The sequence below is a fragment of the Meleagris gallopavo genome, chromosome 7 (genome assembly GCF_905368555.1).
Source record: "Meleagris gallopavo chromosome 7, MGAL_WU_HG_1.1, whole genome shotgun sequence".
NCBI lineage: Eukaryota > Metazoa > Chordata > Aves > Galliformes > Phasianidae > Meleagris > Meleagris gallopavo.
The window spans coordinates 28097121-28169209 of record NC_139410.1 but is presented as its reverse complement, the minus strand read 5'-3'; positions in this window follow the sequence as shown (position 1 = coordinate 28169209).

Here is a 72089-nt window from a genome sequence, read left to right as displayed (position 1 = left end):
TAGTCAAGAGAAACAAGAGGTCATCCAAAGACTACTTTGTTTGCTCCTTTGGTAATTTTAAAAAATGTTTCTTTAAATATTTTTTATGCAAGCCTACTCAGCACTGTAAGACACATGCAGGTCAGGCAATCTGTGATACATAGCAGCCTCAAGGGTCTCTCCTACTTTTCAGCTCTCTGTCTAAAGAAGATTTTGTGATGTTCTTGCTGGCCAGAGATATAACATTTTTTCATCCAGCTTCTGTTAGGAGAGCTCTTTTTTGCTGCCTTCCCATTCCTAGACACCCAACAGTTTTGTGGTTTGGCACCTGCCTTTAAGCGGAAAAAACTTCCAATTAAGTCCTTAAAGCAAGGTTTTGAATGAGAGTCACATACTGCACTAGAGTAGTGCAAAAACCATCTGTTTGCTTTTTTTACTGAAAATTTCCAAAGGTCTCAAGTTCATTCTGCATTACAGTGAAAACAAGAGCTGGAATTTCAAAATATTCCAGAAAAGTGGAATGTATTTATTTTTTCTGGGCAGCCTTCAGATTGAAGAACAATGGCACTATGCTTGCACAGTGGCTACCACAACACAGGCAGGGCCCACGGCCACAGCTCCCAGTGACTCCTACAGTGCCAGAGACCCAGCAAGTCTCTCAAGTTTGGGAACAATCAATCACAAAATCATAGTATTGTAAAATCATTAAGGTTGGTAGAGATCTCTAAGATCATCTAGTTCAACCCCAACCCATCCCCACCATGCCCACTGACTCCCTCAGTGCCACATCTCCACAGCTCTTTAACACCTTTGGGGACGGTGACCCCCCATCTCCCCGGGCAGTCTGTTCCACTGCATCACCACTATTTCTGAGAAGAAACTCTTCCTAATATCCAACCTGAAGGTTCCCTGGCTCAACCTGAGGCCATTACCAATGTCTTTGATGATTTGGGATACACTCATTGGAAAGCTTCGGGTATCATATTTCCCAAAATATGTTGTCTTTTATATTTCTGTCTCTTGCTCAGTTGAGAGCAAATTCCCCCTGTTCCCAGGCAGGAGGAGCTTTTCCCAACATGGCAGCTGAAATCCTCCCTTGAAGGATCATGGAGTGACAGCATTATTACAGCCATGAAACAGCAAAGCAAAAAGTGTAAAACTATATCTGGATGAATAAAACAGCAGTTCTGCAGCTCTCCATGCAGAAGCAAAGAGAGGATCCCAGAGTTGCTCATCTCTGAACGTCACTGGTGTCCTTCCACCCACCTCACCTTCTCATAGCCAGCAAAAGATGCTTAGCTAAAACGCTCCAATTGCAAAGAGTTTCTTTCAATTCTCCAAGCACAAGAATAAATCTTGACTGCAGTGGAGTATTTATTTTCCCATCTGGATGCAAAAAAGTAAAACAAAACCCTTTTTGCACTTCCAAGTGAGAATTTACTTCTTTGCTGGCCTCATACTTAGAGAAACAGCCTGTGAAAGAAGAGAGGTCAGCAGGCTCGCTTTGTTCCATTCCCACTACTACTAAAGCAATAGCTTAAAAAAATAAATCCATACTTTATCATTATTTTTACCTCCCACTGTACATCACTAAAAGGGTTTATATGCAGTCCTCTTAATTGGCACAGCCCCTGCTGGAAATAGAAACATGCCAATGAATTGCTCATTCAGATTAGGCTCCCAGGAATATATTGTGCTGAGAGACATTCACTTTTATTTCCTGAATTGCTTTAGCAATGAGCACTGAGCAACACTTCCTTTGCTCCCTCCCTCCCAAGAACCCTGAGCTGCAAAGCCAGGCAGCAACCAGAAGCTAACATTGGGTCAGCACGAAATACATGCACATACATACTAAAGCACACCTGTGAACAACTGCTACTGGGCCCTCAGGTATCACATTTAGCAGCTACACACATAATTCTCAATTAAGTGAGCAATTACCCACTATTGTTTAGTCCTTGAAATGCATTGTGCTGAATCTATTCCCTGGCAGCCATCCCAGTTAACAAGCAAGTCATCTATTCAGGACAGAGATTTATATTCTCTAGTAGTAGGGTCACTAATAACACTTTGAAAAAGGATTCACAGGTAAACTCAGAAGGCTTCAAAAGACTTTTAGCACCTTCATCTCCCACTGTAGAGTGTATTCTTGCAGAAACCATTTCTCTTTTCCTCTACTTCTTATCTACTTCTGTAAGAGTGTTTTCTATGAAGTGACATGGCTACTTTTTGCCATTGTGAAGAATGAGAGACAAGAGTATAAAATTCAGCCTAGGCTCTAAAAAAGGAGCAAAAACTGTGCCTCTGAGAAATAACCTTCTGAAGAGTTACAATGAAAATGAGCATGGCAGCAGGAGAATCAGGGAGAAACTCATCTCAGAATCATAGAATTATTGAATCATTAAGGTTGGAAGAGAACATAAGGTCATCTAGTCCAACTGTCAACCCACCACCACCATGCTCACTAGAACTTGTCTTACAAGAGTGTTTTTTGAAAGACTTGACTTGCAGGACAGATGAAGCCTTGTTGTCTTAAATAGCTGTAGTCATGGATATTTTAATTGGAGATTAAAGATCCTTAGCGGATAACCTCTAATAAAGATTTTCCAGCAGAAGATGAAAATCAGTGCTTTCAGCTGAAAAGCAAAATCTTGATACCAGACATGGCTGAGTTCAAAATAATCTGTAGAAAGATTTTGAGTTATTCTTCCCCATGCTTTGCGGACACTTCCTAAAATGTATATGAGAGTAACATCCAGAAGTTAGATTAAGCCTAAAATCCAATTTGCTATCAAAAAACAACAAAACAAACAGTTGACAGAAGACTTCAATTAGTCTCAGCTGCAATGCAGACCCATGAGCATTTATAAGACCACAACTGTTTAAAACGGTATACATTGGATAAATTAAAGGTTTACTTCAATCTAATAGTATTTCAACCTGCAGTTATGTAAGTTGGTAGGTTGCTTCTTCTCCTCTAGTAAGAAAACAAATACCTTTGATAGCTCTTTCTGGAGAAAATAGAAGTATTTTAACTTTACTGGAAATTATCTTACGTGTTGGGTTGGTTTTACTCAGTTCCATCCTCACCAGCACCCAACTTGTGCAATACAAATCTAATGCCAGTTGTGATGGATTGCACATAGGACCAATTGGAGCCCCACTACTTTTAAAATTGATAGTACATAAACTAACGGTGGTGGTGCAGTTTTTCATTAAATGAAATGGAAAAGTGATTTAATAATTCTTTCTGTCTTAAATTGCTTAAAAGAACTTTAGACAGTTAAAAATTGCATGGATTTTAAACCATATGTGTGAGAGTGGAAAAAAATAAGGGTTTTGTTTTTCCTATTTTTAATATGAGCCAGATGAAACAAAAAGATTGTTTCCTTGCAAACTATAGGTCAAGTACCTATGTAGGCTTTGAGATGGCTCTGTAAGTTATCATGTTATCTTTCTTTCTTGACAGTATACCATTATGTGGTGTATCATTTCAGCATTTACTATCTTTCATGTCCTTTTATCTTCACACTAGGATTTCTTTTTAAATTCCAAGCCGTGCATTTGGTTTCATTATATAACACTGGCTTTTACAAAACATTGGCTCTTCATATTCTTTGGTTTCATATTTGTCGGCATCGGGCTGAAATAGTAAACCCACTACGTCTATTTTATCTTGTTGAAGATAAAAACAATATGGCAAATGAACTATTTGGGGAACACTACTTTCAAATTAAAGGAGAGGAAAAAGTATTAAGTGTCACCACGGAGTTGAACTATATTGAAATCTTGAACCGAAGTGATTTAAAAAAAAAATTGAATAAAAAGGTGACCCAAAATGTTACAACTGTCATGCAGGACTGTGTTATCTTAAATTATTTATTTAACATCTGGTAAATATTATCCAAGCTATAGTACAGATAAATTGAATAAAAGAATACCAATGCCAGGGGAAAAGAAGAATTGCTTAATACTGTAAGTATATAGAACTGTTCCACAAAGCAGTTCATTCTCTCTCTGCAAGGGGAGATGAGAAGCATGGTACTGGGCTAAAATGCATCTGCTTCGTTTCACCCAAAGTATGAAGCTATCAAAGCAGTTTTAGGGATTTAATTTAATCTCAAACACAAATTCTATGAAAACAGTCTGACAGCGACATGAAATTTTACATAACTTCTTTTACCCCTCCCCCTTTATACTGCAGCTTCCCAGTTGATTTATTTTATTTTATCCTATGCGTATTGGGGATCAGATTAAATTTTCTTGGAGAAAAGAAAATAATTAAGCCATCTATAAAGGTTTGGCTGGGCATGAACATAGCAGCACAGGATAGAGTTACTTGGAGGGGGGAATGAGGTCAAAGAAAAGTACTGCAGGGGAAAAAAATAGAAGCATCAAGTTCTGCAACTTGGGGAACAAAATAAGAGGATGGAGTCTGAGAAGGGGGAAGGGGCTTAGATTGTCTGTCAGTTTGTGGGTTACAAATGGAACAAAAGGCTTATCTTAAATATATGCAGGTTTAGATATTTTTTTCTGGAAGCTATTGAAAGCTAATTAAATTACAGTCGAGCACTGAGCATTTCTCTGGTGCTTCTATGGTCAGTTTCTGCTGAGTTCTTCTTGGTTACGTGATACTACTTATGAAATAAAGAAGATTGATTCCTAAATATTTGTTCCTATTCCCTCTTTGTGGATTACATTATACCACTTTTCATTCTTACAGTCTTTCCTTAAGCTGCAGGATATAAGGGCCCTATTCAGGCTGCCAACTACAGCATCCAAGATTAAGAGCCTGCTATCGCGCCTAAGTTCAAGAGGGTAATGAGCAATTGAGACCACCTAGTGTCTACAGCTGCCAGATTCTGGCTTCTGCACACTCAACAGTGTGAAGGAGTTGTGGTGATGACTGAACAAGCATAATTTAAGCACTGTGATTATTTCTCCTCATCCCACATCTCTCTCAGTGTATTAAGAGACAAAAATTGGCAGCCTGGCCAATGCGCACTTCTTCAGCAGGTGGCCATAGCAGCTGATATACCTACCAGCCTCTCACACTGCTCCAAAGGACACTGAAGTCGCATGCAAACTGTGATTCACTCTACTGGTGTAGGGATCAAGCTGTTGTCATCCTGAAAAGCCATCCAGCAAATTCCACCCATGAGATGTTCATTTTTCAGTTCGTGGGCAGTATGAAAAGTTTAAAGCCACTCATGGTTTATGCAAGTGGATAATCATAGATGAAGCAAAAAGTCACTGAAACTTCTAATTCACAGAGCCAAAAGCCTTTCCCTATAGCTGTTCCAAGGTAAAGCATTGCTTGAAAGAAATAATTTTCTACCATGCCTAAGTTTTTCTTGCAATCATGATTAGTAGCAAATCTGAATCTGTCAGCACGGTACTATAATTTAAATAGTACAGTTCACAGCTGACAGGGGATTTCCACCGATTCACTTGGAAAAAATGCCATTTGCTAACTCTTGTTAACAAGTAGTAAGGAATCTCTTATTTGCCCACGGTCACATGAACCAGCAAGAGATATTGTTGAGCAGGAGAGAGAGGTTGATAGCAACAAATAGAATACAGAAATAAAGCTTACACGTGTGTAAAACCCAGAGGCAAGGCCCATTAGTAGGCTGCTGGCACCTGCTTATCTGAACTAAGTATTGCAGTCTGTATTGGAGGTCCTCACTCCAAATGCCCATCAAGCAAGACTTGAGATGACTCTCAGTCTCATCTCATTCACATTAAAAGTGAAATTTTCATAAAGCCTCTAGTAAAAATGTCAGCTAGGGCAAGCAGAGACAATACCTTTTTGAAGGGAAGAGATAGCAGGATGGTTTGGCACCTAATGCATTATACCAACGCTCTTGCCTGATGTATTGTAGTCACTGTGATATTATGCTCTCTTGGTATGGCACATTCTGCCGATGCAGTTAACAAGTTAGCTCTCCTTTTCCTGCTACCAATATAACCAGATATCTGGATTCCTTGCTTCTTTATGATCTCAGTCATAAAACATGGTTTGAGAGAAACTGGAACACATGATAACATTCCTCTTTATTGCTACTTTAAATGACTAAGCAGGATTCTTCCCTTAGAAAGACACAAGCAAAAGTACCTTTCTTTCACGCAGTCTGCTTTATTTACAAGGATAGTATCTAAATCTTGTCTTCTTCAACAAACAAGAACTGTCAGCAATATCTAACATGTTTGACCAGAAAGCTGTAAGATGTTCAGAGGTTCCTATCTCCCTGCTCCTTCCTCAGACAAACCTCACAGCTACTTCTCTTGCTGTTTTTCACACTTTCTCCCTCACATGCTCAGATACTGCAGTTAAATGAATTCATTGGCCCCGTCATTGGTCTTTGCAAAATCTTTTCAGAGAACTGTAAGACAGTTCTCTCTACAAGAGAGCATGTAGATGTTTCTTCAGTTGGGTCTGAAAAAAAAATGTTTCTTGGGATTTTCTGTACTTGTTTGTAGATCAAAGTCCCATTTGATAACACCTATAAATATCTTTCAGTATTACATTGCTAATATTCAAGCATTTTATTTTTTTCTCCAGGGGAATTAAACCAAAATTCCTTAAATTTAAACAAAAATTTTCCTTTTAATCTGGGAGTTTGGCATAGGAAGTATTTTCAGCAGTGCTTTCACTGCATGATGTCTAATGTCCAAACAATAACATATTCACAATGAGCAAAAATCCTCACTAATTTTCATAAACCCTTCTATAATCAAATAGAATTATGAGAGCACTTTTTCACTCTTTAAAACCAAGGTTGCTGATGGATGATTATGGAATGAAAATGCTTCCTAATGAGGCCCAAAATACATATTCTGGAAAGGGCTGAGCATGTTCATCCTTAAGAAGGAAGTGATCAGGTGACCAGGAATACAGTCTTCACCATTGCACAATGGAATAGAATAACCTACTCTCCATATGCGTTATGAGCAAGGCAAGAAGTAATGGGCTTCTAGTTTAATTATACAGTTAGATGTTACTAAAAGGCACTGGAATGGGCTGCCCAGGGAGATGGTGGAGTCACCGACCCTGGAGGTGTTCAAGGAATGTTTGGACATTGTGTTGAGGCACATGGTTTAGTGAGAACTACTGGTGATAGCTGGATCGTTGGACTGGATGGTCTTGTAGGTCTTTTCCAACCTTGGTGTTTCAGTGTTTCTGTGATTTTGTGAAAAGCTTTGCAGCACTAAAGATAATGAAACTGAGGAAGACCATGTCATCCTTCCTGGAAAGTCTCTAAACCAGACTAGACAAACACCATCAGGAATTGCAAAAGGTTTGCTCTAATCATGCCTTGAGGTGGGGAAAAGTTCAGAAGACCTCTCAGTGTCTCTTCTGTCCTATGATGAAACAACATTCTTCTTTCCCAGAGCCAAGATATTTGCACTCCAGGACTCACAGGGCAAGCTCTCCCTCCTCTTTCTGCTCAGGTGACCTCTGACTTTTGCCCATCAATTAATCAATTACAGTTTGAAAAGTGAGCATCTTGCCAGAAAAGCACTCCTAGGGAAGTGACAGGAACAGAGTGTTTGAAAGGCACCCTTACAGTCACCCACAGACACACACCCACAAAGGAGACCTACATCCAGGTACTCTGTTTTGAAGCCTTTGCAGAGTTTTACCAATTGTGATAGCAATAAAGTTTCCCATAGCGCTTCTCTCAGCAAATAACCCTCCATCTGCAACCTGCCCACTTCTTATAACCTACTTGGACCGTGGCTAATACGGACTGTGCAGTCCATGTGTGAAACACATGTGTTCTGCCCCAAGACTCTGGGAGCTACATAAATTACACATGTGAAATATGTCAAGCACATGTGGACATGCCTGAATCCTCATGCATTTTTTGTAAGAAAGAACTCCAAGGGTGTTTATATCAACAATCTATTTATGAGGAGGGACTACGGGGAAATCTGTTAATATTCAATTTGCAGAAAATAGAAGATTTTGTTTATCACTGTGCCGTCCAACTTGTAAAGTTAGATGCCAATATTTCCTTCCCTTCTGTGAATTTTACTCCTGTACATTTACTACAGCATAGGATTCAAAACTCTTACTGCAAAATGTAAATTAAGACACCACAGTGGGAGCTTCTGGAGATAACACAACACTTTAGTCATCTGAGTGTTGCTTTAGGCTGTATCTCTACTTATCAGCGCTATTTACTGGCAGGCATTTAAACTAAATGGGAAGTGAAATGTGTTTAATCTTGCTTGCAACATATCAGTTCAGCTTCTTCAACATATCTAACAAATTAGGAGAGCCAAAGCTGAATTAGTGCACTAAATTCAACATCTAGTTCTGCAAAACTTGAGATCTTAAGACACTACACCTGATAAAATAGGACACCAAACAAAATCTGAAGAGATGAGTTTCATGTGTGAATCTGGGCTTGGAAGTGACATAAATTGTCATTAGAACAGGTGAAAGTTTTTAATTACCAGCTTTTTCTGCTCTTTACTCTCATAATGTAAAGTGGCTTCTCCTCAAGTTAGTGCTTCTTCTTGTAGGACAATTGCAAGTTATTTTTCCTTTCTTTTTTACCCCTGCATTACTCAGATTTTCACCAACTCTCACCTACAACGTAACTTTAGCCAGCAATTTGAGATTTTGGTCTTTTCTAAAAGAACTTTATTATAAAATACTATTATAGGATTTTATAGGATCTTTGAACTGTCCTAGTAGGGCAGAAGGAACTTGACTGAGACACGGAGCCAGCATAATCCCCAAAAGCAAAGGGGCAGTCCTACTCCAGCAGTTCTTCAAATCTATTTAAAAACACTGCTGTTCCAAGAGTTACAAGCACAGGACTTTGCTTCTCTGAGACTTCTTTTTGTTCTTTGTTTCGCTGATTTGAAATAAAAGTTATCCATTCTGTACTGACCTTGTAGTGCAGGACTTACAGCATCCCCTCGCAGAGTTTGGATTGATGCACAGAACAGCTGGTACCACTAATACTAATGGATTTCCTGGTTTTAGTTCAAATATGGTCAACTTTTAGTTTAGTTCACACTAAATCTAAAGATAGGTTTTTCATATTTGTTTTTCTCCAGTGGGAGTCATAGGCTTTAAACACACTTTTAGAAATAAAAGTGAAAAGAAAAGAAATAAGGTGGGGGAGGGGAGGGTGGAGAGAAGGAGTACTTTTTATACCTTGGAGAAAAATGTGTACCATTTTCTTTCCTCCCTGTATTTTACTCCACTCCCTTGAAAGATCCTAATCAGAACCCTAGAACTGACCAGATGATTTGTGAGACCCCAGTGAAAACATGTACTGGAATGAAAGAATTTAAAACTTAATTATATACATTCAAGAAAATATCTGTCAAAACAGCTTCAAGGATTTAATTAACTGTATACGGAGTGAGAAGAGGTCAAACCAGCACTACCACAGCACTGTATGAAGTTTCATTCCACTGTAAAATGGAAGACTCCTGAGGAGTGGGCACAGACCTATGGTCAGATCCTGCTGGGGCTCATTGACAACCTGAGACCTGTGGAAACTGCAGCCCTTGGTGCGTCAGTCCATCCCTCTGCAGGACATGGACCTGTCCGGAGAAAACTTTGGAAGCTGTTTAACACACTAAAGAATCAAGAATGCAGGAGGCAGAGACGTGTTTTTAAATTCAGCTAAGGCATTTAGATTTTTAACTTGCTTACAGCTTCTCATGTTCAATACCCTATGTCTAATTTAAAGGTAGGGAAGAAAGACACGGTCCTCTTTCATGCTTGTGGGGAGCAGAAGTATTTATTTATTTCTTCTCTCCATTCAGACAAAAGACATTTTTTTATTTGAAGAACAGCAAGAGCGTGTCTGTGTAGGATCAAAAGACCATGCTGCTCTCGAAACTCAGAAACAGACATGTAAGGCAAGTGCAGACTGTTTGATTTGAGCTAGCCATCCATTTCATAATTAAACTGATCTTTTACTTAGTTTTATCCTAGCATCTTCCCATCTCATGTTAGATTCAATTGGAGATGAGCATTCAGCTGAACAAACCAAGTTCTGAATCTCATAGACCTCAGCACAACGAAGCCTAGTGTCTCGTCATGTTTCTCCACCAGTTTCCATAGATATTCCTCCCACCATTTGTATAGTTTTGTGATGCACCATATGAATCTATATACTGCTGTCTGATCCCTAAAAATAGAGTAGGATCCACCTTCTCTATCTGACCAAAAGAACACATGATGGCATGATAAAGATTATTTCCAAGGCTAGAAGAGGAAACTACCAGAATGGAAAGTCAGTAAAACAGTATGTTCTCCTTGGGATTGAAACTGTGGAGGGAAAGTTTAGCACCTGGAAAACAGTTCTTTATGTAGTCAATAAACTGAATATAAAAAAAAGATAAAGTAGTCTCAAAACATAAGGTTGACCCCATAAGTATGTTCAAGGTAAGTTCTTCTAAAGGACCTTCAGGGACAGTTTTGAGAAAATTGCAATTTTGTTCTGAAATTGAACAAAACTATCCATGTTCCGTATGAACATTGTATTCCTGTTGTAATGCCTGCACAGAGAACAGTCCCTGAACAGCTTTCAGAAACTCATTTCCTTAACATGAATTGTTCTCATTGGAACCAATCTGATGATCATTACCGAGGCTTGCTAGCTGGGAGTGGAATGTGCTCTGGAATGAGATATAAAAGTCTTTGCATTCCTCCTCTTTGTGTGTAGTAGATCCCCACACTATTCGGCAGCAAAGCAATTTTTAGAATGTTCCTGTCTCTGCTTTAATCGAGGCAAGAGCAGCATAGACACTCATCCACAGCTGTGCTGGTGGCCTTTACTCATAGCAACAAGCTCCATTTCAACAGCACTTCACTGAGTCTTTGCCCCAGTGTGGGTGATCTGTCTTTTACCTGATCTCCCAGAGAAAAGCCTTTTCACAGTTTTGCTCTGGGTATTTCTTGTTTTTCCCTCTTGCTTCTGGAAGAGCACCAGATTTGCTCTTATACACCAGTGGGAAAGAAATGCAAAATAAAAAAAAATAAAAAAAACACATCTGCCTAACATGAGCTTGAATTGTAGCCAACTTTGATCCTCGTCAACATTGATTTTAGTACTCTGATTATAGACCCAACCCACAGCTTTCTTTTGATCTTTTTTTCTGAGTATTTCTCTACCTTGATGCACTGATGGTGGGACAGTATTTGTCTTAAACCCTAGCAAACCCTTCATCTGGGTTTCTGGCACAGGCATCCTGCCAACATACATTAAAGGTATCAAATGTCTCTGCTTCCCAATTGTCTGTTTGTATTTTGGTGTTTGCAGAGACTGATGAATGTGTTTTTCAATTATCAGTCACCCACATTTTGGTATCTAAACACTGTCGGGACTGAGTGTTTATTAATTCCTGCTGTTGATTTACGCAAAATAGCTATTGTAATGGTAGGAAGTATAGCTCATGATTAAAACCTAGCAAATGCTGTTCTAAAACAATGATACATATGTATGGCTAAAATCAGCCATCTAATAGTGCCTGCATCTGAAATATTTTGGTTCTGAAGATAGATTAATAGACCTGTAATCTATTTACTGCTAGTATGCTCTCATATTTTACTGCATATTTTAATAAGCAGCTACTTAAACTTATATATGCATGCATGTCAATATTTAGGTAATTGATCCTTGAAAATGCCATAATTCTATTTTATATACAACCATATCACTTTTCCTTTTCTTCGTAGGCATGAAGACACTGTAAATATCAAATTTGTATGCAGCACCTTTGATCCAAATTGTTGCTGTTACTAGACAGGAATTAGGAAATGTTCCAACTTCTGTGAATACCACAGTATGGTAATACAATAACAAACTTATTTATAATACATTTATTGTTAAAAAATAGCATCTAAGTTAGAACAGACAATTGTGGTGTTCCTCGCTTAGCAAATAAGTGAATTCCATGATCACTGTGTAGGATCTTTGGAAAATACTAACGTTTCCAAGGCCATTGCATCTGTGCCGTGTCAGTGTGCATACACACAATGTTGTGGTGTGGTTTAAGTGTAATGATTTTTAACATCCCTTTGAAAATGTTAGTAAGTGTCAGGCATTTCAAAAATTCTGGACGCCAGTTTTGCAACACAACCTTTTAAATACGACTTCTTTGTCTTCACGAAGTCACCTTCTGGAATTGAAATAGCTGAAGATTTTGCAGAGAGAGGAGCCATTCTGAACCTGTGTATTTGGGGCTGAACTGCAGATTGTTTTCCTTACCTCAGTGGTATTCTGTGCTTAAAGCACCATCTGTAGCTATGTCTGTTGTTAAGAATTCTCTTCATGGGCCAGCTTTTGTAATTTGTTGCCAGTATTTTTTTGTCCCACTGTAATGCAGACAGATCTAACTTGTGCTTACGCCTTCTCATCCAAAGGTGTCCCACTCTCTGGGAGACATGGTATCAGGAAGCAGAGGAGGTATCATCCTATGTGGGCTGGAAAGGAGCTGCAGAACTGCTCTTGAAACCTGGCTCTATCCCAGAGGTTGAAAACCAATGCGATGGTGCATTTATTTGAGTGTTTCAGGGAAAGATGAACAGGATTCTCCATACAGCTGGACAGAATCACTTGTAAGCTGGTGAGATTTGCCCAGCAGTGCTTTAAGAGTTTAACCTTTTGGAGGTTAATGCACTGGGGGTTTTATGGGTTTTTGCACTGGAGAAGATTTCTCTTATGGATGTATTCCCAGAAAAGAAAATACAATAACGCTAGCTCCTAGGCTTCCATAACTGCCTGCCATTAGCAACAAACTAGAGAAACTGCAGGTTGCAGCGGTGATGAAGTAGTGAATTGGAAACATGTCAGACATTGTATGGAAATTATCTTTGCTTCTCACTACCTGTGGTCTATGCAAACTGGATATAATTTGAGAGTCTCTTCTTTTTATTGTAGAATATTCTTCCTAGTATTCCTACTGTCTCAGGTTTTTCCTTCCTTCCCTTCCCTTCCCTTCCCTTCCCTTCCCTTCCCTTCCCTTCCCTTCCCTTCCTTCCCTTCCCTTCCCTTCCTTTCCCTTTCCCTTCCCTTCCCTTCCCTTCCCTTCCCTTCCCTTCCCTTCCCTTCCCTTCCCTTCCCTTCCCTTCCCTTCCCTTCCCTTCCCTTCCCTTCTCTTCCCTTCCCTTCTCTAACACAGAAATAACTATGTAAGCAAACATTTTTAGCAAACATTTTAAATCCAGTGTGTGCTTGAAAGACTAAAGTTTGTCTTAATAACCTCATAAATTCAAATATCAACTCAGAAAAATATCGTGGTTTTTTTTTCCTACAACTTTAGGGTTTTTCATTTCATTTTTCTCTCTCTTATGTTCTTTGCAATTATTATAGATATGAAATTTAAAATAGATAGAGAAAGCTAACATTTTATTTAAATTTCCCCTTAAATTTTAATTTTTAAACTTTTTATGTTAAAATCTTTTCCAGCTATAGGATTTTCCAGGATTGGAGTATCTTCATATGTACTTCATGCTCGTGCTTAAGGCGTGTAAGTGATATGAATTTGGGCTTTTATCCTTCTTGTTCACAAAATTCACAAGGCAAAACAACTATTCGATGAAGCTGCATATGTAATACTCCTTGAATGTATTTTTGAAAATAAATGCATAACTTTTTATGTCATTGGTGAGAATCATGACTTCAAAAATAGTCCATAGCCAAAGGGAATTCCAAGCATGCATTCTTTTAAAAATAATTATTTACCTTTTAATTCATTGAAGTCATCAGACAGGATTCAAATCTGCAAATGTAGTTCAACATAGCTGAACAGAGAGTAATAAATGCCAGATTTATAAATGAGGCATGCTTCTAAAAACATGACTTTTGGAAAAAAATGAATCAACAAGAATGTACCGAGACCAACTCTGCAAATCAGATTCAAAACATCCAGAGTACTTACAAAATATGGGATCACAACCAATATTATTTTCAAGTCACAGAAGTACAGAAAAGTGATTTAGTTCTCTTTTGTCTTACCAAGTGACAACACTGGGAAAACAACTGAAAATTTGCAGTTTGACTATGTCATATTACAAGCTTAAGTGGTGACTAAAGAGATCGTTTTTGTGAGTCAACTTTTATTGTCTTCCAGTGTAGGACTTCATGTGCTGTCCATAATTTAAAAGCAATGATTCCACTTAAGATTGTCAGACCTTTCAAGAGTCATTTTTGAAATAGTAAAGATAGAAAACTGATCTTGAAGAGAGCACGTGATATCCAGAAGAGGTCCTCTTCTAATGGTAATCTACCAATGTGGGATTGAAGTGAATGAAGAAAAACATCCTTCAAGCTTGTGTGTTTTTTTTTAAATAAACAATAAGTTTGTAGGCTTCGGGTTCAATATGTCTCTTTGATTTGTACCACTTGGAGCAAAAATCTCAAAAAACGAGGCTCTAAATGTTGATCCTGTTCTACAAGAAGTATTCTGATTGAATCCCTCTGAACTTGCAAGCATGTCAGCACCTGTGATGTAAAACTTGAAAGCTTTTACAATTTGGAGTTTAAATTAAATTGTTTATAGCTAATAGCATTGTTATTTATTATAATTAAAATCACTTTTATTAGTGTGGTACCTACACCAGTGCAGGGCTGCGTTGTGCCAAGCTCTGTACAAACACGTAGTAATAACTCATAGCCTAAACAGACAATGGAGCAGAAAGAAGAACTGAGAATAACCAGTATGAGTAGCATAAACATCTTTTTCAAAGAAAATCCTTTTAGAGGCCTGGAAGGAAGAAGGTAGTTACATGGGGCTGGCTTGCTGGCTGACTTCCAGGGAAAGAAATATAATATATGGGGAAGATGAAATGAAAATCAAATGTAGACAGAATGCTTAATCTTTTCTTTTCTAGAAAAGATCAAAACTCTTTTCCCCCTAGCAACAGCTAAAAATACACAAATACGTTCCTCATATTAGTGGCAAAGTACTTATAAGGAATTACTGCTTTGTCATAAGGGTAATGTATTTTCTTGTTGCTTTATTTTATCCATTACATTAAGTGTCTAGAGAACACAACTAACAGACTCCACAATATTTGGGCTCTTCATAAACAAACTGAACCAACCTCATGTGTGTAGGCAAGAGGGAAGAAATAAGTAAATTCAAAACAGAAACTCAAAATTTACAGCAGGCACTTTTATTGTGTTAGGATGCTTTTCCACTAAAATGAATTGCTCAGTGAAGAAAACATTTTGCACATAAGCAATGGAGAAGAGTACCTGCACGGAACATTAAACTGAAGGTTTGGGGATGGATGGTGAAGGTGTAACAGAAATATTGCTGAGCATTGTGTCAATAAACAGGAAGGCCCGTAGCCAGAAATGCAAAATACACGTATGATGCTGAATGACAGGCTGATGAAGTAGTGGATTACTTTCATTGTACATAAGTGTGAATGTATGTTTGGAAAAAATAATTTTGTCTGTACAAAATCACTGGTGGTCTCTCACTGGTCATTAGCAATCAGGAGCCACGGAGCAGAAACTCTGTGGAAAGATCAGCTCGTCATTCAGGAGCCAAGCAGCAAACCAAATGCTGGGAATTATTACGAAAAAGGCAATGTGACATGCACTATCCTTATGCCTCTGTGTGCACTGTGCTTTTGCATCTTAAATATTTTATATGACTCTATTGCCTTATCCCCATCACTTTCATTTGAGAAAACCTTATCCTAGAACTGGAGAAGGTTCAAAGAAATAGAGGAGCAATGACCAGAATTATGGAATGACTGTAGAGAAGGGATTTTTAATTTGAAAAAAAAGAAAAAGAAAAAAAAAAAGAAAAAAAAAAGAAAAAAAAAAGTGACTGGGTCACCGGTCTATTAGCTTATGGAGATCTGGGAAGGATAAATAGAAGATATTTGTGCCTGGTATTTTCAAATGCTCCATAGGAAGCCAGCAACTAGCAGCTTCAAAATAAACAATGGTCCTTCATAAAATGGGCAGAGAAGCCTTGGGAACTCCTTGCCTCAGCCAAAACCAGATGCTACAGATTTACATCATTTGGCTTGGCGCAGTTGTTTCTGTGTTCTTGCAAACCACAGTTTCTGTAGGAAAAGTAGTAGAGAACCAAACTTTCATAAATCCTGAGATTTGCAATGAAAAATCTAAAGCCAGGTTTTCCATCTAATTGCAAGCACCCTCTCTGCTGAGATTAGAGCCTGTTCCAGCTATAGATCCTTTGCATTTTGAGGTGCATTCCCACTATACTGTATATCCCTCATGCTAAACAGTCAGCAATTAGAGTATTGGCTGTCAGAAAAGGAGACAGTGTCCAGGCTTTAGTGATTTCATCACCATCAGCTGTTTCTGTGTACCACTCAAGGAACACCCAGGATTTAGATCCTCATCTAGTGCACTCGTAATTCTTGACCAGCATCTCCACTTTCTGAACTAGTCACCAGCTGTTTCTTCACTATGGTTGGAATCAGAACATACATTTCATCTCCCCGAAGGCCTGAACGCAATAGGATTTAAAACAAAGCCATAACTGTTTAACTAGTTGCACGTTCCGTGAGAGTGTAGCAAAAAAATACTTAGCAGTAGTCTCATAGAAACATAGGATCATGGAATGCTTGGGTTGGAAGGGACCTTAAAGCCCACCCAGCTCCAATCCCCTGCCCTGGACTGGTTGCAACTCACCAGATCAGGCTGACCAGGGCCCCATCCAACCTGCATTGAGTACCTCCGGGGATGGGCCATAAATGGAACAATAATTAATCATATTATAAAATAGCATATCCAAAAGGTTTTTAAAATTGCTCTAGAATATCACAAGAAGTATACAAACAATCAGACAAAATAGAGCCTGGAGAAAATCTCACAGGACTATTATCAGTGAAGTCCGTAAAACTAACCTGCATGAGCAGCTGTGACCAAAACAAGTAACCTAAATGCATAGTTTGAATCTCAAGAGTTAGAGCCCTACATTACTAGGGTAACTTTTAACATTGCCATATCCCGTCAACTCTTTCATTTGCAACATTTGGAAAATAAATAAATAAATAAAATGCAGCTGCCCTGCAGTGAGCAAAGTTTTTACATGATTGGATTGTATGCTGATGGGTCAGAGAGAGACACTAGCATTATTTCAGAGATAAGGTGGAAATTCTGTCTCCACTCAGCCCTCTGTCTCCTTCCCAGGTGAGAGTCCTATCTGCTCAAACTCAGAGATCTTGAGTGCATGACATATTAGAAATGGGAAAACTCCTCTGGGGCAATATGCCATCCGTGACACAGTGGTCAAAAATAGAGCACTGTAATTAGATAAATAGGCAGACAGACTGGAAAAAGGCAAGAGACAATCTCAAAACATACCTAAGAGGGGGAGGAGGAGAAGATTATAAAGCACAGAATTTGACACACTTGCTGTCTGTCATGTTTTCTGGCATATATGAGTCACTTTTTAGGCTGACAGATGGATTTACATTAAGTTCAAGGGCAGCTAAAGCTAGGTAAGATGCTTCACTCAGCTTGAGTTTTCCATGTTTTCTGCATATTGCATTTTAGTTGTCTGAGCAAATAAAAAATACTGCATAGAGACCAAATTTCAAAACTAGCTTTCCATATTGTGCTGCTCTCAAGAAAGCACCCCTCTATCACTTACAGTACTAAGAGCTAGCTGCAGACACAGTAGTGTGGGCATAAGGTGGATCCCTGAGCATATGGGCAATTGTAAACATTGAACAAGCATACGTTGTTAAAATATTTCATTTTGTAGAAAAATATAGACAGCATAAGGACTTCTCAGAAAGCACCGAGAATTTTTCATGCCACAAATTAAGTCTAAAGAAATACGCTGGGACTTCTAATTCACTCTAATGTAAGTCCTCAGGTTTTAGGTAACTTGTCACACAATTCAATTATTTCAGATTGCCTATATGCCTTTAATATAGTACCTCAAGGATCCTAAAGAAATATTCCTTTTTTACCCATTTTCTGCTGTAAAATATTTTGTTGTTTGTTTAGACAGAGTTCTAAAGTGGGTAGAATTTTGACCTGAAAAATCTGATGGGGATATTCTAAATGAAAAGCTGTAGGGAGAAAAATACTGATTTTTTCCAAACAGTAGCTGTGGTGGCAAATGTTGATGAAACTTTTACAAGAATGAGATCCCAAACAGAATTTCCAGATGTAATAGTTCTAGGAGATTTGGGGAAGAAAAAAAAAAATAAAAAAAATTTCTCCTCAACACTGAAATACCAGACTCTAGTTGAGGATTCCTTCTTTGTTAGTTAAAGAAGCATCAGGGATGAATAAGAAACACCTGAAAGAAATTAAGTCATTAAATACTGCTTAAAGGCAAAGCTTTAGATGTGAGACTATCAATGGAGGATCTCAGCTGTACCCTTTCCCTGTAGAGGTGCCTGTTTACAGGACTGCCTTCCGAGATGCACTGGGAGATGTGGGTACTCAGTGTAATAGTCATAGGAATGTTATCCTGTTTTTGTCTTGAAATGAAATCTCAAATAGTTTTACGGAATGGGTGAATCATGTGGGTTGGTTGGTTTTTGGGGTTTGTGCTTTGTTTGTTTGGTTGTGGTTTGTTTTCTGTTTTTGTTTGGTTATTTTTAGCTGTGGAGCTCTCTCTTGGAGGTAGTGGGAAGGAAAGCTAGAGAATGAACGCATTTCTGGATTATTTTTTAAATTTTTAAGCTCTAAGCATAGTGATTCTGTAAAGGAAAGGGTGGCTGCAGATTCTTTGTAGTAAGTGATGCTTCTGTGGAAGGTGTAATTGTAGAAGGCTAAAAGAATAATGCTTGTCTGCATGTTGTTCTCAGTTATTCTCTTCCAAAAATGTGTTTATAAGATCTTTAGAGACAAATTTCACTGTTCCTGTAGGAGGTCTAGAAGCAGTTAAACAGGAATATTAGTAGAAAACATTTTTTGCAAACTGCTTTTGTTGAAATCTGAAGGTTTTAAAGCTTTTCCCATGCTGTGTAGTGAGAGAGATCTCTTTATATTAATTTGGACTTCAGAGATGTCACATGATATGAACACATTCCAAAAGCTAAGATACAAGATTACTCTTTAACCATAGAACAAACCAACAGGAATTTTAATCAAGACAATATCCAATAATGACTGAATGTTTTTGGAGGGATTCCAGAATACACATTTGGGAATTTTAATCTTGATCGCCTTTGAATTTTGTAAAAAATATTTTAAAGTTGGGGGAACATGCCACTCTGGCTGGTTCCAGAAATGAGCTATCTAAGGTATTAAAGTGTTTCATCTGTTCAGATGTTGAATATTGCAAATCTGTTTCAGTAATTCATACCAGGTAAGGTTAGAGTGAATGAGCCTAAGTGAAGAAACTTGCTTCCCTTAAAGTAGTACAGCAAGTCAAAAATGGAAGAAAATACAACTAAGCTAAGCGTTCCATAAAATCATTATTTTTTTCAGAAGATATTCAGGCAATTGCTTTTCATAACTTTTAAGAAGTTAAAATTATTAAAACTTTACTGTTTGCAGCACTATGACATACTGAAACTTGCTATGCTCTGTATAAGCTTCCCTGTGTCTATAGATCATCTGTGTGTCTGCATATTTATTGTGTTTGAGGTATTCAGAAAACTCGATCATTGCTTTAGGGGAGATCATGGGTGTTAGGATATTGTGATTTTAATGCTGTAATCTGCATGCATGTTTTCTGGTTTTTACTAGAAAGGAATTACAGCAGGCTCTCAGCGTTCCTTGAAAGTCTATTGTGTATGCCTGGAAATCTTCAGAGTATTAAACCATGTAATATTGCCATAAAATATTTGGCTTATCTGTCCTCAAGCTTCTATTGGAGTTATTTCATACATAACCAACTTAAAGCAGTTTATAACAGTAAGAGTTGCTCATCTTAAGTTTGCACCATGTATCTGTTGGAATAGCAATATTGTTATCAATAAGAGATGATGTTTTGGACACGTGGAGATTCAGGTTTCTGAGGATAAAAAAGGGGTATTTTAAAAAGGTGCTAATCTTCCCTTTCTAGGAAGAACCAGCTTCTAGCTGTTTTGTCACCTGGTTATGAAGGTGTCTAATTATTTTAATGGTAAGTGGGAAGATTCTACAACATGATAAAAGTATTCATATCTTTGTTTCTTTACTGTATTTAATGTAGATTGCTGTTCCTTTGTTTTCTTCTCATAGCCAATCACACAACTTGATCCCCTCTGTGCAGTGAAAGTTTAAAAGCCTAATTCTGTAAGCTATAAAACAAACTAAGCACAGAAAGGAATTTACAGTATGTTAAAAGAATAGGAGAAGAGGCTAATAGAGTTGTATGCATTTCAAGGGTAGATATAATCAAGTGTGTACAATATAAAGCAGAAGGTTCATAATGATTGAAAAAGGAGAAGGAAGAAAAAAGCTATTTTGTAGTAGCTGCATGAACTCTGGCTGAACCTTACTATTTGGCAGCCTCCAGTAAGGACAGCCTAAGATGAGGCATTAGGGTTTGAATCTGAGAAGCTGACATCAAGCAGACAGCAAGACATGATATCTTATTTTCCTGAGCTATGCTGACACAAATTGAACTCCACTTATTATTTTCTTATGCCAGTAAAGTTGCATTTGGCATTTAAGCATTTTGCTTGCAGATGTTGGAGTGCTGGTTGTCTTAATTTAAATAATTTGCAGATTGTTTGGTAGTATTAGAAGATAGAAACTCATTCTTCATATGAGTCCAATTTTATAGGCTTTATTTTTTTTTCCTGACCTTGTGCAAGGTAAGAATTTGATATTAAGTCCAAGTAGCCCAGGGATATAAAGCCCATTTTCTGTTATTCAAACCTAGGCGAGGAGAAAGTTGCCGTTCAGCTGCTTAACTTATTCAAATATGAAGATGAAAATTCTTCACAATGATTTGAGCAAAGAAAAATGAGTTTTATTTTGTTGTCAGACAGTGTCATAACAGTATTACCCATTGTACATAAATAGTATAAACTTAATAGTTTTGGAGTACTCATTCTTGAAGGGAGTATGTATGACTCTAATACATAGATGCCTCTTTTCATAGGCCTTAATAGATAAGCAGATAGACATTTTTCTTTGGGTATGTGTGAAGCTTGAACTTTTCAGTCATGATGATATAGATGGCATAGTGCTACTTTTCATAAGAAGAGTTGTCTTTCTGTTGTACACAGCGTTGCTTTTATTTGCTTGATTGTATTCCTAATCAAAATGCTCTGAGAGAATGCAAGTGGTTTTTTTTGTTTTTTTTTTTTTTTTTTTGAGAAGGGAGTAAGATGTCAGTTTACGTTGCAATCCCCCAGGGCCAAATGGAGAGAATTCATAAAGGGTTAGAAAAAAAATGTAGTGCTTTATAATGAAATGTACTTCATGTAATTTATGACTACAGTCTTGTAGTCATCCATTTTTCCCATGCTGTCTACAAATTCTTAACAATTGTCTAGGGGAAAAATATTTTTATTGCTTACTAAGAAACAATATGAAACTCATTTTCATTGTTTAAAAAGAGTTGTCTTTGAGAAATACGTGGCCATGTCAGATTATTGTAATGACCTAAGAAAGCATGGCCTAGGACTAAAGGCTGGGACATAATGCAACCTCATAGGTCTGGTGAAGGCAGTGAGAGTTTCCTGATGATATCAACAGGACAAGGATTTGTGGAAGGGTACTCATCCAAGTTGTAGGTAACTCTTCTGTCTTGTTTTTCTGTCTCTAAAACTAGAAATAATAATGTCTATCCATATCTGTTTAAAAAAAAAAAAGCCTTGAAATTGCCAGTTGAGAAATGTTGGACACTATAAATAGCAGGAATATCTAGAAGCAATTGTGACAAGAGATAACTGGTCTACTCTGATTTCAGACCAGTTAAATATCAGTCTGTGCAAAATGATTTACCTAGGTTGCAGTGAGTTACTTATGAAAAATGTGAAAACATATGTCAAATCATAATGTGTATCTTACCTAAAGCGATATTTTAATGTTTTTTGATAGATTGCCCAGAAAGTTGTTGGAAAAATGTGTGTGTGTGTTGTCCTACTAGGGATTAATGAGAGCAATTAAGAAATACACAGGCATTGCAGGAAATGAAGTGATTTTGTTCTCTTCACAATAGAGGATGCTGGGTGACACCTCTCCTCTTTTCTGAAAATAAAGATGAGGTAGTGTCAGAGGCTGCTATATCAACAGAGGACATATTAGAACAGAAGGAAAAAAATCATAGAGTAAGCAGTTATTGAAGTAGAAGAGCATATTTCCAGGAGTTCCAGCATCAAATATTTGAATTGCTACAAACCCTAAAACTCAGACTCCTTAAAATCCACTATTACTCCTGATCACCAGTGACCATCTTTAATAGGAGATTTATAGATTATCCTGGGAATTGAACACCAATTTCTTTCTTAATATCAAGGGTACTGTGAAACAAAAATAAATAAATGAAAATCATAATAGAACAAAGACAGTGTCTATCTAGGAAAGAAAAACATGCCTCGCTAATCTATTAGAGTTTTTCAGACACACTGCTTGCAAAGAGAAAATAATTTAAAACATCTTTGACAGCATTCTGAAAAAGACTATTGAGAAGTCGTCAGATAAAAAGAATCACAGAAACACCAAAGTTTGAAAAGACCTTGAAGATCATTCAGTCCAACCATCCCCCTAAAGAGAAATTATTTTGAATAATCTTCTTGTGGACCTCATGCAATACATTGTCGGTTTCTGCTCAAGTCCCTTTGAATATACTTAGTGAACAATTTGGAAATGGGTTAATGTTTCACCAGTGCAGACATGAATGGGGAAGGATGAACCTAAGCAACGTGTTCAGTAAATCACTCAGTGATTTCCAGAAGCCTGGAGAAGTTATGGCAAGGAAAGATAATTCTATGCTTATGCAGTCTCTGCATTATTTTCCTGAGCACATACTGTTGGGCACTGTCAAGGACAAAGTAGTGGGTGAGATAGATGCTCTACCTACCCTGTTTGTGCCTGCTTTTCTACTTTCTAAGTAGAAATAAATTGCATAATAATGAAGACTTTGAATTTAGAGTATTAGTATTAAATTAAATGTGGATATAAGAAGCTGATATGTGCATTGGATCCAAACTGAGCTGGGGTGTGTCATGACTTTCTTTGCCCAAGGATTTATCTGACTTCAAGACATTCTCCTTGTTACTAGTGGTCAAAAGGAGGTACAGCTAAATATAAAATAGGTCAGAAAACAGATGTGTGTTCTGCATCAGAGTAGAGTGGAAATAAGCATGTGACAAAGATAGTTTATTTGGACAATGGATGAGAAAAGTAAAGGAGGTAAAATATATATATTTTATATTATAAATATATATATATATATATATATAATATATTCCAGAAAACCAAGATGCATAGCCAATGCTGGACTGCTGCATTTCTTTCTCACACACTACTTTTATTGTGCCAAAACTAAGTTGCAACTGTACTATCAAACTTGAGACAAATTAGCACTGAACTTTCTTAAATCTCATTCTGTCATTAGCTTTTTATTTTTTAGCCTATGTACGCAGTCCTTTGCAGTCATCTCTGGTCAAGTGTTCGTATGTAGCATGGAGCTAATGAATTACTTCTGTATTCAGTCACTTAGACTTCATGAATCAGTCATCTCCTCCTGAAAACTGTTCTGGTCTGGATCTTTAACTAGTGCAAATTAGCACGGTGCCAAGAAAACCTGAGGTGATACAATACTGTACAAAAGTCAGGGATCCAACCCCATGTTTCTGTGGTACTATCACTCTAGTGTCATTTGTAAATGTTACAGATCTTAAGAGTTATATAAAGCAGATCATCTAAAAGGAGAAATTTAAATTGTCTTATGAAAGCTTTAACCCCCAAGTCTACAGACCTAAGTGCGCTGTGATTGCTGCGTTTTGCTTAAGTTCTTTTAAGCAACTTGTGCTTGTACTTCAGGAAATAAGAGGGATAGAGGTATAGATACTGGAAGACCTTTTAACTTTTTAATCTTTTGTTCTCCTTCACTAACAAGTGCCTACTTCAAACACGGGCTTTTATTCTTTGGAAGCCTTTTACAGTAGTTTGCAGTCCTTCAAGCAATTAAGTTAGGCTGTGCCTTGGTTATACTTTTCCAGCCCAAAACCATGGCAATGCTAAGCAAAGAGGAACAGTGAAGGGAACTGGCAATTCAGAGGGAGAGAGCCAAAGAGAGGGCTCCAAAATAGTGAAAGCTGGCCTGGTACTTCTGCAACGGTGCTCAGGAAATGTCTGATATAGGGCAGTGCTTGAGTTTAGTCTCCTTTTGTGAATATTTATAAATGTCACAGAAAATGAGGTTTAATCAACTTCTTATACTCTACATACAGAGTCATCATCTCCAAAACCAATATGATGAAAGATTCCATTTTCACTGCATGTTGGTGATGCTCTGCTGTAGACCAAGTACTGGGTGCCTCTATAGAGGGGGGTGTGAACAGAAACAGGACAGGCTTCTGCCAGAGAGGTCTGTGTGCATTTCTTTGGAGGCTCAAGGAATTTGAATAGTAGGGTGGCATTTTCCCCAAGTTTCTATTTGCAACTAATAACCTGCAGCAAAGTTTTAATAATCAGTATAAGAGCATTGCTTTAGGAAGGGAAACTTGTCCAAATTCCCTCTCATTGATCTCTACACTCATTGCTAAGCTTTATGCAGGGAGGAATTCGATCTACTGGATAGACCAAATATGATGCTGTGTTGGGGGGGATGGGCAGAATGCACATTTCCATTTGGTGAATGTATTTTTTTTTTTAACAGATTCAGTTGAGAGAGGGCATTTTTAGTCAGCTTTAGTGTGACTACAACTAGAATGTCATGCTCTGTTTTGGTCTCAACAGTTGCAGAAAAGGCAAGATTGTGGCAGAAAATAATAAGAAGGGACAGAAGTAAACGACTGGGGAGCTGAGGGTGTTTTGGGTAAGAAGAGTCTCCAAGTATTTGGGGAAACTGAATCTGTATCATTTACAAGAGTAGTGGCAAAGAGGGGAGATATCTGTACTCCATAAATATAAGCATATTATGTTATGTATCAAAGAAAAACAACGGAGATTGTGTACAGGCATCAAGGTGAGGAATTAGAGGATGACTGAAAAGGGGTAAAAGCTTTTTGGAGGTTCAGTTCCACAAACTTCAGTTGCAGAGAAGAATTCTTGATACAGGAGCCAGACCTATATGAAGGTGAAGCTGGTGGGTGCAACACAGACTGCTTCCAAGTGAAACTTAGCTAGTGTTTCTTTTTTCCCTGCTTGGCTATTTCACATCAACCTCATTCAGTCAAATCTTCCTCAGATCAGTGGGACAACCTTTGTACAATGAAGCACTATTATTCTACCAGTGGCACAGACATTTCCTGATGTATAACAGCAAAGAAACGGGATTTATGGTGATAATATCATCTGACTTCTGTATCCAAAATTTAAAATATGAAGGACAACATATGTTTTTTTCTGCTGATAAAAAAAAAAAAAGGCAGAATTATATTCTTGGCATAGAGGTTAGAAATGGCACTGCTGATGAGATTATATCTGTTATCTTCAAAATTGCTTTAAACCAGAAGCTTGGGTAACAAAGGACAGAAGTTACTTTCATATTAGCATATATGTCATGTTTAATCAATCAAAAGGGAATTGTAATTACTTTACTCTCTTCTTAGCAAACTTTAAAGAAAGGAAGTCATGAACCTATAAAGTAAATGTCATCCTGTTTAGATAGTTATAGTTTTATAGGTAATTTGTTGCAGATTTTATGCAGATAATTTATAATTATTTCCTTTCATGCTCATCTTTTAGCCTTAAGTCCACTTTCAACACAAACATAAGGACAGCAGATGCAGGGAATGTATCAATGAATCTAGTTTATTTTACTTTTTTTTAACTGAACTTGGTGTGCACATTTACAAGGTTATCAGCCACTGCGCTGCTACTGAACTTGGCAGTAGTTTGAATCATGTAAGCACTATCAAAGAACCGTGCAGAGGTAATAATTAGCAGGTTTGGTTAGGCAACCTATGACTTGCAGGATAAATTTGTGCAAGGAGGAATTCATTTCTTCTCTCAGCCTGAGTCTTTGCTAGTGCTTTGTTTTGGAAGCACTACTGACGGTGGGTTTGAGCACAGTTGAGCAGGGAACTTAAAATTGTCAAATGTGTTGAACTGCACATACAGCAGCAAGACAACTGTATTTGAAAATAGTTTGAAATTGCCAAAGCTGCTTGGCTTTAGCATGTTTTCTACCACAAAATAGTCTGTTTTTTTTTTTTTTTTTTTGCTTCGTGGCTAAAACCTCTATGTTGGGGGAAAAACTCTGAAGCAGTCCCAGGAAGCAAAAGAGTGAGTATCTTTATGCAAGACAAGATTTGTTACAATTGCTTGCTGGCATTATAAGGTAACTTCATTTTTTCTTGCTCTTTAGAAACCTCTTGTAGAACTAAGAGGCAGAAAACTAGTATTCGTAAATATTTGAATATGTTAAGCCAAAAAGTGGATTTGATTTGTTACAAGTATTGGCAGACCGTCTGTTGACTGTCTTTTCTCTTCCAACCTGCAATAAATCTATGAAAACATTATTTCATCACTCATTGGCCTCAACTGATTGAGTTATGTACCAGAGAAACCTCCCTAGCCATCAGAAATAGCTCTACAGTATTGTATGCACTTGATGTTGCTAAGGTACCCATGTGTATAAGTGTAGCAGACTCTTAGGGCTCTTAGGACTAATAGCACCAGTGCTAAATATCAATACAGTGCAACCAGAAAGTCAGATCACTGTCAACAGCATGCAAGTGCCGTGTCCACCTGCCTTTGGCTTCCCAGTTAAAGTACTGAATAGCCATTTACATCTGGATTGATTAGGGAAACCTTTGACACAAGCCTGGAGTGAGACTTAAATTTCTGCTCTGGATCCATAGGGAAAAATGCTTAACCAGCTTTAACCTCTCTCCAACTGCTCCCTTCTGGCTGTTATGAAACATGAATTCATCTGACCTCTTCAAGGTCTGTTTATATCTTCCTGTCTGGGAGATTCAGTCATTCCTTCCTTCAGACTGCTGCAGACAAATGAATATCTCATGGCACTGTCATATAAAAAGCTACTTAAAACATTTCAAAGCCAAAAGGGCTGCTAGTTTATACTCTTTGAAAAATCAACACAGTGTCTAAACAGCTCCATAATACACCAAACTTCTGCAGCTTGGATTTATTTCTTTCCAGCTCTGTGTTGTTTTTTTTTTTCTATTTGACCAATACGTTGCCTTGGTTAGCAATATTTTTCATTTCAATGGTAAAAAGGATTAACTTCTTCATCCAGGAGATGCTTCAGTTGAACATCCATTTTATGTTGATACTAGTTTTTCAAAGATGTTAAGCAGTGTGAATTGAAGAGCTGTAAACATTATCTGGGAGTCCAGCCTATGTGTGCCGTGGTTCTGGTGTCCACATACAAGGAAACAGCATCAGCAGCACAGAAGTAGTTAGTGACCCTACTAACTACTGACCTACTTGCCAAACCACTGTTTAATGAAATTTAGAGCTGGAATATAAATGAAGTTATTGGTGTTTCCTGATAATTTTATGTGATCTTTAGAGTAGGACCCAAGAGAGGTTAATCCTGTGCCTGGCCCATTTTTTTTTTTTTTTTTTTTTTTTGCTCCACTTCAATCTTCTACATCAGCTGGAAATCAAACACAAGATGCAATATCTCAACAGTTCTGGACATAAAACATCCAGCTTTGTATTACATTTGCTGAATAGAGGAAATCAAAGCCATATATGGGCACCCAGCTTGTGTTATAGGGATGTGATAGGGATGAATATAAAGGTTTGTCACTTCTCCTACCTTTGAGGGTAAGTCAATAGTTTTGTTCCAGTTCCAGTTGGTGCAGTCTACACTGTGTAACTGCAGTTTGCTAACAGGAATAATTTAGGAAGTTTGTGGGAAGGCATAAAAGTCCATCCAGTGCATTGGTGAGTAGATAGGATTGTTAAATTAGAAACAGGATATGCTCCAAATTTGGGGAACTTAGGGAAAAATAGTGGAGCGAAGAGGATTATGATAGTGTGAGGACATGGGAGCTGTTATGGAGAAGCAGGGAGGAGGAATGAAGTAAAAACAGACTTAATAAAATAAGATTAAAGAGTTTAGGAGAAGCTTAAAAAAAAGAGAAAATAGAAGCCATCAAAAGAAAACACGAAGGCCTGGAAGAAAGGCAGAGAAGAGAGTGAAAGCTTGGGGAACAATGAGTGCCTGAAGCAGCCATGCCCCTGGGCTCCTTGCAGTGCTCAGAACTCCAGCCGCTACGGCTGTGTCCAGTATGAAATGGCTGTCCTTGGGCTTTAAGAAAGATCTGAGTCTACAGAACTATTTCAACTTTTTAATCCCTATTCTGCCGAGTGTGTATCACCCAGCCTAAAGACCATGCAGCATCTATAAGCATCTGCAATGTTCAGTTCAAACAAAAGTTTGAGGGAGGGAAGAGAAGATCTTAAAAGAGCCTTTTGAATTCATTGTGAAACAGACTGAACAGTCAAGGATTCTGGACTCATATACATACTTAGGAGTTAAGAATTGAAATAAATTTAAATCCCATACTGGTTATGACCCCATATATACATTTAATTCAAGTGTAATAACATCATTTTCATCCTTAATCTCATTTATATGTGGTAATAATGTCTTGTTAAAACCTAGGCTGCACTACTAGGCTACACAAACAAGTCAATCGACTCAATCTTGTGGATTGTTAAAGATGAATGGTATAGTGCCTAGCAATAAAAGAAGCATTATCTGAGTAGGAAAAGTACTTAATTTTTTTAAAAGATTTTTTGTTTGTTTGTTTCAGGTCATGCTATTTTGACTAGGATAGCTTATTGAATTATATTCTATGGCTTTACCTTCTTCCCCCATATAAATCTATACATTTTTATATTTTCTATAATTTCTTTGGGGGCTGTTTCCTTTGTAACATATGAGAATATTTTAATTTGGTTTCCTCTCCATTCCAATCATTTGGGGTTAAATTTTCTCTAATAGCCTAATCCCAGTCCAAATAAGTTTAATGAGAAAACTCCAATGTGATAAAATGGAACCACATTTTCCCTACTAAGCCTGCACAGCTGACTTTTCTGGCATAATTGTGTCGTTCAAGGGTAGAATGAGGTATGATCTGTGACTGGTGTGAGGAAAAGATTTCAATGTGGCTGTAGGTAAACAGGTTAAAAAAAAAAAAAAAAAAACCCTGCCATTTTCACTTCATTCAGTGGGATTGAGAAAAATTACTGTATTGAAAGTGGAGCTTTGTTGCTACAAGTGGCTTATCTGGCATAATGATTGGATATTTGTACTCCAGCAAAAACCTCCAAATGCGGGCCTGAATTGAATTACGCCCACGTAAATTGAATTCTGTTGCAGACTTGTGGCAAAGATTCTGCTCACCTTTGGTCTATACCATGTAGATAGAAGGTTTGCCAGGGCTAACTTTTCTATTCTGAGAGAAAAGAAGACCTGTCCTGGCAGTTCACCACAGCTCTCTCACAGAGATGAGGTCACTACTCATCAGGTCACCATGTTCCCCAAATGTAGAATGTAGACAGCGTGACAACCTCTTGCAGGCATCCTATTCTCACGTGCTTTGTGTTATGCCTCTTCACTTTGATCTGTTCTGCCTGCACCAGTGAGATCAAAGAAAAAGCTGAGCTCTGCCTCTTATCTCTGTGCTCCTGTGTCTTTTCTTTCCTTTTTTTCCTTCTTTATTTCTGACAATTGTACAGTGGAGGGAAAGCAAGACATGGAGGGAACTCCTCCATCAACGCCAGCCACTGCCAAACCCAATGCACTGAATCAGAAAGAGGCTTTTTTCCTATTGCCTGAAGTAGTTGACTGCTGAAAATGTTAGAGGCTGGGTAAGCTGGATTTCAGCATTTAACTTCACAGGAGCAATATCTCAATTCTTATCAAGTTCACAAGGCTGAAAGAAAGCATTAATAGTTTTGTAGGCAGCTTGTTCTGAAGAGGCAACAGTAGGCTTAAAAAGTTGTGATGATTTAATTGAGTGTGACAACTTTTCTAGAATAGAACTTTGAGATACTGATATTGTCCTTATAAAAAGCAGATTCCTGGATAGGAGCCATTCTCTGACAGCTGGAAGAGACCTCACCCAAGTCAGATCAGTTTGGAGATGTCCCTGTCAACAGAGCTGTGCCCTTAAGTCATGCTTTATGCACCTTATCCTTTTGCTAAGTCTTTTCTCAATAGCAGCATAGAAGAAGCATAACTAGAATGTTCCTACCTAAATGATCTTTGTCTTTCCAACATTTCATCACCCGTAAATTCCAAGTGAAAGAAGTCATCTAGAATTCCCTTCAGGTGGCATCTTAATTTTTATCTGGGGTACATTTTGGAATCAAACCTTGTTTTCCCTCCCTTACTGTACTTTTGTTCATGGCATTGGAGTCCCTAGAGTGTCAGCTGAAGGATGTGATTCTAACTGCTGCTACATCCCAGTGCTGGTGGGTGCTCAACTCCCAGAGGTGGTCCAGAGCAAAACCGTTGAGACCTTGCTGTGAACTGACAACCAACTCTTTCTCTTTGCTTGCCTTCTTCTACAACATGATGCTACTTGCTTAGTGTAGACCTTGACACGCTTTATTTAAGGAGCTCAGTTCCTCCTCTGCCAGAGAATTGTTTCTGAGTATGTCAGTTTCTCACTAAATTTGCTGAACTCTCCACTTTTATATTAATGGCTGATCTCATTTTGCATTTATTGAACACTTCTGGATTCATTAGGTCAAATTCAGGATCAAAAGCTACATAAAAATATATATTTTTGAGGAATAAATGAACTAGCGTATGTTTGGAAAAAAAAAAAAAACATTATATTAATGAAGAATCCAAGCTAAAACTTTGCTGTCTTTCAAACCACATGAATAAGCTTTCAAAAGAAGTCTGCTTGTTGAAGAGCTGGGATACCCATATTAGCAGAGGTTTTTCTCTCCTGTGTACTGCTTTCATATTTTCAGTAGCAAATGAACTGAGACTTAAAATGAATGAGCTGTTTAAGAGTAATATGCCTCCCCTTGCACCTGCATACATTGATGGCTACCAGCAGAGCTATGTAGCTGGAGTTTCAGTAGCTTTGATTCTTGTATCATGATTATTTTCTTAAGTAATGAATTTAAAAAGCACAAGAAGTGCTGCCAATCGCTATAGCAATCTGTGCTAAGTCCAGAAAGACATCCTTGTTTATCTAGTTCACTGTTCTTCAGAGCAAAAACCATTGTGTGTAATTCTACCAACTTTATTTATCCCGATTTATGTGATTATGCATATGATGCTGATTCTTGCCTTCAGCTGTATTTGTTGCAGTTACACACTCTTGCTTTAAAAATGCTGTCGTACTTCTGGAGGCTGATCTTTTTAATTCCATGTTTAATTTCATTTTCATGCTGTTCTTTTGACTTCCTTTTTGTATTTCTAGAGCAGGAGTACTTGCTACAGTGGGAGTGAGGCACATTCACAAGGCTTGAATCTATCTTACTATCACTGTTGGTCTTTTAATACTCTTCCTGAATCTTTTCATCTGAAATATGAATAACCATTTAATGCCTTCTGGAAGGGAAGAAGGGCTTCTATTTAAAAATAAAAATAAAATATAATATCAGTTGCATGGCAAAAGGATTTGTGATTTGAATTATTACTGAACAACCCAACACTGAGTATCCTCTCACAATCATTTGCATTTATAGTGATATAGGAACCGGGTCTTTATGTAACAGCTACAGAGCAAGAACCCTGTGGTTTTGGCTGTGGGCTTCCACAGTTGAGCTGTCTGAAGTCAAAACGCTGGGCCAGCTCAGCCTGACACCAGGGGCAGCGCATTAGGGATGGTTTCTTGAAAGCATGCTGACAACCCCCAGCAGTCCTTTTTTTTTTTTTTTTTTTTTTTTCTTTTAAAGATGAACACACATCTGCCAACAGCTTGCTAACCAGTACATATAAATGTTAGGCCTAGATGGTTGAATCCTTCAGCCAGTTCTGTTTCTCCCTCTAAGCTGATACACAGGAAGGACAGCTGTGGGTATTATGCTTCAGTTTCAGTCCCTCAGGCAGTTAAGTATTCCTGTCTAATCACAAGAACATCTGGGACACAAGTCCTCTGCTTCCCTTCTAGTTTCTGTGTGTTCACCCTGCACTTAATTCAGCTCCTGAGGGGCTTAGGGACAAACCTGCTGGAGCCTATGTAGGTAGACATCCAGAATCACCTTGCAGTTTCTAGGGGATGCAAGTCTTTGTATTACCCCAGGAGTAATTCCAACTCCTTATCCTCCTTCTTCCAGCCAATGACCCTGCTGACATTTCAGCTATGGCTCTATGCTGAAAGCTTAGGTTTGATTAATTAGTTTCCGTGTCTTTTAAGGTTTTTGATACATTCTGAAAAAGTAATCTAGGCTTGTTTATTCTGTACATACTATTCATGTTAGATCTTACTAAAATGTGTGTCATTTGAATAATCCAGATCTTGTGTTCCTTGTCACTAATCCAACCCATCTGGCCAATTAAACCTTTCCTATTGAGTACATCAGCAGAGGCCTCCCAGGTCTTACCTGAAAGATGCTGGGAAGCATCCTGATACTATTTTGCAATAGGGTATAGAAAAGAAGTAAATCAGGACAGGGAACCACGAATTTGTTAATGGTCATCTGAACTGTAGTTGGATTTAGTTGGAGAAATTAATATGAAATCTGAAACTTCTGGCTCTGAGCGTTTATTTTCCAACAGTCGTTTCTTTTCACATTTCTTTTCACTGTTTTTGATGAAAGAATTCAGGATAAAATAGAATATTTTTATGCAGATTAAATCAGTTGGAAGATTTTTAGTAATCCAGATGATTAATTATAATGCGTAAGAAAAGACTTCTTTGCTCTCAGTGCAAACTTCCTCAGAAAGTGTTATACACTTATTTTTAGAGGGCATGCCTGATGGACTGCTTTTTAAATTAGGGTGTAACAGAGGATTAGATCAATCTTGTGTTAATTAAATAGATGCTAGTCTGGTTTTAGCACTTCTTGTGCTATCTCATGGTTCCATTATGATGGGCTGTTGCACAGTTGTTCTCAGATGCCTTCTCTTTGTAGGGGATCTTGGAACAAGCTGTGCTCTTATGGCCAAGAGAAGAGGGAAAATCTGATGGAAGTTGCTCCTGTGTGTCTTGCAGCAGTCTTCCCAGAAAAGGCATCAGCCACCTGGAGAGCCACTTGAACTTCCCTCTCATTGCAGTTTTGGGTAATAGAAAGCCTAAAAGATAGGGAATCTGTCTCCAATTTCTGCTCTTCCATGTGTTTTCTCCTCCTTCCTTTCTACCCTGTCTCCAAAACCCTTGCATTCCAGGAGGGGTACCTCTTGTATTGATATGTTATAAGGAAGAGAGAGTTTTGTTGGGTCTTGAAGGGGGCTGGGCAGAAGGTTACTTCTGCTTCTGTTCTTTTTGCATCAGCCTAATTGCAGTTAAGTCTCCCTCAAAGAAACAACCAAAGGGTTCTATGCATTATGTTTGCCACTTACTCTCATGAGTAGTTCAGCTGTACACACGTAAGTGCTCACAAGATCAAGCAGGATAAAGACAAAAAGCAGACAAAGCAAAGGAGAGCAAGTTAGACATACAACTGCAGTGGTCAGGGTGATGATAGGCACACATGTTGTTAGTTCCTCTCCCCCTCCCTCCTGCCAGCCACTGAAATAAGCAACATATGATAGGAGGAGGAGAGAGGTGAAAATCTGAATCCGTGCTTGGAAGAAAAACATCCATCTGTAAAAGATTCATATTTCATAGGTCTTGCTTGCACTTCATTTACACTCTCAGAGTGAAATTCTCTGTTAGGAAGCCCTGTGGGCCATCCCACTCCATTTCAGAGCAGCAGAGGGAAGCTGCACTGCAGTGCACTGCGGTCTCCCCTTTCAGGGAGGGAGAAACCTTTCTTTTGTCAAGCAGAGGTACTCCAAGGTCCTCAGTGCGCATAGTGAGGATGGAAAAGTAATGATGCCTACATTTAAATTTCATGAGACAGCTTGACTTTCTGATAGGTATGTTTCAGGTTTGGAACAAAGGCAAATATGTTTTCAATTTCCAGTGGAAATGAACTCTGAAAAAGATCAGTTTTAGTCGATTTTCATTTCACAATTTTGATTTAACAATTTTATTTTACTTTCTACGCTTACCTGTAAAGCTTTCCAGAATTGGATTACTGATGTGCTACATCTGGTTAATCTCACTGAAATCTTCCGTTTTTAATATCTTTTGTTGTTCTTAAAGGATAGTGCAGTTTACTACTGGTAAAAAAAAAAAAAAAACACAAACAAACAAAAAAAAAATCTTCATCTTCTTTCTTAGATCAAACTCTCTCTTGTTTTGTAATAAAACAGTATGAGAACACGTGCTTGACTTCACAAAGAAGGTGAAGCTTCTCCTTAGATTTACACATTATAGATATGGTACATACTTGTGTGGAGTGAGAGAACATTTAAATTTTAATAGCTTTATTTTGAAACAAGGCTTCAAGCACAGATGTAAATAATTCAGCTCTTGAAGGCCTCCAGTGTGCTGCTAATAGTTAGTAGTGTGCCTAGAATTTGTATAGGTAGACATGAAGGCAGATATTAAGCAGCTCTACTCATGGCAATGTCACCACAAGGCTGTATGGCGGTAGATGAGTCATGGAAATTTCGTCTTCTTGTTTGTTGAATAGATTATGAGCTATTCATTTCCCTGGAATGCTGTGATCCTCAAATAATGGATGATGTGAACATCTCTGTTGAAATACCGCATCATTAATTTTCCCCTGCTCTTTTGCCAACGTTTGAAGATGTTTAGATCTATGATGGTTCTGACTTTAAAGCTACTAGCAGTACTACAATAACTGTTTTCAATTTTTAAAAGATCTGATTTCCTACCTTCTTGGAAAACATTTGCCACTTAAGCCTCGAATGCATTCTTACAGAAATGGTAGCTTATGTTTCCTGTGCTTTGCCTCTCGCAATAATGATGTATAGTATTCAGTAATTAATTCAAACACAAGAGTAGTCCAACCCTTTGTATTTTGGAAACTGGCTCGTGTCACAGATGTACTGTGATATGTTTGCCTTGAATCTTTACTACTCTGTAACTCAGACAGTATCACCCTGCTTCAATCTTCTTCTGAAAAAAGGCAAAATTCAGAACTTTGGCAGTCATTTTTCACAAAAGTAAGCAAGAATGCATTGAATTTAGATCTTGAATTTCTGGGTTTCTGCCATTTTCACTCCATGTTTTAGGCATCTAGAGCTCTTTTCAATTTGAAGTGACAATAAAAGCATCTGGTAGAGAGTCAACAAACTTTTCCTAGACCTTTTCCTCCTGTCAATACAATTCAACAGAGTGGAGATTGTTCATAAAAATAAGCGTAGATATTTGTAACTGGGTATGTGAAGCCATCCATAGCTAATCTACTATTCCAGCAGATATCACTAACACGCTCTAAGGCTTCCTTTGAGCCAGGCTCTTTGCACGTTCTCGCAGTGGGGAAATATTAATGAAACACATCATCCAAGGAATGTCCCTATTACCACTTCTGTTTTAAAAGCTGTCCGCAGTAATGAGCTCTACATAACCTTTTGCCCCTCAGATTTCTACAGAACGATCCACCTGGCAAAGAGTTAAGTGCAGACCATAACTGCACAGTACAGCCTGCAAGTGTCATCATCTTTTCCCTGCGCTCCGTGTGTGCCTGTGTGTGTGTCTGAGCGCACATTTTAAAGACCTTGCCTAATCACACCTCACTTATTTTTAAGTACAACATGTGGTTTGACTTTGCACCCACTTTTCTACTGGAAGACTAAATGTTAACACCCAGGGGCACCTGTCTTAGATTAGCAAATAGTTTACTACAAATGATGGAACCAAACTGATGGGATTATACTTGGTTCAGAAACACAAAATTGAGTCAAATAGGATTTTCCCATTTATTTATTTGCTTCAAAGTACAGAAGATGACACTGAAAACAAGGGGAAAATGTCTCTAATGCTGTAGTTTTAAAAACATCTGACAAGTTCTGCTGACATGTTTTCTGTGTGGAAGGACCTGAAAATCTCATGTCCACTTGACAAGAGCATTTTTGTCATTCCACAGTGGCAAAACAAGTGCAAAATGTGAAGTGGTCTGCACATATGGCCTTAGAGGGCACTGAGGTTTGGTGAGGGTCAACTTTTTTGGGATCTGGGTAAATTTCATGGTCCCAGCTGTCCAGATGATTTGCAGAGGACACCAATATACTGAAGCAACCTGCTGTGAATCTTCATCCTAACAGGCTAATGTATGGCAGGCATCCTGTACTGTCCTCGATAACTTCAGAAAACTGAACCAAATTTCCACCAGCTAGCTTGAGATTTCCTCTTCTGATCAACAGGGTATAAATTACAGAATCTTAGATGATTGTAGGAAAATCATGTCCTTAAACTAACACACACATTCTTGCACGTTATTACTTTGTGTTTGGGCTGTAAGTTTCTCTTTTATCTCTCAAATTATCCTTCACTTGTCATCCACTTATGCTTATCAGTACCCCTGTTTCTCTGATTAGTGTTGTATGCTGCTTTGGAGTAAATGTGTATATATATGTACTCAAGAAAAGTGGAGTTATTAGAGGTCAGTTGTTTTTTCCTGTTTCCTTCATATTGTCTTCTGCTCTCCCCACTGAACCTCTCTTTCTCCCTTTATAGGATGTTTTTGCAGTATCAAATAGTGCAGTAATGTTTGGTGACTTTTTTGGAATGAGTGCTCCATTGTTGCTGTAATATTGTTGCCATCACATTTTCAAATCTCCATTTTTAGATGTCTTTGCTAACACAAATTGAAGTAATTTAAATGGCAACTTACAAATAAGTGATTTTCTACTTTTTATTCTTCTCAGTTAATTATCTATTTGCTGGAATGAATGGAAGAGAACCATGAATCCCTGTTGCCTTTAAGCTTCTACTCAAACAGACTGGAGATATTTCATTTTGTACATCTTTACATTCTGTTATCCAAGCACAGGTTATTTTTCTGACATAGGAAGGCTTTATGTTCGACAGTGGGCAGATGGAAAAATGAGATACCAAATATAGCACAGAATGGTTTGTTTTAAACTACAGTGCTAAAACTTACCTAACAGAAATGTGGCATTTTCTAATTGCTCATGCTGCTTTGCCATAGGTGTGTGCATGGCTGTGCTGCCCCTTGATGAGAAGTTAGTGTAAAAATATTACTTGCACATAGAATAATAGAATAACCCAAATTGGAAGGGACCCATAAGGATCATTGTATCCAGTTCCTGGCACATACTCCAGATTTTCTTGCACTGATGAAAAATCCTACATTAAACTGCTCAAGTAATGCACATCATGGTTTGCATCTCTAGATGTAACTGTTCTCAAAAGCCTAGGGCTGAAATGGTACTTGTTAACTCTTTGATAGAATAAAGTCACAGAATGGATGTAAATAAACACAGTATGGGAATTGTGAATTATTAGGGACATCATGTTTCCAGCAGACGTTCTTGTCCTATAACAGCAGCTGATTGAACAAGGCTGCTTGCAGCTGGCCCTGGAGCCCCACCGAGCTGAGTCAGCATGCTGTATTTGTGGGACTGCATCTTCTCCCACCCTTCACCATCAGCCATATGAGAAGGCTTGGATAATAAGAAAGTCAGAATTCCTGCTCAGCACCGTAACAGAGTGCTGGGCAGGTGATGCCAAGGAGAGCATTAGGAGATTCAAGATGCTGATTTCCAGCTCCTCATTCTTTATTTGTACACCACTGCATTGGGTATGGCTGGAGCTGTGTGTGCAGTAAGAGGCCTGCCCTGCAGCAGTGAAACCTTGTGAGTGCATAAATCTCCAGCATTTATGGTAAAATCTGTGTTGTGGAAGTTTTCTTATCAGAGTAGATCGAGGAGAGGAGAAGGAGGAAGGGCTGAGGAAAGACAGCTGACAGATTTGAGCTGCATGGAAATGCTGGCTACTATTTAAAGAAGGCATCTGAGTCCTGCTTTCCCTGGAGCTGGTAATAATTGTGCCTTTTGCTTCCATGGGAATAGGCTCAGGCCTTCAGCTGGCAAATGTTTGCATATAGCCCAAATCAAGTCATTAGTTGCCATGTGTCCAACCTGTATTTTGGGGCCCTCCAGCTGAAAAGTCCATTTGCATATTTATCCCAGCCAGGAACATGGTAATTAAGTCTGTGGCATTGTACACAACCCCGAGGAAAGTCTGTAATTCAATAGTTCAGAGAGACTCCTGCTGATTTCAATGGGTTTGGAGCAGCCACAAACTCAGAGGGTGTTTACTGGATCGTGGGCAACCCAACTACTTGCAAGAATTATTAAATTAACACTTCAAATTATCAACGCCTCCACAACATCCAGCCAGCCCCCACCTTTCAGACTGCAGAGAGAGCGTTACAAATGGGGTGAACTTTGCTCTTTGATGGGGTCTGCTCTGTGTGGCTGTACATCATGCAAGTATGCACAGCACTTGTGTCTCAGCTCCCAGCAATGTGGACCAGCCCTGGCTGTAGAGGGCTTGGGACTAAATGATGTACAGCGCAGTCTTAACAGTATGCAGGGGAAAGTGATTACACTGGAATTTAGCACAAAGGCTCTGGCTAACAGCTAAAAGATGATCTTGTTACAAACAAGCAAACAGCTGCAGTGACAGAAGTCCTTGCAAGGCAGGTAGGTCTTCTGCATGGGGGCAAAATAGAGCAGGAAAAAAACGTTTACGAGGAGAAAATCCTTAAGTATGCTTCATGGAGATAGCCCAAAAGCAGTTCCTGCATCTGAAGTTTTACTCTACTGAAAGAGATATAACAATCCTTTGTGTGGCTCAGGAAAATCTATTTACGTATGTTTGTATTTTCAGGGACAAGTATACAAGCTGTATATCTCCCTTTGATTTTCATGGTGTGTATGATGTCCAAAGATCTGACTATCTGCTCCCCAGTACACACACTAAACTCTCTGCTCCACTTCCAGTACTTCGGCTTCTCTACTCTAACTCCAGCATCTCCTATGCAGCTGATAATCTTGTCATTTTTTGTACAGCTATCAAAGAAATAGGAAATATCGCAAAATATGGTAGCTGTCTTTAAATTGAAAATGTGCAGCCTTTTGGAAGGTTGTAATGCCAGCCAAGGATTTTGTGCAATGATGCCAGTTCCTTCCCCAGTTCCTCTTGCACGTGAGCACTCTGTTCATCATCACCAATATGGAGTGAGCAGGAGAGGGGTTTTTGTGGCATATTGCATTGCTGGACGAAAAGGGATAAAAAGGAACTTTGCATGAAAACAAGAAAGGTTGAGTGAGAGGCAGCTGAGGATGCCTGCAAGAAACAAAAACATTGGGATCAATTCAAAGCCCATTGAAATCAATGGAAGGATTTCAATGGGCCTTGAACCAGATCCTCTTTAGTGAAATGAAATGGAGAAATAATAAACGGGTTTGGGAGAGAAACAAATCTGGAGCTGGTGGAAGTAAATGGCACAGCTGTAAAGAAAAAGAGCTCTGGCAGAAAGGAGAGGGCCTGAGCAGTTGAAAACCAAGATAGGGGTTGGCAGCCAGAAGCAGTGGAGTTTGGCAAGTGACTCAAAAATGCCAAGTGCGAGATTTGTTTGCTTGTTTTTGTAGCATGTGCGGCAAACAAGGATCAGAAACACTCTTCCGTTTTCCCTGGGGACTTCCCTTTCCTCTGCCCACTGCTGGCAGTCCATTTTTTGGCTTTTTGAGTACCTTTCCCTAAAAATAACACATTCCAAGCAAGTTTGCAAGTAGCAAACTGTGAACATGGCTTAATAAACTCTCAGCTTCTCAGCAGAACATCTAGGACACTTTTTTTCTTTTTTTGCAAGTACATAAATAAATAAAATTACATAATGATTTGCCATGTAAGTGTTAAATCCAGACTGAGTTCCTGATCTTAACCAAACCAGCCTCAGCTCCTGTTTCTCCATCCTGGCAGTAAATTGCTTACTGAAGGTTTCTGGGAAATGGGAACATATAGGAAAGAAAAAAAAAATCACAACAAACAGAAGTATGAATTTAATTACCAATACTATGCTCCAAGCTCCATGGGGAAGGAGAAAGATAATTGCTTAGGGTCTCTGGATAGAATCCCATCCCCATGGCCAAGACAACAGTCAGTCTAGCCAGCATCTCAATGACAGGAGAGCAACGTGCAGTGTGTTTTTTAGTGTCAGTGATTCTGCATAGAGTCATAACAAGTAAACGAGATGGTAATTAAAAATGGAAAGAAACATTGGCCAGAGGTGAGAACATGTGGTACAGGAGGGATCTGTGCTTCGTTGTGTATAAAATGGCAAGATAAAAATATACGGCAGCAATAAGTGCACAGTTCTCACGGGGAATTTTTGCAGAAGGCTCCAGATTGAGAAATAAGAATCTGAAAGGGAAAGGTGGAGGTGTTGTCTCTCTTCTCCCAGGCTGAATAAAATGCCAGGATGATATGTGGCAGCCCAGGAAATGCAAAGAGATTGTTGCGATAAAGCAAAAAGCCCCTGGAGAAAGCAGATTTTAAGTAGCAAATGTGTTTGCAAGGGATGAGTGTGGGCTTCTGAGGAGCACCTAGGGCAACAAAGAGTGGGATGTGGTGCTGTCTGATGGAGAAGGGCTGCAGGGGTGCCCCATTCCCCACCACTGCCAGTGACACACGGCCACTGACGGAGACTGGAAGGGGACATCCTATGTGCTGCCAGTGCCACAGGTTGCACATCTTTCCAGTGGTAGAGTTTGGAGTCAGCATCTCTCAGGGGTGACACAAATATAATTTTGAAGGAAAAATCTTCTAGAGAGAACAGAACCCCTCTGTTTCCTTGCTTGCTTGTTGGTGGGGTTTTTTTAGGCAAACAGGCATGCAATCTCTCTGAAATATTTCAACAATATTACAGATCGCTGTCTTGACAGAAATCAGTCCTTTTTGGTTTGAAAACCAAAGTAACTTGGGGTTTGAAATTTATGTATTACTATTTTCTTATTTAAAAGCAAAACAAACAAACAAACAAAAAAAAACAGGGAAGAACTTATTTGGAAGGCAGAGAGACTTGTGAGAAGCGCTGATAGATCAAGTAATATTTCTCTTTGATGCAGGGAGGACAGAGTCCCTTCTCTTGAGGCTGCAGTTCCTTGCTGCCACCCTGCCGTGATCTGACCTTCATGCAAACACAGAAATACACACCTGAGGGCTGTGCTGCTGACTGCTTTCAGCTGTTCCTCTGTTCTTAGATACTATGTTTTGGAATTTTTTCCTGGTTTCCTAGCAAGATTTGAAACAACTCTCTTATTTCACCCAAATTGACACAAAATTATTTTCTATCTAGTAAAATGTCTTGTAGCAGGAGAAGGGAATGGCATTTCATCATGAGATGATAACTCAGATCTTTTGAACCTCTTCACTGATTATTTCTATAATCATTTCTTAGTTAGTATTCCTATGTTTATTTCTTGTTGCTCAATTACTCTGCAGGGCATTGATTATGGAGTGCATTTTATAGATGTATACACAGAAAATTGATGGTTTTAGTATAATTCTATTAAGAATTCAGGCAGTCAAAAGGCAGAAATCTGTAGGATACTTTTTCTTGCAAATCATTTTCAGACTAGTTTTAAACTGTAAGACACTGGAGGAGAAAAATGTCTCTGTTTTTGCTAAATGCCTACTTCAATGCAAACTGCATTTTGACAGAAGACTTTGATCTCTATAAGGATGCAAATGACTAAAAATTAAACATGAGGCTAAGCACGGAGGAGGTGTTCAGCATAAGCTGAGAAGCTGTGATACCTAGGAAATAAACAGGGCTTCACCTACCACAGATTTAATACTTAGTGGCCAGAAACTCTCTTTTGCTACTGGTATGCACCATGTTAGTTCATCACATGTTAAATCCCCACTTTGATAGCAAATTGGTTGAATATTTAAAAACCCATTTCTCACTAAATATGGGAGGGCTGAGATGGGAGTAGAGCTATATTACATAGGTGAAGCAGGTAAACACTTCTTTTCCTGACAATGCTGTCCTCCACATGAGATTCAAAATCATATTAATGTCTTCGAGGTTCTCTATGAGGAATACCAACATTATAGAATCGTTTGAGCTGGAAGGAACCTTTAAAGGTCTTCTAGTCCACCCCCTCTGCAGTGAACAGGGACACCTACAGCTCCATACAGCTCAGAGCTCCATCCAGTCTGACCTAGAAATGTCCCCCACCTCTCTGGGCAACCTGTGCCAGCGCCTCACCAGACTTACTGTGAAAACGTTCTTCCTTATATGCAATCTAAATCTCCTCTCTTTTAATTTGAAACAATTTCCCTCTGTTCTAGGTTCCTGATTTGTGTTTGTTTATATCCTCAGCACGATTCAAGCTTAGCCCATTTGTATGTTTTGGCAGAACTGTAGTGCTGAATAATAATTTTTAAAAGTTCCATTAATGCATTTCTCCATTTTCTGTTCATACAACTACAGATGAACAAACATTTCCATGAAGAACAGGAGTAAGTGTTCATGCTGAGAGCTTTCCACTCCTGATTTGTTTATTGGCGCTAATGAAAAAGTCCCCACAAATTACAGACAAATTTTGTGAGATTAACATAGGTAATATTAAGCCCACATTTCTTGTTTTTTTTTTTTTTTTAATGGGTGTGACTTGGTCCTCACCTCTTTGCCAGCTGTAGGTCATGCCTTTTGTCTCCTCCATTTCACAGTACAAGGCCACTTAGGGAAAGCAGAATATCAACCAAATCACATAAGCACAAGCTGGTGTGCTCGCTGTGATGAGGACATTTTGGGACTGTCGGAGCCCCTCCGCTAACTCAGCATCTGAACGTGCTTTGGGTGTCTCTCAATGCCCAAACATGGGGACATAGAGATAGCCCTTCATCTTCACATGATGTAATTTGCCATATTTCTTCAGTAGCTAATTAAGTACTAATCACAATATTTTCAGCAGTGCTGTACAAACTATTGACAAAAATACATAAAATAATGATAGCTTGTTGGGATAGTATCAATCTCTTCATTACTGGAACTATCTTTCTAGTTTCTGCATTTCTTATTTATCTTATTCTGCATTTATTTATCTTACTTCCAAAGTCTGCCTTTTCATTTCTACTGGAGCACAAAAAATAGCCTGTCTTGCTACAAGATCTTTGCAGAGGGATTTGTTTGGTTCTTCTTCAAACTGCTGAAACATTTCACTTTGCACGGCAGATCTGAACCAAATCAAAGCAAGGAGGGCTAATGTGAGACTTTGAAGCCCTCATTCTCTCATGACAGTAGGAAATAGCCACGGTGAGGAGCTGGCTCGTGTCCTACATTCCAGTATTGCTCTTTTCTGAGAGTGATGCTGCAATGGTTAAACTTGCTGCTGTGGGGAAGCACAGGTACCCGCACGCAGCACGGGTGTAAAGCAGAGTCTCTTGCTGATAGCCATCTGGAGATCACAGACTTCAGCTCTCTCTGACTTATTTTTAGGCACCAAGCTTCGTAGTCTTTGAGGGCAAAGAGAGGGGAGTAAAAATAGGCCAATTAGTATAATTTCTAAAAAAAATTCCTTAAAGATCTTGAGCAATTGCAAAGGTGACTTTAAAATTTAAGTGGAATGAAAAACAAATGGGCTGGATAGGAAATTTGGGGGCCTCTAAGAAGATCGTTTAGCCAATAAATTGCCTTTTTTTCATCTGAGTATCTTTGAAGTATCCTCCCTGGAGGGACTGTCTTAAAGCTAGCTTTACTTAGTAGCACTGGGCTGTTAATGGCTTCCGAATGTACCTTTCTATTCTCTGATCTTACCATAGCCTCTTCCCTTCTGTACTTGTTTTGTTACAATTTCACTCTGTATTGAAATAACTTAAAATTGTGGCAAGAAAAGGTTTTTTTTTTTATCCAATCACAAAGAGATATTTGATGTTACTCAGACTTACCATGGCCAGTAACCAGTTTGTCACACAAGGTCGCATAAGTTTGTCAGTAGTGATGTGAATTTGGGGAAAAGATTTCAGTCCTGCTTAAAAATTTACGTGGCATCAATTCGTTGGACATCTGGTTTCAATCTAAAATGTATCTGCCTGAGGGAACATATCACCCCCAGAGTAAATAATAATAGTAATGTTAATAATAATAACAATATCTATAATATAGTAATAATAGATGTAAATGAAGTACACGTTCTTGAGTTTCCAATGCGGGAGAAAACAAATTAGAAAATGAATTGCCTGGAGGTTCACATTTACATTGCACGGATGGTTTACATTTTAAGGAACATGAAAACAGACTGCCTTCAAGGAAGAGCATGAATATTTGAGGAAGATTTATTTAAACCAAAGATTTGAGGAAATGTTAAAACCAGATGAAGTCTATATACAGTGAAGGTGCTAGATCAAGTAATCGGCTTCAGCACAAACTGTGGCTCTAATCATAAAGATAAAATCTCTATTTAAAGTCAGGGCAGGTAAATGTCTACAATCCAGTGGGGAAGCAACATTTCTTCCGAGACTGAGGGCAGACACTTGCTAACAAGGGGGAAGGTTTGGCTTCTATAGACGGTCTGAATCTCTCCATGGAGGGACAGAGGCAGAAAAAAGGAAGAGTGGGCAGCCAGGGCTGGGGGCTTCATGCTAACCTTGCCCCACCACTCTCCATATCACCAGCTGCATTCAACAACTCCAGCCCCAGCACTGAAATACTTACAGAAAGATGTCAAAAAAAGGTGGCTGATTGGCACTGTGATTTTGGAGGAAATTACAGACTGCTTCATATTCCCAATTGAGTCTATTTTGTATAGAGCAAAATCTTACATGGAAAAATGTCAGCTTGATATCCTTCTTTTACTAGGAAGTAGAGAGAAAATAGTGAAGACAGCAATGGTAATTGACTTGCTTGCATTTTATACTACTGAACTCATACTTCTATTCCAAAATGAAGGAGAAAGTAGCACTGGGATCATAGTATACATAAGTATGACTTGGGGATTTTTGCAGCTTAAAACTGGATGTGTGCACAGGTAAAATTAAAGAAAGATATTCAAGTGTTTATTTTCTTAGACATCTACAGAAGGGAAAATTAAAGAAAGCTTGGAGTATATTTTAAGAAATAGTCACGCAACTGTGGATAGTGATCACATTTCACCTCCAATTAAAATTACAGAGCAGGAAGTCTACCAGGAAAGAAACAGGCAAACATCAAGGTGCAAAAGTTTATTCATTTCAAAGGTCAATCAATGCCAAGTAAGGCCAAGAAGGAAAGGATTCTGAATGGTGGCAATATCTGGGGCTGTCTCTGAGAACTGCAAGAAAGCCAGAAAAACAAGTAACCAGATGCTCAAATAAGTTTTTTGAGTTCTTTAGAATAGAAAATAAGTTTGTAAAATAAAAACATGAAGAAATATAGAAAAGGTATGAGAACCAGAGTTGTGTACAATGTCATTTGCCATCAGGCTGGAAGATGAATAATGTGTAGTCATGAAGTTCAGATACTATATCATGCACAGAGCAAATGTAAAATAGAGGATCTGGACAACAGTAGAAACAGGGAATGTCATTTTCCAGTCAAATCTTTAGTTGACTGAGAAAATTAAGATCAGAACAGAATCTCACAGAACTGAGGACCATCAAGTTCAATGCGCTGCCAAAGCAGACTCCCTAGAGTCTGCACACTTGCACACACTTCTGGGAACTGAATTTGTTGTGAACTTCCAAGGGAGATGATTTAGGCATCAGTGTGGACATCTCAGTAAAGACATCTGCTTGAACTCAGTGTGCAGCAGCAGTCTAAACTGTAAAGTAGATGTTAGGAAGGAATTGGATGGCACAAACATGGAAAGTATGGTACCATTTGTAAACCTGTGACACAGACGTGGAGGCAGAAAGCTTTCTGTTTGTTTGCTAGATCTCAAAGACGGAAAAAGGAAAAAAAAAAGTCTCAGGTGGCAACAAGAGATCACAAGAGCTATAGGGAGGAAGTGTTTAAAATTGGAGTCATTGGGAATAAGGCTTTAATTTAGAAAGAGGAAAAATCAAGCATTCAAGTAACGGTAAACATATATGCCAGAGTGGAAGCTCAAATGAAAATCAGACATTTTTATATCCCTTTTTTTTTACAGATACATTTCTATAGAATTAGGAAACCAGACACTTCTAGTACACAAATACAAGCTTTAATAATTCTACTTTATATCACAGATCAGCTAGAGCTGCTAGCGTGAGCTCTAATATTTCAAGTGTTATTGGTTATTCAGTGCTGGTAACTGTGGCAGTGTTTCAGAAAAACTGCAGTTCTTCTCACTTTTAACACTTTTCACGTTTCTAGGGACGTTCGCAAAAGGCTGATTTGTATAAGTTCAAAAACTCTCTTTAATTAAAAAGCCATCTTTGTGAATGCAAATGAATACATCAAAAACTCTCAGAAGTCCACACAACTAATAATTAATCTAGATTTCAAGGACTCTCTAACACTATTACATCATGGATACCTTCCTCATTCAAGAATGGGCATCCTTCTAGCAATTAAAATAAAAATTTAGGAGATAATTAGACACAATTCTCATCACAGTATTTTATACAGGTAAAAGATTTTGAAATTGGGTCAAGGGAGGGAGGGAAAACAGTGATTCATTACGGAGGCTTCAAGAAGCAGAATTACCTCATCATAATTTCTAAGTAATTTGTTTGTCTCAGTTGTCACTGTAATGAATCACCATTGTTAATAAACTAGGAAGTTGGGACCACCTTATGGTGTATGGAAAAACCAGCTGCAATCTGACAGCTGTCTTTATCCAAAAAAAGTGCCAATAAAATTGTTGAAAAGTTCATGCATTACAAAATGTGCAGGCTATGTATTGCTTATGTAGTGTGATGATGGGCAGATGAGCTGATTGCTTCTTAAATGTCTCATTTACACAACAGCAATTAGAGAATAAACCTTTGCTACCAAAGCAATTACTCCAAAATGCATCAAAGTCTTTGCACTCCCTGAAATAATAGGGGAAGGGATAGATGTAATTTATTTTAATGGACCAGCGGAGGTAATAAAGAATTGCTTAATGTCATTCTTCACAGATTTAGACCTTTATGATAAGGTTTTTATGAAATGAACTATATAACCCAAATAAAGTGAAACCAGATTTAACAAAATTGCCTGTTGATAGCATTTTCACAGGTTTGGGTTTTTTCTTCAGTTTGGATTTATCTGTTCTTAAAGCCATTTGCTGAAGTTCACGCAGGCTTATAGCAATGATAATAATAGCTACCGAAGCCAGGTCATTCTCAGAGAGATCAAAAGCTATTTTCTATAACTGATAGTATAGTCTGGTAGGAGATAATATCCAAGAGCTCAAGCAGGTCTCAGGAGTACTGGTATCACAGTTCTGCTGCTGATTTTGTTACTGCTTTGCTGCTTGACCTTAGATATGGCATGTGAGCTAGTGTTAAATAGGTGTAAGTAATACCAAGAGCACAGAGTTTCTCAGTTTTAATTAATGCCTGTGAAGAGCTTGAAATAACCCTGAAGAAGTCCCCTAATCCTTCCAGAAGTCCAAACTGTTAGTGTTTAAATAGCTTGAAGCTTTGACAGTATCCCATGCAAAGATGAATATTCATAGATAATGGAAGTTCATTTACACTTGGGATGTGTTTTTTTTTATTATTATTTTCTTTAATTTTCCAAGTTAATTTTTGTAGGTGCATGATACATACTACAATGTATATATAGACACACATTGATTGTATAGTGCCATTTTACCTATGAACAGCATTGTGTGCTGAAGTAAGAATATTCTGCATTTTTCTGTATATTCCACTGCCTGGTCATCATTTGAGAGGTTTCAGCACTAGATTTATAGGGCATATTTTGTATGAACAACTCAAAGAACGGCAAGGAACATAGCGCATGACAAGATTAATATTGAATGTGTTGGTGCCGAGTGTCTCATTTCCCAGGACTGAAGCAAACCTGTTACTGATATTGTGCTGAAAAATCTTAGCATCTCTGTTATGATCATGGCCAGTTCTCAGTGAGGTCCACCTGAAGATTCCCAACTGATTTATCAGGGATGAGGCTCTGGTAAATGCTGAAATCTCCAGAACCACAAGGAGACCTAAAGGATCATCTTAGAACCATGCCAGGTCTCTGCCAGCAGCCATACCAGGTCTGCAAGGTCTTTGAAGGGCTTTTGTTGGAGTCCATGCCATGTGTTAAAGACCACACTGTCACATCTGTCACCAGGTCTCCTTCAGCCAACTAAAGGGACATCAGAGGTGTCCAATTAACCTTTTCAAACACTTGTAAGCAATGGAAACATCCTACATTTCTTTTCATAATCGGTGCAGTTCCCCATAAAAGACTTGGCAAGGTTGGAATTTTACCATTACCTCCCATACTTCTTATCCATCTGCCCTTTGTCTCTGCTTTCTCTGGTGTGTTCTCCTACAGTTCCCAAATAGTCAGAGCAAAAGAGCTCGACTAATCTCTAGGCCTGTGCTTCTACAGCACTTAAAAACAATCCGCATTTCAGATGCACAGCAGTGAAGCCAGTTGAACTAGATACTCATGATTTGTGATGATGATGTTCATTTTGCCATCTTTTTTTTTTTAAAGTGTTCCACCAAAGACTTTTCCTGATAAGAATAACTTTGGAGAAAACATGGTGTCACACAGGGCAGGTTGGTGAATCACTTGTTCAGAACGCAGCAGCTGTAGAATTATAGAATCATTAAGGTTGGAAAAGACAACCGAGACCATCTAGTCCAACCATGAAGCGTTTAGGATGTATGTGCAAAAACACCAAAACAAATCCAAGTCAATTTCTTGGACAGAAGTAATGATTTTCCTACGCTTAAAATAGTCGATATTAGTAGCAGCAAAGCTCCTTTATGGAACAAAACAGCTGAAGCAACAGCAATCTCCATCCCAAACACACATTTGTTACAAATCAAAGGAAAGACAAGCACTGGAGGGGATTTCACTGACATCACTCACGAGCACTTTTGTGTCTGTTGAGATGAAGGAAATACCAGAGCAGTTGGAGGAGAGGAAAACAACAGATACAGAAGCATATTAGCGTCCAGAGAACAAGCCAACTGGGAGAGTGTTTAGAACCAGCACTGGCTCAATGAGGTGATGAAGAAGTTGTTGTTGGCGAGACAAAACGTTATTGAAGCCTGAGGTGTAACAGCTGTCCTTCATTTCAGATGGCCGTAAAGAAGCAGTTAAACTCACTTATGAAACTATAGCAGTCTCCAAATCAAACCCAAGAAACATGTCATCACACAAAACTCAAAGGCACATGTCTGGTCAGTCAGGAATCTGAGCTGTGCAGATATAAAAGTTCCACAGGTTGGAGAGGGATGCAGATGATCTATGGAGAAGGAGCAGAAGGTAAATGCAAAGTCTGTAAAGAGGGATTGAGATTATTTGCCAGCGCTGCAAGTGTGGGCTAAGGGAAGCTAATACTGCTTGATTTCTTGTATTCAGGAGAATTAGACTCAATGAGACTTCAAAAATATGCAAATATGTTTAAAAAAAAAAAAAAAACTGTCCCGAAGCTCCCAGTTTTAACTTCTCCTAGATAAATCTCAGCTTTTAGCCAGCTGCTTAAATTCAAAGGAGGAACACTGTGCAGTATTCAGGGAAAACTGACAATGTGTTTATATTTTCTTTTGCTAAGATCCTAAGGCAAAACTCTATGACGCTGAACACAAACAATGCAGAAATATGAATCAGCATGATATGCTGCTCTAGGATATTACAGAAGAAACAAAAAAACCCACAGAAAACTGAGGGGCTCACAAATTGCTATTTCACAGCTTCAAAGTCTTCCCTCCACTTGAAAAACGCAGACACAAGGAATCTATAAAAAGATGCCAGTGTAGTCCACTGTTCATTAACTGCAGCAAGCTATACAGTCCAAGAGAAAATAAAAAATGTATCTCTAAGTCCTCCATAACAGATAATTTTCCTTCAGGTATGAAGACAGACAAAAAATCCACAGATGAGATTGCAGAAACGAAAATCTAGGCCCCTTGTTGCTCCCAACTGCTCCACTTCAGCATCCCCACCAGCAACATGAAAGGCTCAATGATCAAACACTTTAGATGTCTTCCCTTATTTTCTCTCGGGAATCTGAGTAAGTTTGCTGGGAGACTTTCAGTAGAACTGTGCAGGATTTGGATCATGCACTTAAGAACAAGTCTGAGGAAAGGATCTTGTCAGTTTCAGCATACAGGCACTGGGATGGTAGTCAGATCAGCCAGGAAATGAAATGGGGTAATGATGCACCTAATAACTTACTGAAAATTCTGCAATAGGGAATAGAGCCAAAATCTCAGTAGAGATGTGAGTCTTTATTTCAAAACAGAGCAAGAAGCCTCTTGGCAAGCTTCCCAAATGCAAGGTGTGCAGCTGAAAGCATTATTTCCAAACAATTCCATTCCACAAGTACAGATTGAATGGAGATTATCACAGCTACCCCCAGGGCATGACTAACCAGGACTGGTGAGGTAGTTCAAGCTGGTGAATTGCTCCAAAGACTGACATTTCAATAGTGTATTGTGTGATAAGGGCCAGATCCTCAGCTGGCATTGGCAAGGGTGGCTCCATGGACATCAATGGAGTTGTATCATTTTATGCCAGGGGAGAGTCTGTCCCATGGTATGTACGCAGAGATTATTCATAGTTTAATAGCAGGTAACACAAGACACTGTCAGAAAGACTTTAAAATAATATAGTGCAATAATCTGATCTTTTTGTCTCAAATGCAAGCCACTTCATCAGCCTCAGATTAAGTTGGGCTACATCTTCCCAGTCCTTTAAGAGAAAAATGCAGCAGTTTACCATCTGGTTATAATGTGAAGGTCACATGGAAGGAGCAGAAGTCTTACAGTACATACAATTTTTCCTTTTCTAGAAGTTTGGAGAAATTATGCTGTCAAGAACTATTTGGAAGATAGATATAATGAAAGGATATGAAGAAACAGTTATTATTCCTCAGTTTGGTAATCTTACAGGGTTCACAAAATAGGGCAAAGGTCGTCTCCAAATATTGCTGTAGTTCAGCCTCTGATCCACTGCCATTTTTAATGTTGATTCATTCATTTTTTCATTTCATGCCTTTCATACAATTTTGGAAGTCAGTGCCAAAAGTCAGGCTGCAGCTATTCGTATCAGACCAGAATCCCAGGACATTTGGCCTCTTCATTTTCTGCAATCCTATGTTGCACAACAATCCTTATCCTCTCAACTTCAGTAATTAAAAATTTGGGGTGACTTTCTAATCTGAATATCTTTCATAGATTATAACCAGATAGTGGAAGGTTGTTTTCCTTTATTTCTGTGAGATTCTTTTCTTTTCAAACCAATGCCAACTCCATTGGCTGTTGCTGGAGAGATATCTGGTTTGAAAACACTTAGAACATGCTACTGCAATATATTATTTCAGATTCTTTCTGATAAACCCCTAAGTAAATTAGATAGTTGAAATCAAATTCCCAAAATATAGTTTCACAAAGAAAATAAGCTATTATTCAGGTGGTTAACACAAAGAAGTTATGAGATTGGAGAAAACCTATAGATTTTGTCAAGATAGGAAAAACTTTCTCAGTATTTCTCTAAATTTAAGAGAATCTAAAACCTCTGTTGCCTTGGATATACTTTGAACTAAATTATTAGAAATGCAAAGTAGTCGCACTTGACAACGGCTTTTGAGAAGACTTCTAGGTTGATGCCATATTCCACCATAGCTAATGAATATCCTTTGCTTGATCTCATTTGGCTTTGGGATGCTCCACTTACCTTTTAATCAAAACCTTTTAGTCGTAATTGAGCTGTCTTGGTATTGGAAGCATTAAAGGTGTGTCAAGACACTCTCTCACTAACTCAGGAAGGGACAGTCTTTTCTGAATCCCAGAGACACGTAATGGTTTATGGGACATGACTTTACTCTCGGTGTCATCTTTTAAATAGCAAGTAAAATTAAGGTCTGGCCATTTGTGATTATGAAAGATCATTAATTTCATTAAGAATTGAGGTGCTCAATTCCCTTGCATCTAATTGAATTGTGCTTAAGTTACATTTCCTTGTTTTTCTATTATTTCCTGCAAAAGAGTGATTTGTTCTAATGTTTAACCTGGAGATTAATGGATGGGTTACAATTACAAAAAAATGGACACATCCTTAAACCCATGTATACATCTTGTACAGCACTTATTTTATAGGTTTTGAAATCCCTTATTTGTGTCTCTGTGTCTGTATTGGCCAAATCATGTATCCCATGATGCAGAATATTTTATATATATGTACATAAATCCTTATGTAGGCACTGTGTTATTCATTGTCCATAAAGAATAGGACAAGACATCCTCAGCAGGTCTAGACTTTGCTACTCAAGTTGATAGGTAATTTTTATCTTTTTCCCTCTAAAATGTTCAGAAAATTAACATCTAAACTGAAGTAGATAAATCATATGTTAAGGGACAATCTATCCAAATATTTCTCTGAAAATATCTGTAAATCTCCAGCTAAGAAATAAATAAATGAATCATTTAAAAACAATTTTCTTACATAATACCTCAGCTTTTCTGTTGCAGGCAAAAAAAAAAAAAAAAAAGCTGGAACATCTTTTGAAGTAGTATTCTAATGCTTCTAGGAGAGTGCTTAAAATTTACTCTGTTTCTGATCTTACAACCTTAGTAGCAATTAATGCAGTGATGTATAACAGCCTGATCTAGCAACCCTAATTCATGTGAGTCAAAAGGACTACTCGCATAGGTCAGGATTGCTTCTTCAGGCCCTTAGTGCCTCAATTTAGTAACCTGAGAAGAATAGCTTTTATATTCTATCTAGGAAAATGTAGAGTATGTGCAGGTGTGCTCTTGCAGGACAAAAAAAAAGCTGTAAATAATCCTGACAAGATAAAGCTAGAGATAAAATTGTGAGTTCTCTTCTGATTTGTGTAGTCATGAGATATCTTAATTTTTATCATGGAAAAGGCTGAATTTATTTGTATGCACTGTTTTTAATTGCAGGTTAACTGACTGTACTGTCTTTGACTTTGACATTTAAAAAAAACTGAGTACAGATGTTTATAATTATCTGAAGAATTGCAAAGATTGAAGGTTGACTCAAGGTTGAGTTCTGGCTTGTTGCGTGTTGAGTTCAATTATCTCTGTGGCTACCAAGAACTTTTCTGCATTTAGAGTGACCGTTATCCAAATTTTGAACTCCTTCCTCTGGCAAGAGGAATTTGGTTTTAATGATAACTGAATAAAGACAGTGTATAAAGGATTTGTCATGGGATTCGTTCCCCTCTGAAGAAGCAACTTTAATAACAGCACTTACTACATTTAATATACAGGTACATCTGATTTTATGTAATGCATTAATTTACCTTACTTAGAGGAATAAAACTGTTTTTATTAGCAGGTATTGGAGTAGGATATGCCCAGACTTCTACTAAACAGTCGTATCTATACCCTCTTCTGGTTTAGGCAGAGCTTGCTTCAGATATTTCCATATAATAAGCTCTCTACTTTGCCTGTATTATGAACTGCTGCACTGCCTGTGATGCTGATTTACTCTCAGAATCCCTCTGCCTGACATCAGCCACTCCAATACTCAGTGCAGTTCTCTCTATTAGCACATAACTGGTCAGTCAACTGCTTCTGCATTGCATGTCTTGGTTGCCTCAAGGCTGCAATACTCTCCAAACTGTTTATTTTTCTCAGAATAATTAATAATATATTGCTAGATATCTCTCTAATTTTACTCCTGTAAGGTTGCAGGCTTGGATTCCTCTTAGACTTCTCATGAAACTTCATATGTTTGAGATATTCCTCTTCCACACCTGCTTGGATTGTGTCAGTACACCAGTAGTATTCATAAGCAAATATGATTCTAATTTAGGCCCCCTTTCGTCATTGATGCATGAGAGATTTACAGGCATTAATGGGAGTTAGGATGTAAATCCCTTGCCCGACAATAGTGGAGAATAACCTTCTTCATATAGATTCTGATGACCTATGAACTAAGGGTCGAGTGGGCCATGCTACAAATTATCTGACAGCAACAGATGCTGAAGTCTTGAGAGGGGGAAAAAATAATGAATAACTCAGGGCTAGAAAATGCCTGGTGTATTTGCACAAGGGAAAAGAAATAGCAGCTATTCCTGTAACTTCATGCATCAGCTGGTGACATGGCTACAAATTATAAAGAATTAAAACAAAGATTCCCTCTTGCCTGGCAGCAAGCTTCCTTCTTCCTCCTAAAACATACAAGGGAGCTCCAAAATAAACAGTCATCACAATTAATTGCAAGTATTTGTTTTCAAGTGCATTTTCAGCATAAGGAAATGTTTGGAGAGTCAAGCAACAGAAACCACAAAGTATGTCAATTCTGCAAATAAATGGTGTTTTCATAACTCCAAGATAATCATCTTAATTTTCCACTCCTTTGCCTCAAGTTTTGTTCCTGTCTAGCTCCGTTGATTCCAATAGGGATTGAATCTACACCACATCAGGTCTATATCGGTCCTATATCAGTTCTAAGCCAGAGAAGGATCACACCAAATGTAATAGCTCACAGGCTTTGTGGTCTGTTTTCACATCTGTGCCTTCATACTTGATTTTGAAATCCCATGTCGTGACTATTTGCTGTTGTACTTCATCGCCCCACAGGTGTACAAGGTACCATGCATGCAGGGAATAAGCACAGACTGCAGATTGCTTGGGCTTTTATTTTCTATCCGCATTAAAAACATTTTCGTTTTTCAAATTGGACATGATTTTTTTTTTCCCTAGTGAGTCAAAAACATCCAAATTCTTGCAGAGATTTTCACACTTGTGTTACATTGCTGATGAGCTTTGTCTGTGAACACAACATTTGACATTAAAGGAAGCATAAACAAAAATTCCTGGTGGAATGTGGGTTGTGTTGGGACAAGGGTGGAAAGGAAAAGAAAGAAAAGTGTAAACGTTATTTTCAAAATAGAATCTTTACTTACTTTCTATCAGGTGAGAGTTGTTCCCAGAATTTGCTTTTTGTTCGATCTATCAGGAGCTCTTTCAACTTTTAATTCAGCAGATGTATGAGCTTTTTTTTTTTTAGACCAGGCCCCTCATTATGACCAGGGTCATTGATTCACTGTAAGGATGCCTCAAAATGGAGCATAAGGAGCTGCAGCATTTTTATCTACTCCATAATTTGTTGAAAAGGTGAACATTAATGAAGCTAAGGGCAGCATGACAAAACATTGAAAAGGTCCAGGGGGTCATTGGTTCTCACCTGCTTGAAGGCAAATGTTCATTTAGCAGAAACTGTCTGTGGAACTCTACTTCTGAGCAACTAGCCAAGCAGTGACACAGAAGTATTTGTTATTTCTGTCTAAATCCTTTTCTTTCTGCTTGCAAACCATTGTGCAGGGAGCTTGAACAACAAGACCCCACTCAGCATCCCTTCCTCTCGAGCTACAAGTCTGCAATTCTGTCATTAACTCAATTGTATTTTAAGGCTAATTTAACACAGGGGCAACCAGTGTCACGTGGGTATTGCTTAGCCTCCCCGTGCATGCAGGGTAGGAATGCCAGCCTGGGATGGAACCAAGGCACAAACCAGTGGACACCAGAAGAGGGAGGGGAGAACTTAGGGGACAAGAGAGATCTGGGAGGCATGGTGGAAAACCCTTGGTGAGGTGTTAAAGAGAAAATGAATGAGCCTTAGTGAATCTACTTGCAGATACCTATAAAAAAAGTGAAGATATCATCTTCCATTCCATTTTAGCCTTTTGTTCTTGTGGCTACCATCAGCCTTGGTTTCCCTGCAGCCGCTCTTGAAAACAAGATGCTAGATCTAAAGAGGCTGACTGTTTTAAAACAAAATTTACAATTAGAGGACTCTACAAGCTTTCAGTGGAAGGAAAAGAAGAAATTACAGTAACTATGACCTGCTACTGATTTTTGTTTGTTTTTGTTTAGAGATGTGTGGTGGGGAAGCTGGAAATGATTCTTTATATTCCAAGTGAGATAACAGACATCTCAAATTATGCCATCATCTTTCTTGTACTAACTGAGGGGCCCAATTTTCTTTTTATTTTCTGAAGAAGTGCATGAGCATCTGCACTATATTCACAGCATTGCTGGAAACTTGAATGGCAGAGGTCACCTTTCAGGTTTGATAGATGCTGTGCGGTGCTGGTGGCTTCCAAGTGGCAGCAGCGGATCCTCGGGCTGTAAGGTGTTTCACCTTAAGAAGGTGTTTCATATGTTGTCCATGTTTAAAGATGCTGTGGAGAGTGCAGCAGGAGAGCTAGTGAATCACCATCCGCTTTGTATGCAATAACGTTAATGTCCAAGAACTGCTGGCTGTGATTACTCAGCCAATTTTGGTACAACCTGAAATGATATTACTTCCATACAGTTTGGCAGAGAACACCATTTGGTTGTATGGACAGAGCATGTTTGATTCTGCTGGTTTTATGGAGTGAAAAGAGTGTGAACATGACTGTGGTTATCTGCTTTTATTTTCAAGGATGGAAACAAATCTTAAGCCATTAAAACAGTATAAAAAGGTCACTTCAAAGCAAACCTATTTATATTTGAAGTGATGAGTAAAAACACCCCTGTTTTGTTCAAAAGAAAAAGTATCAGGCGTCACATGTACATCTCATCTGACACAAACGCTTGTTTTCAGCAGTAGAATATCGCTGATCTATGCAGAATTTGAATCAAACCTTTTCTTTAGTACAACACCTTATATTTAAATAGCAACATTAGGACCTAATACATTTTCAGCAACTGATGAACACAGTGTTGGCAATGGAGACTGAAAAAATATATAGGAAAGAATAACATGCCAAGCAGTGCCATTTTATTAGAATGCTGATTAGAAATGAGACAGTCCAAAGTTATCATCTAAATACCTAAGTATCTTTATGTAAGACATAATACATATATGAATACATGTATATAAATATATAGACATGCATTTATGGTATGAAAGCAGGGGCACGTTTGGAAACAAAATATATTGAAATCAAAGTAACGTGTAGTATTTTTGGAATTAGTTATAGAATTATAGAATCCTTAGAGTTGAAAGGGACCCTTAAAGGCCACCTGATCCAACCCCCCTGCAATGAGCAGGGACATCCACAGCCCCATCAGGTGCTCAGAGCCCCATCCAGCCTGACCTTGGATGTCTCCAGGAATAGGGCTTCCACCATCACTCTGGGCAACCTGAAGGAAAATTAAGGAGAATTCAGAAAACAGTAAACAATTCTGGTTGGTCCATGAGACATAGCAGGAGAAATAAAAGCAGGATAAATGGTCCTTCATACTAATAGAAAGAGAAAAAAAAAAAGCAGTTACAAAAAACAACAACTGGGGGGGGTGGGGTGGGGAGAAATGGTGGGTTTGAGGGGAAGCCAGGCAAATTTAGTTAATTTGGTTCTTTCACTCAAATCCAGAACAACTCCCTTAACTCCAGCTAAAAATAAAACTGAATCCTTTTAGAGCACTTGAAACCAGAAATGGAAACAGTCTCTCTTAAAAAGAAAGAAGAAAGATGGCCAAGGCAAAATTGCTAGAGCATCAAGTCACATATTGGAATGAGTTTGTAGGAGATTTGTTTCTCATTACGTTGAGAGCCAGCCCAGCAGAGTGAGCTTGTCGATTTTCACTTCATCCTTTCTGGCCAAAGATACTGAACTGTGAAGAGCACAGGATGCACCCAGGTCAAGCAAGAGCCTTCTTTGCAAGGACAAATGAAATGCAGGGCACATTGCACTGAGCAAAACTCCCATTTCTGCCACACTCAGAGCCATCTCCTTCCTGTGGCAGAGGGGAGCCAGGTGATGCTGCAGGGCTGCATTGCAGTATTTTAGATAGTCTCTTGGACACCCACCATCATGCACACATGGCTCTCAGTAGCAGCCTCTAATGCATGTACAGGCAAATGAGACCCCCTTAGAAGACTTCAGGTGATGATTAATTTTGTTCAGGTTTGTAACATTTCTCTTTGCATCTTTGACATTTCATAAGATAAAGCAGAAGGCGGTTATTGTTTAGTAAGTCTTGTTAAATGGATGAAAATATGAAGTAAAGGTGTGAGTTCTTTCAGGTAGCTCAGATTCAGAATGTTTTAGATCTTGTATGCTTAAATCATCTCTACATGCAGACAAATACATACACTTAAGGAGAAGCAAAACTTCTGTCAGGGAAAAGCCTGCCAGAAACAAGTCAGTTCAGGCAAAGCTACATGTGCATACTTTGCCTAGGAGAAATATTCTTGTTACATAAAAATCCCACTATTAATCAAAAATCACATTATAGCTTCTGGAATGAAGTTTCCTTTACTACTCTTTAATAATAAGTCTAAGATAAAATTGGTAATTGTACATTCTCATCTGATAGAAGATAATACTAAAGTGCTATAGAAATTTGAGTTACAAGAATATATTCACCCCACTAATATGCTTCCATTATGCAGCCTTTACTGATTTATTCATTATACATTTTCTCCATACATAGAAAATTTTAATTGAAAGTTACTTATTACATTGTTACCAAATGTTAACTAGAAAGTTTTCTTTAATTAACCAATCATTAACGCTAGGAGAGATACTTTATTTCCATAGTGCATTTAGCAAGAGCAGGAATAACACAGGCATTACCAACAATAGTTTTACAGCACTGTTTATTATGTGTATGCTTACGGGGACTGAACATGCAGCTTGCTGAGATAGCATACTTATTTAACTTACTTTTCTTAATAAATGATTTAATGACACATAACATACAGGCAAGGAATCTATCTAATGCAGTGACATCAAAGATATGGCACTGCCAAAGATTACAAGAGTTTGTAAAGTTTGGCAAAAATATAATTTGACATCATGATCACCAGCACAAAAAAGTAAGAGCGAGGATGGGATACCCAGAGCTGTCATATCTAAGTCATTTTTTTTGTATATTTTTCATTTCAGGGAGGTGAGTTTTGATACCTTTTTGGTGTTGCTGTATCCCCTGTAATGTCTTCCATCGCCTTGGCAGAATAAGCACTATCCTTCAGACTAGATTGGTGTCCCATTCTCTCAGGTCCTGTGCAAACAGATATCTAAAAGTAATCCATTCCCCTGATGAGGTACAAGGAAAGGCACAAAGTGGCACCCACAGATGGACATGTTACAGCGAAGGAAAATTTCCTGGTAGGCAAACACAGAAGCATGCAGCAAAAATTCCAGTCCTCTGGTGTGGAGCATTTTCTTGAATGAGTTCTGGCTTTTAACTCGATATCAAATTTATCCAAAAGCAAGTCAGGGGGTCCCACTGCACAACAGAATCCATTAAAAGCCCCTCTCCTGCCCATCCACAGCGGTTCCCACTGCTGCCACTGAACAGCCACAGAAGCTGAACACAGACACCAGTTTTCGTGTAATTGCTACTGACTGACGGAACCAGCCCATCTGTGGGGTACATCCAGGCATCCTTCAGGAGTTCTTAAGCTATGCTTGCAAATGTGTCCCGTGTTTAGCAATATCCATAACTACGCTGTAAACATCTCACCTTTCTGATGGCACATCCCAAGAGCTGCAGAAGACTGAGTCATTGGTACCTTAACAAACTCTTTGGCTGGCACAACCTAAATCTGACTCAGACTTGACTGTCGGCTTTTGTTTCCACAACAAACTCAGTGAAAATCACAGTAGCACACAGTAGCTAGGAGTAGCTACTGGAAGAGGTCTGAAGAAATACCACTGGCAATTAAACACATTACTAAATGAGAAAAATCCTCTCTGTAATTTCATAGGCATTGACCTATGCATTAATTCAAAAGAAAGATAGACCTAATGCCCCTAATTACTTCATATTGGCCTTGAGTTGAGTTGCAGTTCAGCATCTCTTACATATTCTGGGACCACAAAAGTAGTGACCTGAAATGCGTGGGCAGTTGGCAATGATGACACACACATATATGTATTGTACATATGCACACATGTATGTGGGCGTATGAGGACAATGTACGATGGTCACACGCACAGAAGTTTCCCAGCAGCTTGCCATGGACTGTGAAGGAGTCACTTTGGGTCATTTCCAGGTTGAGCTGTATCCAAAAGGATGTTCCCTGTCACACCAAAAGCCACCTATAGGCATTAGAGTAGGAGCTTTGCCTGCTGTTCCCATGCCTTTGGTCATGGCCACAGTATGCTAACCCCAGCACCAGCCACAGCCCTCTGACAACTGCAGCCTTGACCTCCCATTCCTATGCTTGTCTTATGACATCTGAGATGCATGCTGAAAAGTGCAGCCTTTGTCTGATGGCAGCATGTGCAACACAGCGAAGACCCAACATAACAGCTATATCAACCTGTCCCTGTACTCTCTTCCTAACTGCATGAAAACTGGGGTAATTTCAGGCAGGATTTACAAAACCTGAGCTGCACATGAGGTTGTTACTTATTTTATCTTTCTTAAGTTAGTGGTTTCCGTCTCAAGCTCCTCTCAGCAAACAAACCTGAATGGTGGTTATATCTGAAGCCGCTTGTACCCTGTGTGTCTTGGCCTCCAGCCTGAAGCTTTGCATTGCAACAAGCCCAAAGAATTACATAAGAAAACCACACAGTGATGTTACTCAATAGCTGCAGAGAGCTATAATCGTTTATAGGAGCCAAATTCAGGATTGATGAGTAAGCATCGGAGTTACACCCATCTGAAGGCAGCAAGTCGAGCTGCCTGTGAGTTGTGTTTATAATGGTGCCCCTTCAGAGCAGAAGTTCGCCCAGGGAGGCTAAGCTGGAATAATTTAAAACTCTTTCCAACCCCTTAAAGCCAAATTCTTCCTTGCGTTAGACTTTGTGTACTCCACTGATGTCAATAGGCATGTTGAGACTGTAAATCAGGCCAGAAGTTGGCCCTTGTTTGGTCCAATTACCCCGTAATAAACTCCCTGAGGACTGCTGCACTGATGTGTAATTTGCATCCTTGCTCCTCTGAAATGGTATATTTATGTTTATAGATTGAGTTCGCTGTTCTAAGGGAGGAGAAAGGCTGCCTGAATCATTCACAAATGGGAAAATCCATATATTTGAAACTTGGTATGAAATATTTGCTTTTGGGCTGTAACTTTGTATACTAAGCTGCTGTCTAGAGTAAATATTTACCGCCAAGTTACAACAAGTTCTGAGAAGATGTGATTTTCTGAAACACTGGCACATCAGGGTGCAACTTTCCCCCGGTAAAACAGTGAGTTAATTGTAGGTTTTGTAAACGTTATCAAGTATAATCTCGAAATTATTTTTTAAACACTCAGTAATGCTTTTTAACTGCTTATCAAGCAGCTGGTTTTGTGTTTGATTCACAAGTTCTTAAGCAGACAACTGTTTTCCTTTCAGTGACTCTGTCAGGCTTAACCGGGGATTAATTTGACTGCAGGTGTCAGATAAGCACAGTATTTTAGCAGCACTACCGAGAACCATGTGGACAAAATGAAGAAGCATGAAGGCATTTTGGTCAAAACTTTGAAAGATTGATGGAAGCGAGCTATGCTGCTTAAATATCTCTGTCCATCCAGAAGAGCTAAACCTGTAAGCAGGGTGCAGAGAACACCGCAGCTATTATTTTGCTATGTTCCCTATTAACACAGGTTAGAGTTTTTTAGTCGCAATTTCTCTGTCGACATAAAATCTAGCAAGCGGCCTTAATAAATCACACGGTGACAGCTAATGTTGGCCAGTGCTGAACGCAAATGGACTCTTCTTTTTAAGCCGCTGCTGCTTAGGTCGTCTGCGTCAGCACTACTCCTCAACAAACATCTGCAGTTCATCTTATCGTTTGAAGAAATATATGAGTTCCTCCATTGGTGTGGGGGGCTTTTTTTGGTGTTTTTTTTTTTTTTTTTTCCCCCAGCTTCAGCTTCTTGATTTGCTTGAACACCATCTGCTCCATATAAAATTCAGGGAATTTGTGAAATGTGCATGCAGCGAGAAAATTTTAATTGCATTAGCCTTTCTTTTTTGATCGAGATAACTTCACTTTTTGTACCCATCGTCTCCTGACATGTTAAGTGAAGCAGATATATGTGTCTGATGTACTGCCTACTTGTTGTCTGTAAGATCCTCTATCTCTGTAATGCATTAGGAGTTCAGGTACAAAACCAAATCCCATTCCTTGCAGCTTTTAGGGGGTATTTTAACGCTGTTTGAGTTGCACATCCAAAAGCGATTTAGCAGTAGGAGTCTCTTTTAAAGAAGCTACTCGTCATTCTGCACCTTATGTACATCAAACCAACAAAACAATTTCATTACCCCTAGAATTAAAGCCGAGGCGACAAACAATTGTGTACAATGTTCTTTCCCAGCCTTCCCGCAGCCCGGCTGCACAACACGTATGTCATGGCATGGAATTGCCACAGGGTGGTAGAAGTAGTGCAGCTCCGCACACACCAGCCAAGAAAAGAAAGGAGAAACTTTTGAGAGAAGGGGAAGTCGCTTTGCAGTGAGCCTAAACAGAGGTATCAAAAATAAGGGTTACTTCATGGTAAATCCAGATGGTTCAACATTTGACCCATATCTAATCCCTGCTCCTAGCGTGCACCGCCGCCATCACTGCTGTCATAACAGAGCACATGCAGCTAAAATCGCTGACGTTCCAGGAGGCACCACACATTTTGTAGAAAATTAAATTTTGAAGCCTATTGTAGGAACAGAAAACACACTCTTGACAGCATGTTATGGCTCCAGCTCTGAGAGGAGTGGTACTGAGTGCACTGAAGGAATTCCTCCAGGTAGCAGCATGCTGCTGCATTTTGTTGTGATAATGCCGTACAAAACATCGAGCTGTGCTTTTATCTTAAAAGGGTATTTAGATGGGACCTACTTGTTGTATTAACCATCTAATAAAAGGGTGGGGGGATTGTTCACGGTCAGAGAAATTAATCAAAAATAGAAATTCTGCCTTACTTTTTGTCAGGGCTGTATGTAGGGCTAAGTCCTACAGCACATCATCTGCTTTTTGAAGGCATAAGGAGTGGATATGAACAAACGAAATCCTTGGTTTGTGGCAATTACGGTACTGTCAGTGATGTTATGATTTACCTTCAAGGAAGGTAAATGTATCATGCCTTGATACGTAGATGTTCATTTATAATCACAAAAGAATTCCAGAGAAACCATGGTTAATAACAATAACAATGATAAAAAGATTAAATAAAATAAGAAACATATATTATGTTTTATAGAAATGGAATAAATAACTTCCAAATATCTCCATGCTTTGTGCTGGGATGAAGGCAGTCGCGTCCATGTAACAGACAGGAGCACTGGGCTCACGACTTTCAATATATAGAACACACGGCATACCCAGAAATGGGCACAGTTTGTGTAGTATAGTATCATGTTTTAAGCAGTTCATAAAAGAAGCAGAGTGACAACATAACAGTGTGGATGATGTAAACCTCCCTTCAAATATCAAGCAGTTTTTTTTCTGCCTCAACTCACTTTCCACAATAGAGTGAGTGAAAAATCCATAGAGAATAAAACCAGTGATCCCTTTGAGCAAGGATACAAATTTACCTAGATATGTCAACCACACAGATTTATGGGACAAGGAGTTTTTCACCCTGAAGAAAGAAGCTTTCTTGTCAGTCATCTATGAAAGGAAAAAAAAAATAAAGCTGAAAATAAAGCTCTCGGAGTTATTTTCATGTTTTAGGATATATAGGAAATTTCTGTCAGGGGGTTTTGGCTTTCTTTTGTTTGTTGTTTTTTAAGGATTTTTCTTTTTTTTAAGCGGCATTTTTTCTTTACGCTCTCCCATAGCCACGGAACGGTTTTCTTCATGGATGTACAAGAAACACTTGTGTTGTGCTGCTGTTAACGGTATGATTTGTTAGTGCACTTTTATGTATGGAGTGTCTGCATCTGGTAAGGTCTACAACTGTACCTCCTTGACAGTGCCAGATGTTGGGGAGATAAAATGCCTCCTTTGCGAGGAACTGCTGGAACTGGGCTCCCTGATAGGGGTTCTTAATACACTTTAAAAAGGCATCTGTCTTAAAATAATTTCAACATCTTACTTTTCTATTTATTGTTCTGTCTGATCTTTCTTGTTTCTCTGGAAATATTTTCATGCCCCGACTAACATGATTTTAAACTTTCGGTTTCAGCTTCTCTCAGCTTTTTCACTCTGAAGCCATTGCCCTGATGAAAGGGAGAAATGGGAGAAAAGGGTTGTCACAGACTCAGATGAGGCTAATTAGATCAGCCCAACCAAGTAAAACAATTGGTCGGTGGGTATTTTTAAACCAGAACAGGCACGAAACAGCACGCATAACATGAGTCCACATTCACCCAAAGTTTGTTCAAAGCATTTCAGGGCAGAGACAAGGGGCTGGTGGAAGGCAAAAGAGGAGCCCTGCTTCCCTCCCATCCCCATAACTCACAGCATTGTCGCCCTCTTTAAATAGTAATGATACTTGACCCTTATTAGTATTTCTGGGCAATATATGAGCTTGAGTTTCCTAGGGTGAAAGCTAATGCCTCGGACCACCCTTTAGACCACCATTCTATCTAGTTATAGTACATATTAATGTTATTCTTGGGTCATTTAACTTACTCTCAGTGAAGGGTGGAGAATGGCGCTAAGCTGTAAATCAGCTCTGTCCTGGAATGGATCCGTGCCATAAGAGATCATCTCGAAAATTCCAGCCTTGTCTGACCATGGTAAAGAGATTATGGTATGTAAAATTCTGCTAAACATAGCTTGCTTCAGTTCTGCACTTCTCTGCTTGCTTGTCTGCAGGGAAAGGTTAAGACCTGTTTCGGTGGACAGTGCCCTGGAAAGGAATTGCTCTCATAAAACCCCAAGGGCTCAAACTTTACCCACATGTGGTTAAACTCTCCATCTTTCCTAAAGGTGAGCTGCAGCAGCGAGGAGATTTATTAAACAAGGCCACTGATGCTGTGCATAAAAATTACGCTTTTAATCCTCGGGGAAAAAAAAAATGAGTTCATAAATGCATTGTGCTTAAAAGGTATCCTCTGTGGTGCCAGCGTTCACACCCAAAATGATGGCTTGAGGTGTTCGGTGGCGTAGTCCATTTAGCTAAGAGCGGATTGCTGGAGATGAGTTCATTTAAAAAGCAAATGTATTGCTCCCTTAGCAATGTCTCACTGACTGTTCCTAAAAATCATAAATATTTTCCACGCTGTTCTGGCAAACAAATGATGTTTACCTTCAGCTTCCCAGCAAAGATGTACGAAGAAGTCCCCAGTCTGCTTTGCAGATGTGCCGTGGTGAGTTTAACAGTAATATATACTGTCATCACGGTTGTCTTCAAATCTTTGAAATCACTTTTGCCTTTTACAATACATATTTAATTGAATGTCTAGCAAGTAGATATGTATATGTATCTTGCATTTGTGGGTGGGCATGTGTGTGCCTAATAAATATATTTAGCGCTTAAACATGGTCTGATGAGTGATTGAGAAATGCCTACGAGAGAGGCTTTGTGCACGCACAGAGTTTGTGACCGTGCACTCTCCTGAAGCAGCAGAGACAGAGGGGAAAGCAGGGAGGCATCTGCAAATTAACAAATCATCCATCCTAAGGTCATCCACCAATTAGTTTTGCAGAATAACATAGAACAAAAATGTAATTCTGAGGAGCATTTGTTCTGCCCATTTATCACATAAAATTGTGTAACAATATTAGACACAGGAATTTTTGCTCAACGTATTCCTTACAGTATTACGACGATTTCACAACTTGCTGCAGATGTTTCATGCTGGATAATGCCCCTTGGTTGACATTTGCGCTCCTACTGTCAAACTATTAAGTAGCTGTGATGCATATATTCCATAGAAACACGCGAGCGAGAGGGAAAGGTAAGTAAACACAACCTGTTTTGTGAAAGAAAACTTTGCATTCTGTTCCCCTCACTCCCAAGTGGAGCGTTTTCCACATTTCATTTGCTATTTTTAACAGCTACTTGCAGTTTAAATTATTGCTCAGCAACACAGGCTGTTGAGGAAACGTGAATATTCCTGGGATTTAGTGAGTGTGAGCACTTTCCTTCTGCACTGAGGCTGCCATGTCCCTCTGTTGAGATATGCACTAATCCTATTCCGCAGTGTGCACTTATTGCTAATTTTATTGCTTGAGTGGAGCATGCGGTTGTTTCTATACCTCCAAAGGCTATTGTTGTTAAATTAATTGAACTGTTTCAAAGCTCCTTTCTCTCTGTTAATTATTTAAAAACAAAATCGAACATCTTAAAAGAACGATTTACTTCTGAGTGAAACCTAAAGACAATTTTATGTTAGGTAAAACACAAATTAATCAGCCGCCGCAGAATAAGCCTTGCTCAAAAAAATCCTGCAATCACTGTATTGATTCCCTCAACGCATACTTTTCATTTATTGGGACTGTAAGATTACGCCTGACCCCGCAGCAAAAAAAAAGGAGAGAGAGAAATTGGAACTGTACAAAAGGACAAAACCTTAGCTTAGTTTGATCCCAGCAAAATATTTTTTCTGAATTATGCCTTCATTCAGAATTAGTTGCAACTTATTCTAGATATATTAACCCATTTATTTTCATGTTCGAAGCAGCACTGCATTCCTGTTTATGTGCCTTTAGATCACTGCCAAAGAAATTTTAAAAATTTCCTGCTAAACTCTTCCAAGGATCCAGGGATAAGTCTTTGCTAAAAGTAAACTGCGTGAGCAATTTGGTCAGAGGGAGGAGATTACCCTCAGTAAGCTGTGCTCTATGTCTGTCCCAAACTTTGGCGGCTCTGCTCAAGTTCATGGCAGCTCAATGCCCCCCCCGGCTGACTCCCCGCCTTCAGCAGAGTTATTGCAGCAAAGAATTTGATTCTTCACCACTGTGCACATTTTTCAAACGTGCCACAATGTTGTGCCTGCCTCTCATTGCCCTGTGTGTGCTGAAGAGATTGCAAATGTATAGTTAACTCTGCAGGAAAAAATAAAAGAGCGTGGTGGGGGGGGGGAGGGAGTGGGGGGGAATGGTGAATAAATTTAAAAATCTAGATTCTGCTATTTTCTTCAGTTTGGGGGCCAGATAACATAAAACAAAATCCCCAGGAGGTTCAGTGTGTGTTCATTCGTAGGCCAGCATATCCAATACACCCTTTCATCTTAGATTAAGGAATTATAGCACTGCAAATGAATTTCACATCCAAAATCATTCAGTTTGTCCCCTTTGTCTTCCAGAACCCTAAGCATATGGGACCGTACTAAGTATAGCAAAAATAGCTGCACTATAATCATAATTAGTACCTATTAGCCCTTCTTAGGTGCAAAACCCCAGTGATGAGAACACAGCACGAGAACCGAGATAGAAGAGGATGTGAGGTCTCAGGAGCACAGCAGTGTCATTGCTGCCCTTGTGTTTCACCAAGCACACGGCAAGTGGGGGAACTGCTGGGCTGGGGATCCCGCTCCTACGTGCCTCTCCCATACACACAGAGAAGTGCAGACTGAGCTCTTTTTTACCCTCTTTCTGAGGCATTTCTTCTTGTCCGAATATGTTTTTCCTCACAAACTTGCTTGTATGTCCCTAAATATATTTTAAAGGGCGACATTATTAATTTTTAATAGCTGAAGTATTAAAATCTATCCATCAGGATGCTGAAGGGAGATTTTTCCTTGGTCATACTTTAGGCAGCAGCTGTTTCACAGCGTTAGGAACAGCTATTGGTGACCAACCTAAAGTCTGAACTTTTCACTGAATTATTTTGTGGGCTCAGCTTTGGCATTGCACACAGCTTAGATGCAGTTTCAGCCTCTCCTCTATAATTGGTACAAGTTATACGCAATTACAGACTTAAGGAATTGTTTTTAAAAGTAAATTAAAAGAAACCTGGCATGCAAATTTAAGATGAAGCTTTCCTGCCCAGCAATATTTTGGAAAATGTCTGCTTTTAGATCCAGAATGCAAAAATGCAAATGTTTACATTAGCGAGCCGCGAGCCACATTTTCAAAAGCAAAGATTCCAGACCGTGCATGAGAAATCAGTGTGCATTTCTATTTCTGCACGGGGAAAAAAAAGAAAAAAAAAAAAAAAACAGGTCTCTTTCTATAGGTGCCTTTGTACCGAGTGTAATTCACTTCGGCAGCACGTGGGCTGCCCAGCGATACAGCGCAGCTCGTTTCAATGGACCGATGTGCACTGTGGGGACATGTCTGGAAGGCACGGTGCTGCTCTGTGCTGCACTGCCCTATAAACATGGATCCCAGCAATCTCAGCCCCGTCCGGCACTGTCCAGCTCCCTCCCAGCCAGCCAGCATCTCTCACATCCCTCCCATGTCCCTGCTTTGCTGCAAGGAGTGATCGAATGCAGAGGCTGTCATTATGTTCAGGGCTTCGTGTTATCCCTGTTGGCTTCAAGCATAAAATCAGAGGAGAGCCCAAGACAGCTCATAAAAGTGGAGTCACGTGCGGGGAGAAGAGTATAGATATCATAACCTATGTGTGAAGGAAGAGAGAGGGAGGTTATGATCATTGTCTAAGGAGATCTGTTCAAACAGTTTAATAGAAAGATGCCTGCTTTGAATCAACATTACACTTTTGCTAGGGGTTACAATTTGCAGTTCCAGCATGATCTTTTGAGATCGTGTGAATACATTTAATATAGAGACATTTGTGCAGCTTCCCAAACACGCATCATGCCTTGCACCGCAAGCTCTGCAACTTCTTTCTTTTAATCGATAGCTCATAAGTATTCATTGAAAGATATGTTGGTATTCTGCGGGCAAAACTTGCAGAATCGCCACCACTGTACTAAAATCAACATTCCTTTTCTTGGAACTGACAAAATAATGGCATACTTTAAGAGTTTTTAATTTATTACCAGCGGTGAGTTTGGATGTGTGCAATATAAACCACTACCACATTTTCCATCTAATTAACACAGAGAAATCTGTTAAGAAAGCAAAGAAAAACTATGATTCAACAGCCGGGTCCATGCCATGAATATGCAAAGGAGACAAGGGAAACTTTACCTCCGCGCTTCCCTCTGCAGCCCCAACCCTCCCCGCAGCCCTCTCCTCCCAGAGCCACCCCCTGCTCCGCTCTGCTTTTGCATCACAGATCCGAGGGCTCGGGCTATCTGCTCACCTCATGTTCACAGAAAAAAAAAAAATACATTTTCAAAGGCTGTGAGCTTTTCTTTCTGCGTGTGGAAATATTTTGATTGCCATTAAAGAGATGACTACTCCAAGCCTAGATATAATTAAAAGATGAGGTGCATTTTTAGATACGCTGACTGGTGTACATGCTGGAACATGAAAACATGTCATCTTCATTGGGATTTATTTTGTGGTTAAAGTAATGCGCAACATTTTCTCCAGAGTCATCACTATTTAATTTATTGCCTGAAAAATAAATTAATTTCATTCCCAATTTTTTAATAATATATTGCAAGAGCCAAAAAAAAAAAAAAATAGTATATACTAAAAGGGCAAAATAGCTGATGTCTTGTGTACAGCGCTGAATAGGAAGCTCTGAAAGTATATACAGATTTCAGTGGTCATGCTGTATTAAACTCAGTAATTCACAACTCATGGATATCTCTCAGCATACAAAAGTGATCACGGTGACTATTTTTTAATAAAAGGATAAGAAGGTAAATGAAGACAGAAGGCCAAAATTGTTAAAGGAATTACGTGATTTGATTTATACTCTCTTGCGAGTGTCAGCTGAGGAAGAAAAGTGAGGAAGAAAAGCATCACCCTCCCAGGATGAAATTCTCATGTCTCATATCTCAGTATTTAGAGATTTTTTCAGCCTATTGCTAAGCATTTTCTCAACATCCTACTCAAAACAAGCCTTGTCAACAAGAGAAAAGCCCCATCTTTGACCAGCCTATCCACAGTGAAGAGTCTGCCATAGGCCCTCATTCAGCTGCCTATATCCAGAGATGTTTAATAGCTTATGCAAAAGAGGAAATGGTTTGAGGTGGATGGAAGCAGCCCTATCTCTGACTTTGGGCTCAGAAGCTCCCCCAGGAGCAAAGCTCAGAGGTTTGTGACCCACAAGGAGAGGAAGAAATAGAAATCTCCCTTCCTTGGCTCTGTATTTGGGCTATGAAGTAAAAGATTTGCTCAATTTGACAGGCAACTCCTTACTCCCTTACTTGATTCTTCTTTTTTCTCTCCCAACTCTCTTCAGCCAGACCACTCAAAATAATTCAGTCTTAGTTCCAAAGACAATCAAAGATAATCAAAGTCCATTTTTGGCTAATATCCTATTTTCAAAAAACTCTGATATGTTCAAGGGTGCTCAACACGTGTTGCTGGGGAGTTATTCTAGTACAAAATTAGAACAAAATTATTTGGATGTGATTTTAAGCCTTACTCCATCCATTCCTACATATCCCTCTTCCCAGGTGCTAAGCCTTCTGCTGCCCATCTTGATTTGTCAAGTGTGATGGTTTTTTTCCACTGCTTCAGAATACTGTTACAGAAAAGGAGTCAACGCTGTCCCATAACATCGTATACAAGAAGTGGTTTCTGAGTGTGACTTAAACCAACAAGTACGCTCCAGAGAAGCAATCACTTGGCAACCCTTTGTCACCAACTACACCAGGCGTCACTCTGTGCGCAGTTCATTATAAATGAGTGTCTTCATGCAATGGGTGTTTTCCATGTAGCTGCATTTGTCCAAATGATTTGTTACTTGAATGATATATATTTTCCCGATGGAATAAAACGAATATATATGGTACCACAGTAGCTGATGTAGTCCACGATTCTGCTGAATTGTCATGTATTATAACTTCATATTTCTATTCTGCCCATATTTTACCATGTTGTTTTTTGTTTTTTTTTTAAACGAAGGGAAAGTAAAAGAGAGGAAAAATCGTATTTTAACATTTTCTTTCTTTTTTCTTTCTCTTCTCCCCAGACTGAGGAGCCTCCATACCAAGGTGCACACTCACAGCAGATCATGGCATGGTTGCAGGTAACTGGGGACTTCAGGAATTGTGTTGGTCTGCCTGTGTGGCACTTTGACTCCATCCACCTGGTGACTACATCTGCTTTTGTTAATTACATAATTAAGAGCTTGGTTAAAACAAAGAAAAGAAAATTCTGATGTGCATAATGGGTTTTCATTTGTTTCTTCAGTTTTAGCCAAACTTGAGAGAAATGATTATTCTATAAGGGATGTATTTTTGGAGTAGATTTTTGAAGGATTTCCAGAAATCCTTTAAGTGTGAATGTCATGCTGGCCACAAAACTCTGGATTTCAATTTTCTCAAAAGGCTAGGAGGTAAGCTATCAGTTTGGGCCTGGATCTCATTCAAGCTGAGCATAATTCAAGATCCTTGCAACAGGTGAGCCTTCTTTCCTGAACTTCTGCAGCAGGTTCAAATATATTTACTGTAGGTCTCCTGAAGTAAATTTCACCTGAGCCATGATTTAATAATAACAAATATCCTCTAGTAGACAAAGTGCGGCCCTCAGATGCAGTTGTGTATTTGCTCCAGAACATTAGCCTTGAAGATCTGACTTCATGACCAAAGTATTGACCCAAGAGGTATTTTGCTCTCTCCAGAGTCTAGAGTGACCAAACCACCCTTGGGGAGCAGTGTGCCTTGCTCAGCCCCATCTGCTCTTCACCTCCCCACCTGGAATGGCTGCTGCTTAGCAGGCTCGCTGATTCCTGCTTTGCTTTTATTTTCCAAATCCCTTGCTAAAGGCTGGATGGCAAACACCACACAGGTGCCTAGCCTCATGTGAGTCATGGAAGAGTCATCACAGGGGAAGGGCACCACAGACCAGCAATGTGCAAGCAAACATCTCCATTAGCCTATTGGCTGCCCTGTGAGTCAGGTAGTCCAGCCAGCAGCATCTTCCCATAATTGTTTGTCTTCCCTAATTAATTAAAGATGGACCAGTAAATAAACCCCACTCTCCCAAGTTTTCGATATATTCAGCATCCAGAGCTGGCAACTCTTCCCCACCAGCTTCCTAATAAATACCATCCACAGGAGCTTTGTGCGTAATTTCTGTGCAGATCCAGCTTGGTCAGTAT